The sequence below is a fragment of the Podarcis gaigeae genome (genome assembly GCF_964106915.1).
Source record: "Podarcis gaigeae genome assembly, chromosome: 1".
Lineage (NCBI taxonomy): Eukaryota > Metazoa > Chordata > Lepidosauria > Squamata > Lacertidae > Podarcis > Podarcis gaigeae.
In genome coordinates, this window is record NC_139678.1 from 115,175,803 (window position 1) to 115,247,592 (window position 71,790).

Below are 71,790 nucleotides of genomic sequence, written 5' to 3' on the forward strand. Positions count from 1 at the left end.
AAGATGATAGATGATAGATGATAGATAGATAGATAGATGATAGATAGATAGATAGATAGATAGATAGATAGATAGATAGATAGATAGATATAGATATAGATATAGATAGATAGTACATAGAGAGATAGATGATAGATAGATAGATGATAGATAGATAGATAGATAGATAGATAGATAGATAGATAGATAGATAGATAGATGATAGATAGATATAGATAGATAGATGATAGAGATGATGGATGATAGATAGATAGATGATAGATAGATATAGATAGATAGATAGATAGATAGATAGATAGATAGATAGATAGATGATAGATAGATGATAGATAGATAGATGATAGATAGATAGATAGATAGATAGATAGATAGATAGATAGATAGAGATAGATAGATGATAAAGATGATAGATGATAGATAGATAGATAGATAGATAGATAGATAGATAGATAGATGATAGATAGATAGATATATAGATAGATGATAGATAGATGATAGATAGATAGATGATAGATAGATAGATGATAGATAGATGATAGATGATAGATAGATAGATAGATAGATAGATAGATAGATAGATAGATATAGATGATAGATAGATGATAGATGATAGATAGAGATGATAGATAGATAGATAGATAGATAGATAGATAGATGATAGATAGATAGATAGATAGATAGATAGATAGATAGATAGATGATAGATAGATGATAGATAGATAGATGATAGATAGATAGATGATAGATAGATGATAGATAGATAGATAGATAGATAGATAGATAGATAGATAGATAGATGATAGATAGATGATAGATGATAGACAGAGATGATAGATAGATAGATAGATAGATAGATGATAGATAGATAGATAGATAGATAGATAGATAGATAGATAGATGATAGATAGATAGATGATAGATGATAGATAGATAGATGATAGATAGATAGATAGATAGATAGATAGATAGATAGATAGATAGATGATAGATAGATAGATAGATAGATAGATAGATAGAGATAGATAGATAGATAGATAGATAGATAGATAGATAGATAGATAGATAGATATAGATAGATATAGATAGTGCTCAAAGAACTGTATTTATTGTATATTACATTAATATGCCACTTTTTCTAAGGGGCTCAAGGCAACATACACCAGTCCCCACATTTTCACAACAATCTTGTGAAGTTGGTTAGGCACAGAGATAACTCAGTGAAATTCATGGCTGAGTGGGAATTTGATTCTTGGCAAGAGTGTTGATCTGACACTCTTAACTACTGCTTCAGTAGTTTTCAGTAACAATGTAAGGAAGATATGTATTAATACCCCATACTGTTGGTGCTGGAGACAGGGCTGAAGGACAATGTCTTGTCTAGGTAAAGGTAAAAAGGTAAAGGGCCACTGGACGGTTAAGTCCAGTCAAAGGTGACAATGGGGTTGTGGCGCTCATCTCGCTTTCAGGCCAAGGGAGCCAGCGTTTGTTCACTGGTGAGATATTTGAGCTGCAGATATCAAGAAACTCTGTTCGAGGACCAGAAAAAAGGGGGGAAATTAGAAGGCAAAAAAACCTAGCTAGGCAAAGAAGGCAAGACTTCCCTTTCTCAGAAATCTTCCTCGAGGTCCACGTGGTCGCTTCTCGCTGCAAGAACACGGAAGGGAGGATCCTCCTGACTCGTGGCGAGAGGACGAAGAATGAGGCCGGGCGAAGGCTGTCGCCGCAGCAAAAGGCTGCTGAACACGCCCCCCCTCAGGCACCTGGTTGGATGCCTGCTGAGGGGCGTGGGCGCCAGCCAGGTGAGGTGAAGGCAGGGGGCTAATGCCCCCTGCTAGGGGCGGAGCTCGGGCTCCCGCCCACAACCACTCCCCTCTCTTGCAGGGAGGAGAGTCTTTGCAAGAAGTGAAGTTACAGGGAACCAGGCAGAGGGCCTTCTCAGTAGTGGCACCTATCCTGTGGAACGCCCTCTGGTCAGAAGTCAAAGAGACAAACAATTCTATGACCTTCCATAGACATCTGAAGGCGGTCCTGTATTGGGAAGATTTTGATGTTCAATGATTTGTGGTGGGTCTATTATTATTATTATTATTATTATTATTATTATTATTATTATTCTGTTGGATGCTGCCCACAGTGGCTGGAGCAACGCAATCAAATGAGTGGAGTACAAGTTATAAATTGTTGTTGTTGCTGTCTATTTCTCAGCAAGAATGCTTATTAAAGGGTCCTGTTAATTCCAGCCCAGCATGTTTATTTTTTACCACAGAAGGATTTTGCAAATAATAATGGCAAGAAAATGTTTGTCTGAAAGGGAGCTTTGGAACGCATTCATCACGCCTACGCCAAGAGAGGAGGCAATGGCTAATGGTATGAAACCATCATGGTGAGTTGACTAGCGTCCTCGCATAATACCTCTAGCATATCTGAGAGAAATGTAGCTGTGCCAGACAACAGCTTTACGCATATTTGTTCCCCATGATTTTCCCTGCTTGCCTCATTACAGGGTGAGCTCAGGAATCAAATTAGTCATTGTAAACACGTGCCCTACAAAGCAGATCTGAAAACTGCTGAATTCTGCCAAAATAGATTGGACATATGTAGGGCACCAGTTCTAAATTATAGATATCTGCGTGAGAAAGAAGATCAGCCTGCTTATACTATTGATATACTCCTACCTTCTCTCCTTGGCAATACAAAATGGTTCATTCTTCCTTTCCCTCTCCATCCTTCTTTCCTTTCCTTCTGCCTAGTGACTTTTTAAAATCTACTTTGCATAGCACGTTGAAATTAACTCTTGATTAAAAGCAAATGTTCAAATGTGAGTAACCAGGAAAAGTATTCCTCAGTGAAATTAAACCACCTAGTCCTAACCAAGTTTACTTGGAAGTAGGGATGTACTGAAGTGCCTCAGTCCATTTTCACATTCATTCACAATTCCATACCTTCTATTCTGCTGCAATTGGTTTATTCGGCACTAGTTTTTGTGCTGTTTTGCCTTCCACTGATGTGGAAATAGACTTGTTTTTAACGTATTAGTAAGGACGCACTCTGAAAGTGTCTGGGGTTTCATAAATCAGGTTAGCATAAGGAAGAGGCCATGTTTTAAAGGGTATAATAGGCAGATTTGCTGAAGGAGATATTAAATAAGATTAGATTCATTCAGAAATATGTCGATATTTCAGTGTTCTTTCAGCCAAATTGATGGTCCCTCTAAGATTCTCAACACAGAGCAGGGATGAGGAACTGTCAGGGGTGCATTCACATCCAGCCCGAACGCTCTCCTCCTTGGCTCTGCCTCCCCTTGCCAGAGACATACCTAGGTACCCTTGAGCCCTTGGCTGTATCATCATCGCCCCTCTGTCCCTTGCACCCTTGGCATGGACCATGGACCAGAAACTCGAGAAGTTTGTGTTTCATCACCTTTCGTGCTTCGCCAGTGACTTCCTCCACAGCCTTTGGGGTCAGGTCTGCTCTGTTTCGCCTCGCCTCCTCCTCCTCTATCGGTCCATCCGTCTGTCTGCCTTCCTGCCTTTCTCCCTCCTTCAGCTCACTGCTCTCCCTTCTGTCTTCTTCTTCCCTCCCTTTCCTTTTCCTCCTCCTGCAACTCTTGCCAACCCTCTCCATCTTTCTTCCCTCCACTAGGCACTGTGCTCCCAGTTCCAATAGTGCCACAGGCTGACTGGGGAGGGGGCCCATATTCCTCCACCAAAGCACTCAGAGGAGCAGCAGAGCAACAGCCCAGGGAGTGTGCAGGTGGACGGGCTCCTAGCCAGAGTGGAAAGGCATGATTTTTGTGCCTCCCTCCCAGGCCTGGCCCCTAACCAACCCCTAGGTACACCCCTACCCCTTGCCCAGCTGTAAACCCCCTCCCCCAGTTCCAGGGGGGGCATCAAAGAGCATTACAGAATTTTTTCATTGCTGGATTTACCACGGGCCATATGAGGATGAGGGTAATTCCTTTCCCCATTCTGCCACCTCAGAAACCATGGCCTCATCCTCTGAACATGGGAAGTCTGACCCCAGAGCTATAGCATCAATGTGCTTCCCCATTGCAAGGAGTTACACACCTCACACCACCTCCTGTTAAAGTGGAAATGGAAGGCACTAGCTGGGACTAGAATACCCCGTGTCGTATTCTAGGTTTCTAGTATCGAGGTGAAGTTTGCCCCACAACAAAGGCCATTATTAGCTGTAGCAGGAGCATGGTTTGCAATGAATGAGCTTCTATGCTATCAGGTATAGAATGCTTACACTTCGTTTTGGAAATGTTTTTCTCTTACTGTTGAAATTATAGTTTTGGTTTGGTGTGAGTTCTTGCAGCCATTAGATATGCAGATCACCTCAGTTCCTGCTGCCCTAATAACAGCCACCGTCCTCTTAACGATTCTAGTAATTTGAAGACCTTAATGGGACTCAAATTCATCTACTCTGTGTGATCACTAAATGTAATTATATCTCGAACAGATGAGATGAGCAAAAGCTACTTACACTCTAATCCAGTGTCAAGGTATATTACAATATAGCTGCCAAAACTGAGATTATAACTGAAAAACGCTGATATGCTAAAGTCATTGGTTGCAGGCTATTAGGAGAGAAGGAGCTGTCTTAATTGTTGGGGATACGTGTTTACATGGCAGGTCTCATATTTCCACCTAGAGACATGAAACAAACTTTTCTAAGAATATTATTTGAACTTGTTAAGAGTTCATTGGAGATGGATTTGCTCTCTAGCTGAAATTGTTTTATGCCCTCATTAAAAATTCTTTGCCCCCAAAAATATTGTTTTGTAAATTTTGATGCTGCACTTTCCAGAAGTGCAAATACTTTGGTATTTGTTTTCCACATTTGATGTGCAGCAATTTTTTAGTAGGGGCCAACATTTGACAGTATTCACAACAGATGAGATGCTGTAGTAATTGCCATTTATCATTCCCTCTAATCCCAGATCAAGCTCATGCAGCTGTAACCAAACAGCACAACTCATGCATAAGGAGGAGTTACCAGCAAATTTAGGGTTGCAGTCCCAAGGTTTGCAGATGCCCACCAGAAAATCTTTAGAAGAAATATAAACCCTAATTGGAAGTGTCCCTGAAACATCCATATAAAGACTCAATGACATAGAGAATTGAGTGCAAAAAAGTGACAACTACTAAGCTTGAAAGGGAATGGAATGAGGCAGCTGGAAAGGGAGGAGGGAGGAAGAAACACTTTGGTATAAAAATGGGAGAATGAATCACTTCATTGTCTGGACGGATCATTTCCTGTTTCTCACAAAAAAGTTGTTGTTTTAATGTCCACCAGGATGGAACTGAGAGCTGCCCTTAGAAATCAATGTAAAAATCAAAGACTTTAATGTAGGTAGGATTGAGTGGAAGTGTGTCCATCCCACGGCATCATCCAAAAATGGAGAAAAAGTTAAAAGGGAAGAATTGCCTGGAAATTTGACTAGTTCTTGGGGGGGGGGGGAGCCAAGCTGAGAAATGGAATCCTTGCCTTTTTGCCCTTCCACCTCTCCCAGTTAGCGGTAGTGACACACCTCTTGGGAAGCCCACACTTCCGCATTCACCCAAATTCCTCCTTTCAGCACAAAAATGGAAGGGAAGAAGACAGGAATTGAGCTGACATCTGTTGGCAGGTACAAACCCACGCCCTGCTGCAGCTGTGGGGTTTCTGGTTTGTTGAGGAAATGGTTTTTGAAGAAGAGTTTGAAGAAAAGACAGATGACTCGGTTGACAAGAGAGAGGTCTATTCTAGACATGTAGTTACAGGACAGTTCCATTACTTGGAAGAAGGCCAGGAAGAACCAGCTCTGCTGAGTGACAGGGAACCACTCTGTATTTACCAGGAAATGGAGTTGAGTAATTTAGGCTGCAATTTTAGGTCCACTGGCCCGGGAGTAAGCCCCCTTGAATTCAGTAAGACTGGCTTCTGAAGTAGGTGTGGCTGGACTGCAGTATTAATTCACTCTTTTTGCTGTGTAAAGGGTAGGAGGTCAACTCTGAAGAAAAACTTAATTTCTATTGGTAACAATTCCATTTGGATTCCAATTTCCATACTGCCAAGTCTCAACATTTCCATTCAAGTGTAAGTCCCAGCTGGATTGATGTGGTCACAGGTTGATAAAGGTAAAGGGACCCCTGACCATTAGGTCCAGTCGCAGACGACTCAGGGGTTATGGCGCTCATCTCACTTTATTGGCCGAGGGAGCCGGCGTACAGCTTCCGGGTCATGTGGCCAGCATGACTAAGCCGCTTCTGGCGAACCAGAGCAGTGCACGGAAACGCCGTTTACCTACCCGCCGGAGGGTACCTATTTATCTACTTGCACTTTGACGTGCTTTTAAACTGCTAGGTTGGCAGGAGCAGGGACCGAGCAACGGGAGCTCAACCCGTCGCGGGGATTCGAACCACCAACCTTCTGATCGGCAAGCTCTAGGCTCAGTGGTTTGATGTGGTCACAGATTGATAGGACAAGTTCAAATATTTGCTGGAAATGCAAAGAGAAAGAAGGCACCTTTTATCATATGTGGTGGAACTGTAAGGTAATAAAAGAATTCTGGGAAATGATATATAATGAATTGGGGGGGAACGTTTAAAATAAGATTTGTTTAAAAACCAGAAGCTTTTTTTATTAGGAATTGGAGGTGCAGAAATACCGAAGGACCAGAAAAGACTGTTTATGTACACAACGACAGCCACCTGGATGCTTCTAGCCCAGAGATGAAGAGACGAAAAGGTCCGTACTGGAGTGGAATGGCAGACCGAGTTGATGCAGAGATGGCAAAAATGACTGGGAAAATCAGAAACCAGGAAGATAATTTTTTTTAACAAAGAATGGGGGAGCTTTATTTCATGTTTGGAAGACCACTGTAAACAACTGAACTCTTTAGCAGGGCTTTAATAACACTGGCAATGTGACAACGACTTTGGGTATAATGGACAATCAAATAATTGGAGTAACTTAAAATATGCAGTAGAAAAGGATAAGTACGGAAGCCATGGAGGGGTGGAGGGAAGTCTAAAGATTCGGGAGAAACTTATGTATTTGTTTTTATTTGTGATTTTGAATGTTAATTTTAATTTGTAAAACCAAATAAAATTAATGTGATGTTGTCACAGATTGATTCTGTGGTGAAAACGAACCACAACAAAGGGCCATAGCTCTGGGGTAGAACATCTGCTTTGCATGCTGGAGATCCCACGTTCGATTCCCAACATTTCTAGAAAAGCTGAAATTCAGGAGAGCTGCTGCCAGCCAGTGTAGGAAATAATGAGCTGTGATGATCAGTGGCCTTCCTCCTATCTTCCCGTGTTAAATCTCGCTGACAGGATGGTAAGAGTCTTTGCCATTCATTCTAGCTCTTTCTCTGAGTGGTCCTGTCTTAATAATTACTTCCAGAGTGCCATAAATCTCTTTACATCCTTAATACACCTGTCTCTCTTTTGGTTTCACAGGTTCTGAAATTGCTTCGTGTCTATTCTTAGCCCTTTTCTCTAATAACTAGGAAATACTTTTCCTCCCTCTCCATTTATTCCTCCCCCACCCTTTCTTTCTTCAGGCCCAAGTGAACCACTATGAAATTGTGGGGTTTTCTCCCCATTGACGTTGTTTCTGCTTCCATTCACTTTAACTACCATATTTAAGAATAGGCTCTGAAAAAATTAGGTTTATGTGTGAAATGTTTATTCTACCATGGGTTGTCAACATGGTCTCATGGGCACATATATGTCTGCAGAGGCCTTCCCTGGAGCTTTCAGAGTTTCATCCTCCTGTTTATCTGCTATTTACCTATTTATCTACTTGCACTTTGACGTGCTTTCGCACTGCTAGGTTGGCAGGAGCAGAGACCAAGCAACTGGAGCTCACCCCGTCACGGGGATTCGAACCACCGACCTTCTGAACGGCAAGTCCTAGGCTCTGTGGTTTAACCCACCGCGCCACCCACGTCCCTTCTAAAAGTGCATAGCGAGACTTAATAAGGCCCGACCCCTTATTAAGGGGTACTTGTCTAAAGCCTCCTAAACACTAAAGCCTCCTATATCACAGCTCCTACAGCTCGCAATGGGCTTTGCAATGAGGAGGAAAAGTCTATAGAGGTAGTGGAGAACCATCTTGGTGTGACAGGCCATCTTCTTATCTCTCCCCACATCCATGGGCAAACTTAATGTATTTCATGGCAGGTGAACCAGTGTGGCGTAGTGGTTAGAGTGTTGGACTAGGACCTGGGAGGCCAGGGTTCAAATCTCCACTCAGACATGCAGCTCACTGGGTGACCTTGGCCAGTCACTGCCTCTCAACCTAACCTACCTCACAGGGCTGTTGTGAGGGTAAAATCCAGGGAAGGAAGAGAACAATGAATGTCACCTTGAGCTCCTTGGAAGAAAGGTTGGGTAAAGTATAAAATTAAAAAATACATGCATACATACTGAATTTCCAAAAGGGTCAGGAAGCTGTTGGAAAGCAATGGGCCCCAACTGCAAACTGTGACCTGGGCGCTGATATTCGCGATGGTATTCCACCCAACCCCAACTATAGTTCTTCTCTGTGCTGATCAGTCAAATGTATGCTGTATTCTAATCCCAGAAGGCATCCTTGGCCCTTCTTTCTGTTTGCTTGAAAGTGAAATATCAGAGGCTGAAGTTTGTTCTTTTTGTATTCTAAAATAGTTGTCCCCAAAGTTTTAAGCCCCAAACTGGAATGAACAATGAACATTCCAAATCTCGAAGCTTGAAGTTTTCACCCGTACATTTTTAAGAAGATTAATGTTTGAGCACGTGTGAGCATAGATGGGGGGGCTGAGGTTGGAGTGGGGAAGAAGAATATCCTTCCTTCATTGATGATTAATTATAAATGCCTCTTGTGATTTCTGATCACGCTTGAAGGTTTCCATGCTATATTCTCATGAGGCATTTGTAGTTTTTGCTACCAGATTAATTTTTTTAAAAGTACAATACAAAACCTGATTAACTTTATAACTTGATTAACTTTATGACTGGATAGCAGAGCTTCCAGAAGTACTTTTGCTTCTATTTATTCAAAAAAAAAGGCTGACACAGGTGAGATGCCTTTCCTAATATCTTAGGTTAGCATAATTATGGTCTAGAGCCATTTCTGAATTAGTTCCAGCTAGTTAGCTTCACTGCAAGACAATTGAGACTGCCATCGTTTGAGAATTCAACACAGCCTGATGATGGATTCATATAAAACGCAAAATCCATTATTTATACACAGTAGGAAAATAAACCATCTGACTGGACTGGCATATGAAGTATGCAAAGGCATTTCATTTTTGACGGTTGGAAATTTTAAACTCAAGCGGCTTTTAATCAACGTCCCATTGCAAAACAAAGTTTAGCATTTTTATTTCTTATTCACCAGCGGTGCAATGTAACTAAAGACAGAAGCTGCAAACGCTTTATGGCCTATTACTCAACATGTGCTTATAATAAATTAGCGACAAATGACAGCTACTTTGGACTCGCAGTGCAACAAAGAGAAATAGGAACCAAATTCAGTGGAAGGTTTCAAGTGGTTGTGTGGAAAGGCTGCTTACATTCTGCCGCAATTCACGTTTCAATCACCACTTAACCTCTGCAGGGTTAAACAGTAAGCATATATTTCAATTTTTGAGCAGGTGGACAGCCAATTTAATGAGAGAAAGCAACATTGCATCTCCTATGAACATACTTTTTGGGATACGCCTCTTATCCTGCCAGTTTGTTTCTAGGCCCAATTCAAGGTGCTCCCATTAGTGTTTAAAAAGCGCTAAACAACATATGCTCCAAATATCTGAAAGACCATCTCCTTATAAACCCACCTTGGTGTTAAATTCAGCAAAGGGGCCCCTCTAAGGGGTTCCATCCTCCCTTGGGGTGGGGGTGGTATGGGAGATACCCTGTGGCAGCCCCCAATTTGTGGGATTCCCTCCCCAAAGAGGTGTATCTGGCTTCTTCAATATTCAGCTTTCAGTAAATGTTGAAGATGCACCTATTTACCCTGATCTTTTACGCCTGGTGTGCATACCCTGCTACTGTCCCCAGAAAACTGGGGCATTCCATTTTTCTGCACGAGACCACAGCAGCCATTTTGGACACTGTGATCTTGTGCCGCAATCTCGCCCCCCAAAAGTTATTGGGGGGCTGCAATCTCATGTGGCTCACCAAAATGTACATTCTCCCCCACTCTCATGTGAGAATACGGCATCCCCCAAAAGTGCTTTTTCAGGGCCACTATCTTGTGTGGTTCCCTGTCTGAGGCCAAAATTTGCCACACACAAACACACACATTTCTGTTACCTTCCATTCTGCTTAGTTCACTACGTCACAGTTGTGACACCTTGTGGTGCCCCCTAGGCTCAGCAGGCGACATGGCAGGACCGGTTTCACTGCCCTAAATCCAACTCTGCCATGTGTATCACAATCTCATGTTCCAGGAAACCAAAACTGTTTTTGCAGTTGCAGTGGTACCTCTGGTTATGAACTTAATTTGTTCTGGAGGTCCGTTCTTAACCTGAAACCGTTCTTAACCTGAGGTACCACTTTAGCTAATGGGGCCTTCTGCTCCCGCCACACCACCAGCGCGCAATTTCTGTTCTCATCCTGAGGTAAAGTTCTTAACCCGAGGTACTACTTCCAGGTTAGCAGAGTCTGTAACCCAAAGTGTTTGTAACCCGAGGTACCACTGTATATTGCTGCTTCTGGTTCCACATAGGCAATATTCGCAACTGCTACCCCCTGCCTTGTTTTTGCTGCGTTTGCAATATTCGGCTATACTTTTTGCACATCAAACAGCCAACTGGCCAGATGGTCCCTTTAAATAACCAGAGTATTAGAAACATGTGGATATTCCACAAAATGACTATGTACAAGACCGTAACATCACCAGTTCCTGTTCTAATCTAACGTAACGACTGCTATCAACCTGTCGAGATTACTCTGCCCATTCTCTCTCATCTGATTCCAAGGAGATCCCTGCATTTCTTCAGATTGCATTAAAGTAGACTCCTTGCTGTGTATTGCTCATGAGGAATCAGCCATATCTCGCCACAAATTACCCGACCTTTTGTTAAAGAAAGCATTGCTTTGGGCCCATTTGGGAGGATGTCTGAAAAGCACTTTCTCCTTGATAAATGGGGGGATGATTCCTTGATTGGCCTGGCAGTTGTTTCACATTATTCGACAGACTCCAGAGTCATTGCCCAGGGCTGATTAAGTAGTATCTGCATAGTCATTGTGGAACAAGTACTCAAGACATTACAAGATCAGCCTGAACTGTTTCCTACTCAGCTTGAGGGGTATCTTAGGATGAAACATTCAGGAGAAATTTAATGTTGCACCAAGGCGATCATTCCATCAAGGAAGCATTTCAGCTCGTCAGTTGGAATCATCCACTCCTCTGTCCCCCCTCCCCACATTCTGGGCATTCTCTTGGCCCACACAGAGCCAGAGAGATGGGGTGTATATCAAGAAAGGGGGGAAACCCTATGCATGAGTAAAAGTCCTTGCACAGGGCTTCTGCTGATGGGACTGATAGGTTGAATCCCTCCCACTGAGTTATCTTCCTCTTCCTCGTCCAGATATGACAGCATATGATGATAGAATGAGGTCAAGAAGATACAACACCATGCGATAATGACAAGGCATTTGAGTACATTGTACTGGATATTGCTCAGTGATTCAGAGGGATTTGATTTTTTTTGAAATATCTAGTTCCACCTTGGGGACTAGCTACATTAGTAAAGGAACAACAATTTGAATGCGCTATAAACATGCAACACCAGATGGCGTCAGAGGGCAGGAAATTTTTATATGCGGTTTTCCATAGGGTTTTAATTTTTCTTTTGTTATAACAATCTAATTTCTTATTTATTTATAGCGGGATTTTTTCCTTTGTGTAGATCCACCCTTGATTTGATCAGGAGTATTTCCTTACATCACAAAACTAACCCAAAACGTAACCAGTATTGGGTACAGTGACATGTCAAAGCAGTAATTGCTTATGGCAGCACTTGGAGATTAAGGCCTCAATCCTAGTCACTCATCCCTGGTCATGAGCCCCACAGAAAATGGTGTGCCTTACTTCCAAGTAAACATGCATAGGATTGTGCTGTAAATGTTTGAAGATGCATGCTTAGAGCAGCTCCACAAGTCATGCAGCAAACATCCTTGTTGCACAGCCACAAATATTATCCTTGAGTTTCTCAGAGAGCAGAAGAAATAAAGGGTGGAGCTTCAGGCAACACCGTCCCAGGAACAAGATGTTAGCCTAGGATTAGTGTGTGTTTGTACTTGCTTAAATTTAAGGCTGTGCTTGGCATAAGAGTAGGAGAGTAATTACTGGGGTGTGGCTCTAGGTTTGGAAATCACAGCAGGATTAATGATTGACAGGGCCTTTTCAGTGGTGGCCCAATCATTATTTCAGGAAATGTGAGAAACTTTTAAGAAACAACTTAAAACTTCTTCCTTTTTTTAGTTCACTCTGCTTTTTATTAACTATTGTTCTTTTCTTGATTGCTGCTGCTGTTTTAACTGCTATTGCCCAGTTGTCAGGGGGTTAAATGTGGTTTCAATCAGGCATCTATTTTATTATGTTTTGTCATTCTTATCAATATTGTATTTAATGACATTTGTAAGCCACCTTGAAGGTGCAGCTGTGCCCTCAAAAGAACAGTATTGCTGTTATAAAATTATTTTTTTTAATTTAATATATATTATATTTTATATTTACGATACAAATTAAGTAACAAATAAATACATAACTAAGAACACCCTGCTTTGAAAGAGCGCTTTATGGGGTTTCCTAATTTCATACAGATTATCATGCATAGCAGATTTAATAATATAACGTTAATGTTTGTTGTTGTTGTAGAAAAGCTAGTTTCTACAAGACTGAAATTAAAATATGATCTATTGCCTTGGAATGCTCGCTTCCCTTTAGTTCTGGAGAACTCTTGGATCGCTGACAAGTTCCAAAAGAGAATCATCAGTGTGCGCAGACTTGGGAAGCAAATCCCATTGAGCTCTAGAGGACTTGAGACTCCGTTCCGAATAAACCTCCTTAATTATTGTGCTGCATCGCTCTGAGTCGGATGCCTTTGAAAAGGTAGTTTATTATTTAGGTATTTATTTCCCACCCTTCACCCTACAAGTCCCAGGGTTCGATCCCCATATGTGACAGTAGCATTGCAGAGCATTGGGCTAGATGATGTTCAGGGTCCCTTCCAACTCTACAGTTCTATGATTCTATAAAAATAAGGAGGGTCCTAAAGATATAGCCTTGTTTGTTTGTTTGTTTGTTTGTTTGTTTGTTTGTTTGTTTGTTTGTTTATTCGTTCATTTGTTCTCAAGGGGAGATAATTAAGGAAACACTGAATTAAGGAAATTCCATAAATATGGCTTTTGAAATCTAGATCATGGGTAGGCAAACTAAGGTCCAGGGGCCGGATCTGGCCCAATCGCCTTCTAAATCTGGCCCACGGATGGTCCAGGAATCAGCATGTTTTTACATGAGTAGAAATGTGTGCTTTTATTTAAAATACATCTCTGGGTTATTTGTGGGGCATAGGAATTCGTTCATTCCCCCCCCCCCCCAAAAAAATATATAGTCCGGTCCCCCACAAGGTCTGAGGGACAGTGGACCGGCCCCCTGTTGAAAAGGTTTGCTGGACCAGATGAAGAAGAAGAAGAAGAAGAGTAGTTTGGATTTGATATCCCGCTTTATCACTACCCGAAGGAGTTTCAAATCAGCTAACAATCTCGTTTTTCCTTCCTCCCCCACAACAAACACTCTGTGAGGTGAGTGGGGCTGAGAGACTTCAGAGAAGTGTAACTAGCCCAAGGTCACCCAGCAGCTGCATGTGGAGGAGCGGGGACGCGAACCCGGTTCCCCAGATTACGAGTGTACCGCTCTTAACCACTACACCACACTGGCTCTCTACACTATCTACTCTCCTGTATGCGGCAGAGCAGCCTTTCCCATCCCCTAGCATATTCCAGATGTTCTAGACCACAACTTTCATCACCCCTGACCTCTGGCCATGGTGGAATTGCAGACCCAAGGATCTGGGGGGGGGGGTACTATCTTTGAAGATCTGGGGTAGCTCAGTTGGTAGAGCATGAGACTCTAGTCTCAGGGTCATGGGTTTGTGCCCCACAATGGGCAAAAGATTCCTTCATTGCATGGGGTTTGGACTAGATGAGCCTCGTGGTTTCTTCCAACTCTATGATTCTGTGTTGGGGAAGGCTGCCTTAGAGCCTAGCTAGAAGGGAAGGCTCAGGACACAAATCACTTTACAATACAATGCCGGGCATTTTCAGCTATTGCTGCTTTTTTTGTTCCCCACTAGGTGTCGTTGTTGTTGGTGCTGTGCTGAGTGGTGGGGGAGGGGGGAGGGAAGGAGTCATGCTGCAACAGCAAGGAACATCAAAGGAACTGGCTGGCCGGGTTCCAAAGCAAAAGGTTTAAGAGCACTGGCTTGGCGTCTGAGAGATGCCACTTGGACAGCCAGAATGGTCTCTTCTTGTTGCCAGAGCAGTGAAGCACTCCTTTGCTTGGGTGAAACAGGGCAAGGAGACAAAAAAAAATTAAATGGCACCATGTTCAAGGAGGGAGAAGCCAGCAACTACAAGCGCATTCCAGTGAGCACATTCACAAACCGCACGGGGAATGCAGGCTGCAGGTTCAAAGGGGTGGTTGAGAAACACCTGATACAATTGCCCAGGGGACAGAATATTTGCAACAGTGTTGGCAGGGGGCGGACGGGAAAACCAGAGAGGGTTTGCAAGACATTCCCAAAATGAGCGCATGTCAAGGTGACCTGAACCCAAAAATCACATGGGAAAACAAATCCAATGCTGTGGGGCGGGGCGAACATTTTCCATACCTTGAGCCTTCTCCCTTTTCACAACTTTCCTCATTCGTGTGTGTGGAGAGAGAGAGAGAGAGAGAGAGAGAGAGAGAGAGAGAGAGAGAGAGATCTTAGAATCTTAGAATTGTAGAGTTGTAGGAATATGAATTGTGAAAAGATTATGTGTGACTTCCAGGAAGAGGCAGTGACAAGCTCAAGGTCTCCAGGTGAGCTTTGTGACAGAATAAGGATTCAACCAGGGTTTCCCTAGTTCCAGCCTGGTTGTCAGGGACCGTGCTGAGGAGGGCTGCACTGAGGAGGAATGGTGGGAGCCACCCCCTCCCCCTGATCCTGATCTTGAATCTTCCCAGGAGCAGGAGGACAGTATGGATTTGGAACAGTGGTTTGCAGAGGGGCATAGTTCAGGAGGCAGAAGCTGGGAAGTACTGGATGGGGAACAGCTAGGAGAAGAAAAACTGGAAGAGAGAGGGTTAACAGGTTCACAGTCTCTGGACAGCATTCACTCCCCTTCCCCAAAGAAACGAAGAGCTCAGAAAGTGATAGAACAGGAAGCACAGAGGGTACAAGCTCAGATTACAAGACATAGGAGTGACATGGATTAATAGGGATGGAGGTGGGAGTGACTTTAATTGGGAGCACCGTCATTCTGCTTAGATGCTTTCTTTTGTCCTTTACTGTGTTTATTAAAGAAACTAACTAGTAGGAGACTCTTGAGAGTCCCATGGACTGCAAGAAGATCAAACGTATCTGTTCTGAAGGAAATCAGCCCTGAGTGCTCACTGGAAGGACAGATCGTGAAGCTGAGGCTCCAATACTTTGGCCACCTCATGAGAAGGGAAGACTCCCTGGAAAAGACCCTGATGTTGGGAAAGATGGAGGGCACAAGGAGAAGGGGATGACAGAGGACGAGATGGTTGGACAGTGTTCTTGAAGCTGCAAACATGAGTCTGACCAAACTGCGGAAGGCAGTGGAAGACAGGAGTGCCTGGCATGCTCTGGTCCATGGGGTCATGAAGAGTCGGACACGACTAAACGACTAAACAACAACAAAACTGGTAGGAATTAATTTTATTTGATCTGCTCATTTATGGCCATGGGGGAAGAAGCTGATTCCCTGAAGCCTGACACTGGTATTCTAACCACTTCACCACACTGCCTCTTTGCTTTCAACTCCCTTTCACCAAAGATGATTGTTCACCTTCATCGATCCGTCCCTCATAGGAACAATGCAAGACCATTTGTCCATCTAACTCATGGCAGAGACCCTCTGGGGTTTCAGAGAGAAGCGTCCCCCTCCCCAAGTCCCCCCCTCCACCTAGACCTGTGAGTGATCAACCCTGGAACTTCGGCATGCAAAACTGAGCTACAGCCCTTCTCAAACGTGGTTCAGGTCTTCTAAGTTTACATAACCCAAATTCCTGGCCGATCCTGACGAATTTGGCTTTAAATTTTCCAATTACGGCGACAACTCCACATACTCCGATAGGAGCAGCGCCGATGCGAGACATTCTGGCATGCAATAAAGTGACATATTAATGTAGCAGCAGGAACAGATTGGAAGCCAGTTGTGCTTTTGTTTTATTTGTTATTCCGAGGCTCCAAAGTGCTCGACTCTAATAGAGCAGAATGAATGAACGACGAGGACGTGAATGTGCAAACAATTTCTACGCATGTCTTTAAGGGCTTCAGTCACAGTGAGTTGCTAGGTTGCAGAAAAGAAAAAGCCAGTGTTTTTTAAATAATTATGCAACAATATATTTTAGGAGAAGCTAGGACAATATATGGGCAATGTGGCATGCCGACCAGCTCGCCCCTCCTCCCCTTGTTCACATTAGCCATGCGTGGCTGGAGACAATCCACACATGGCGGCGATGTGGGAGCCATGACTTCGCTACATCACCTACCCTATCCCATCCCACGCAGGAGACACAAGCTGCAAAATGCAGGGGTGGCACAGGCAACGAGATCCCCAGAACAGAGGTACTTCAGGGATCCCTGCACACGCAACCAGGTTCAACACTTCTTTTGCTGCTCACAAGCAGAGACTGCTTGTATGACCACCCTTCAGAATGAACAACACACAAAAAAAGACAAAGGGATGATATAATGCTTCCCTGGTGGAGCAGTTGCGGGTGGCGCTGTGGTCTAAACCAGTGTTCCCCAACCTTGGGCCTCCAGCTGTTTTTGGACTACAACTCCCATCACCCCTCGCTAGCATGACCAGTGGTCAAGGATGATGGGAATTGTAGTCCAAAACCAGCTGGAGGCCCAAGGTTGGGCAACACTGGTCTAAACCACTGAGCCTCTTGGGCTTGCTGATCAGAAGGTCGAGGTTCTCATCCCATGACAGAGTGAGCTCCTGTTGCTCTGCCCCAGCTCCTGCCAACTTAGCAGTTTGAAAGCATGCCAGTGCAAGCAGATAAATAGGTACCATAGTGGTGGGAAGGTAAACAGCGTTTCCATGTGCTCTGGTTTCCCGTTGCACCAGAAGTGGTATAGTCCTGCTGCCCACATGACCCAGAAAGCTGTCTGTGGACAAACGCTGGGTCCCTCGGCCTGAAGCGAGATGACTGACCCCATAGTCACCTTTGACTGGACTTAACCATCCAGGTTACCTTTACCTTTTTACCTTTGACTTCAAATGGATATTGCTCAATAAGGGCCTGTGTGTGCGTTATAAAGCATTGGGAGGAAGGCATCCATAGGTACTGATTTTTCTTTACTGTCAGTTCCCTTAGGGACCTGTGGTCAAGCAGAGAGGTGGGATATAAATCTTCCAAATAAATAATAATTAATGCAACACCATGGCAGCTTGCTAAACATCCACACTGGATCACCAGCGTCTTGTTAAAGCAACTGGTTTTCTTACCTGATTTGTATGGCAAAAAATAGGGTGTGTTGTCTTGCAGCTTGCCTAGCCACAAAGTATGACGGTTGCGGTCCACTTAAAGAAAAACAATCACAGCTAAACCAGAACCATTGGGTGAATTTTATGTCTCTGTTTAATTCTGTGTGCTCGCCCCTTTTCACTCTTTGAGCTATTGCCATGTTACATTTGCCCACTAGGGGCAGACATTGAAGTAAAAAAGCAAACAAACCACATTCTAAGATCCTTTGCTATATCCTTGCCTGGGATGGGCCAAGGGGAGTTGAAGTCCACAGCATCACTCAGGTTGGTGAAAGCTGCTTTATCCTGACAGGCACATTTTATGTCCTGTTCCCCAGCAGTAGCTGTACACAAAACTTTTTGAAATTTCATAAAATTGTGGAGTTGGAAGAGATCCTAAGGATCATCTAGTTGAACCCTCTGCAATGCAAGAATTCTGTCAACAGCCATCCCTGGATGGGCTCGAACCACCAACCTTCTAGGTTAACAGCCAGACACACTGACCCATTGTGCCCCATCTCTAGTAAGATATGTAATGGGCGAACATTAAACTGAAAATTTTCTCCCAATATCTCAAGAAGTCATTTGGTTGTGTGCAAATATATTTTAATTTTACTTTAATAAGTTGGTTAAAGAGCCAGCACTTAGAAGTCCTAAAGTACAGTCGTACCTTGGAAGTTGAACAGAATCGGTTCCATTCGACTTCCAAAACGTTCAGAAACCAAAGCATGGCTTCTGAATGGCTGCAGGAAGCTCCGTTGGATGTTCAGATTCCAAAGAATGTTTGCAATCCGGAACACTCACTTCTGGGTTTGTGGCGTTCGGGAGCCAAAACGTCCGAGTACCAAGGCGTTTGGGATCCAAGGTATAACTGTAGTAAGTTCTAGGACAAATTCCTTTCTCAGGTGAATATGATTGTGGTTGAGCAAGTCTCTGCAGATAAATGGAAGCTGTAAGAAATAATTCCAATGAATGAATGAATTTACAGCTGTTGCTGTGTCACATTGACTAAGAAACACACAAAAGGATTATGCATCCTCACATCTCCTACTCCCAACAAAAGAAACCCCCTTAAATAAAAGTCACTGGGTTTGAAAAGTGCCCTTGAGAAATCAACAGACCAAGATGAGAAGACAGTGCAGGACGAGAGCAGAAATTCCCTGTGACACGGTGGCTTCTCACGTGGTAGTACCATGTGTCATTATGGTCTGCAGGGCTAAAAAAAACAAGCACCTCACAGTAAATATATTGGAGGCTTCCCTCCTTAGGTAGCATTCATCTTCTCAAGTGAGGAGGTACGTTTGATTAATGTCTAGCAATCTTAAGGGAAAGATGTCGCGTTTGTGTTGCGTGAAATGTGAAATGACAAGGGACTCGTCATGTATCCTGATGGCATCTTTATGTTAACAATTATTGCTATGCTGGGTTTTAGCTCCTTGTTGTGCTGACACCTTTTGAGTGGCCCCTTCTGGGTTTTTTAGCAGTCGGGATGTCAAAGTCAGTCACACATGGATGACAGTCAGTTGCTCATTGAGAATCATATCTGATTGGCAGAGCAACAGGTTCCTTGACATCAACATCTGAAACTCCCATGAATTTCACCATGAACTCACCATGAACGCCTCCCTTGTTCTCTTATAATGGCAGTGGTGACCACCTGAGAGGTGCTGGAACTGAGTTCTGGTGAGCTCTGTCTGGGGGAAAAACACACACCCTGATTTTACATATGTATTACACAATTTGATGGAAGCACGAACTGCATAAAATTTTGTGCAAGACAGCTGCATATCCACACTGTGAGTGGATTTTATTTCTGAGGGGAAAATGCACTGGATAAGGCTCATGGTCCCTTCCAACTCTACAATTCTATGATTCTATGAAAACGCTTCAACCTGACGTAGTTGTGAAACATATGATCAAGCTCAGAATGGACTGAAAAAGTCCCTGGTGGTTGTCCTGGTAAAATGAATGGGAGTTGCAGAAACACAAAAGTGATTTCCAGTGGAATGTCTTAGTCTGGGTGAGAGTAATTAAAAGTCACATCTGCACTGTACGTTTAATGCCAGCTTAACAGTCATGGTTCCCACGCCCCACCCCCAAATAATTCTGAGAACTGTTGAGGGTTCTGAGAGTTGTTTAGAGACCCCCTCTCCCCCTCACAGAGCTCCATTTCCCAAAGTTCCCTGGTAAGATGGATGGGTTGATATACCACTCTGTAAACTGTAGCTCTGTAAGGGGAATAGTGGTCTCTTAATAAGTCTCAGCGCCTTTAACAAACTACATTTCCCAGAATTCTGGGAATATTAAAGAGGTATTGCAGTGCTTTATGTGTATGGTGCACAGGGGCCAAAACTACATAAGACCATGAAAATATTGTGTGAAGTATTGCAAATATATTTGGGAGAAAGCTTTGCAGATATGCTTGGGAGAGAGACTCATTGAACTGAGTGGATTTAGCTTGTTTTGCCATCCGTCTGTCTTGGGAGAGTTTGTCTGATGGGGGTTTAGTCAAAACGTTGGGGAGTTACAGTGCCTGCTGTGGCTGCAGAAACTGATACAGGAGAGACACGTTTTGTTGCAGTTGGGGCAGATGAAGGCGCCCGGTTTTGCTACTGGTGCCCCATAGCGTTTCTTCTCTCTGTGCTCCTCCCAGCGCTCATTCCTCCTGCTGTGAGTGGATTTTATTTCAGAGTAAAAATGCAGAGGATAAGGCTACTAGTCTATTAAAAGCAGGAGGGAAGATCTGTAGGCAGTTCAGGAGCTTCCTCGAGAAAAGAGTGAAATATACTTGAACCAGCACTGTTTTTATGTTAATATCACCCACTTGAGCTTCGCTCTCAAGATTTATGATGTCACTATTAAAGTCCTCCGGGTCATTACAATCTTGCCTTTCATCTAGCCTGTATATAAATAATTGATCATCATAAGGATTGAAACCTGGGGAAACGAAGACAACTTAACAGAGATATTCTTTATGACATCAATTGCAGAGGAAATCATTTGGTTGGAGAAGGATATTTCAAGTGCCGCAATCACGAGAGCTTCCACAATACTTAGTGTTTGCCAATGAAAACGATACTGAGAGCGCTGCTTTATGACAAAAACACTTTATTGTGCAATGAACGCGGGTCACTCAACTGCATATACGGTTTTGGGAGTATTTAAGTTTTTCTTTATGATTAAAGTGTTCTTTATGGTGAAAGTGATAAAGTGACTTATAACTGATTCAACGGATTTAAAGAGCATGTTGGATACTGTAAAATATCAAGGGGACTGGAATCTTATATACACTTTCCTGGGAATAATTACTATTTAACTGAGTGGGAATTGCAGCTGCATAAGCCTACGCCAGGCGTAGGCAAACTCGGCCCTCCAGATGTTTTGGGACTACAACTCCCATCATCCCTAGCTAACAGGACCAGTGGTCAGGGATGATGGGAATTGTAGTCTCAAAAACATCTGAAGGGCCGAGTTTGCCTATGCCTGCTGTAAACCTTGTCTGTCTAAGGGAAAGTGTTGGGTAAGCATACAATTTAATAAACAAATGATACTATTCATTATTAGAAGAGGAAACCCTCTTCTATATTGTTTTGGTAATGAAATATTCTTAACTATACAAAACCCCAGAGGCAGAATATCTTTTAAAAACACAAAGGTAAGCACTGCTTAATATCAGATTTTAAAAGATGCCTCAGTTTCAGAACACCCTAAAACTTCTGTGAGTTGTTCTGCTCACCCTATTAAGATGAACCCAAGAATAAAGCTTTAGCATTGAACATTTAGATCAGGGTTTCCCAAACTTGGGTCTCCAGCTGTTTTTGGACTACAACGTCCATCATCCCTAGCTAGCAGAACCCAGTCGTCAGGGATGATGGGAACTGTAGTCCAAAAAGCAACTGGAGACCCAAGTTTGGGAAAGACTGGTTCAGATGGTTAGTTGCACTGATGAAAACATGCCACCTTCATATTTATTGAGCTACACTTTTCAGTTGCGCTTCTCCATTTATTGTATGCTTAATAAGGGTGACGTGAAACCATGAGAACGGCAGCAAGCTGGAAAATGTAGCAGTCAGGCTTGTTATCAATGTTCTGGGCTGCTATAGGAAACCTTGAAGAATCACTTTAAAGGACCAACTACCATTTGACTGCTCCTCATCCAGGACTGCTGCCTATGAGCCACCTGACTGCAGCAAAGATGGGTCAGAAGAGTCCACTCCATCAGCACAGGTGTGACTAGGAATAGATAAGTAGATTTATTTCACATCTGAAGGCAATGCTACCCAATTTTCACTTTCCACAACAATATGTGAAACAAAGTACAACCATCCACTGAAATTCGCACTTCTATGAATTTTGCAATGCCATTCTCCAACTACTTAATTAATCAATTTTAAAAGCATCGGTGTGTATGTATGAATATGTATATGTATATATGTAATATACTGAAGTAGTTTACAGCAGTAAAAATATCACACTGTACAATAAAACCATAAATAGTTGAAAAAAGTTAAAATTGTGTACAAAAATGCATATAATGGGGTAAATGTGCATAACAATGCAGGCATTAGGGAAATAATGTATAGACTAGGGGAAATTGTGTACAAAAATGCATACATTAGGATAAATTTGCTCTAATATTCTGATTAATTTTTATGAAAACTTTTAAATAAAAATTCAAATTGATACGGGAATGTGGAGAACTGAACTTCAGACTGGAAAAAATGAGAAAGTAAGAGAATCTGAAATTGACAGATTCATTGATCCTTACTTGTGACTAACTGCCATTTGGATCCACTTCTTCCAGAACTGCTTCCCTTAGTAAAGTGTTACTATGAGAAATTAGTGCCTGAATGAGAATTTTGCTATTTGCTTTCCATCTGTCTATTTTCTATTTTCCTTCCCATCCCTAACCTTAGTGCAGAGGTGATACAATGGAGTGGATTGCTCTGATTGGGTTTTGCAGTTAAGATAATGCTCTGCTCAGAAGATAATGTTCTGAGATCTGGGGCAGAGGTAGGGGAAGAACCTTTCGTGGCTATTCCCCTCACCTGAGGCATCACCCCTTCCTAGTCTAGGGCCTTTTCAGTTTAGTTGTTCTCCAGGTGGAATTCCTTGAGACTTGCCTAAAAAGTAGACCTAAGAACTGACCAGAAACAAAGAGAAAGAGCCTGGCCTGCTCTTGTACCTTTAAAAGCAACTTCAGATGATGAAGATCAGTAGGCAAAGCTTTTCACAGCATGGAGAAAAGCTTTTAACACATGCTAATGTTTTCAAGTTGCTATTAAAAGGACTGCTGCATAGCACCCTGTTGAAACCCTGGCCAGCTCACTTTTGGCTTGTAGGAAGAAGGTCAGGTCCATTTTTAAAGACGTCTTCTGCTGCAGAAGAAGTAGATGCAAGATTAGTACTGGTTATCATAGCATTGGAAAGGGAATCAAAGACTCTAACATTTCTCTGATTAAAATAGAGACATCCTATTCTACATCAGGAAGCCTACCCTGTGCCCATACTGTCCCGTTGCCTGTGTTGAAGTAAGATTCAGCTGCCATTCTGGTCAGCTTCTACACCTGGAAGGGACTTACACATAGAAGCCCTAAATGGCTTCTGAAGTAGCACCTCCACCCCCACTGTTCAGCCCGGACACTGAGGTCCAGCTCCGAGAGCCTTCTGGCGGTTACCTCACTGCGAGAAGTGAGCTACAGGGAGCCAGGCAGGGGGCCTTCTCAGTGGTGGCGTCCACCCTGTGGAACGCCCTCCATCAGATGTCAAGGAAATAAACAACTATCTGACTTTTAGAAGACATCTGAAGGCAGCCCTGTTTAGGGAACTTTTAAAGTTTGATGTTTTATAGTGTTTTTAATATTCTGTTGGGAGCTGCCCAGAGTGGCTGGGGAACCCAGCCAGATGGACAGGGTATACAAATAAATTATTATTATTATTATTATTATTATTATTATTATTATTGATGAGACAGCATCTTGTCCTTCTCCTAAGACAGCAAAATGCTTTCAGGTGGCCCTGGGTGCTGTCCTGTTGCCTATTAGTTATTGCTGTTTTAGGATTTAGTTTTTCTCTCCAGGGATGAGTTTTATTTACGATTCATTGTGGAATATGTAGAATTGCAAGCTTTGGCTTCAGAAGCTTAGAATGTGACTGTAAAACTGTCTGTAACTCCCATAAACAAACAAATGAACGAACGAATAAAACTCCTTTGTAAGCAAACAGTCCCTCTTAGGGATTTGGCCCTCCAGGCACTTTAACCTGCTGACTCAAAAAGAAATACTCAGAACTTGGCTTTGTTGTTTCCAGTTTATATTCTGCCTTTCATAACTCTCTTGTGCTTAAAGGACAGCTGTGCAGCTGCTGCTGTTTAGCCACAGTTTTAGTGGCTAGTAATATGTAGTACGTGATATATCCCATCGAGGAATGATTTCCCTACATAATCATCAGGTATTATCTCACTCCAAACAGATATCTCTGCGTGACATTTCTAAAATTCCCCTGAGGACGTCAAGGTCTTCAGCCTGAAAAATACGGAGCGGAAGCAGCATTTTAAAGGTTACCGTAACTTCTATTCCCACAACAGACAAAAGTAATTTTTTTGTGCTTGTTATTTTGGGAAGTGTACAGAGCTGTTGTCCCCTCCCACCCCCTTTCTTTCGCGGCAAAGAAACTCCCGAGAAGGAGGAAGCAACCGTGCATTGCTCTTCATGGCTTTTTGCAGAAAGAGAGTCACAGTTCATGGTCAGTACGGTTGTGCCACCATCCTAACTACGACTGCAAAAGAGGGGCCAGAAATGGGCAGCCTTGGGGGATGTGATTCAGGATGTTTGAAGGAATGGGAGCAAGTTTAGTCACATCCTTCTCCCAGGAGTAAGTCCCACTTCCCTCCCAGTGTAGGGTTCTAAGAAAATAGCTGTTACAACAAAACACATGCACATTATTTCCATCCAGTTCTTTCATCCAATCAGCTCAAGTTGGGGTATCTGGTTCTCTCCACCCACCCTCATTTTTATTATCACAACAACTGTGTGAGGAAGGTCAGGCTGAAAGATGGTGACACTGAATGAGGATCTCAACCTGGCTCTCCTCAGTCCTGTCTCACCCTCTAGGCACTACACCACGCTGGCTCACCAATAAATTCAATGGCAAGCCCCTGGCAAACATCCCTCGCCAACCTTCTCCTTCTCATCCTCCTGCCTCCTGCACCCACAACAAAGGTTTTGAATTCCCTCTTCTGTTTCCTGAGCTTCTGAATGATCCAGGAGAGGGGAAGCAGTAAACGTGGAACCACTGAAGGTTTGCAACCCTTCCTTCTGAGGACTTGAAAAGAACTCTTGGAAATGCCAGTAGCACAGAGATTTTTAATCATATGCAACTGTGGAGACTGCAATAACTTAGAGATGGAGCTATGTGTTTGTTGCCTTCCTAAGCAGTCCTCTAGAGAAGGTGCTGTGGACTCTTTCTGGCAGCATGCTTATATTTTGTGTGTGGCAAGGATATGGAATGGGTCAAGGGATACCATTCTGGTGTTTGTGCCATTTTGCTTGTTGATTGGTGCCAGCAATGAATGACCAATGTGGGGACATTAAGAATAACATCGTGATTTGTGGGTGCCAGCTATGTTCCTAGAGACTATGTGGTAATGGCTGTTGTTGTTGCATCAATGCTTTTTGCACTGTAGTGTTATTTTTGTGTTTATGCTGTTGAGATCCCCAGTTTGATACGCTGATGTAAAATATCCCCACCTCACCCTGCTCCATTGTATTGTAATGACACAATTAAGTGAATCTCATGCCTTGTCCTGATTTTTGGATAGATGAAGAACTGTTTATAGATACAACAGCAGCAAGTCTGGCATAGTGGAGGCTGTTTTAACAAGGCCACAGGATTGCCCTACCACTACAACATAAAATGGATGCCTTGTCACTCACTAATAAGGAAAAACGTAGCAGTGTGCATGCAAAGCTAGTGTCCTGGAAAAACTGGGATGTCTCATTTTTCATCAAGAAAGAATGGCGGCCATTTTGATCGCTGTGATCGCACACAATGGCCACTGTGCTCTCACGTTTTAAAAAATGGGAAGATGGCATCCTGGATTTTGGCTTCAAAGTGTTGGAGGGTATGCAGTGTATAAAACTTTATGTTTAATGATATTCATACCAAAAAAAATCATTTGAATGTGCAGTAATAAATTTCAAGGCATTATCTGTGGGCCTATGTATAAAGTCATCATCAGACCATGCAGTGGGGGTTGGCTGGTGGAATAACTTAAAGTTTGCGTAATCCCTTTTCGTGAGCCAACTAATGCTTGCTAAATCCTCTAGTATGTGAAGTAGGAAACCTCAATCTCTCAGGCCTTGTCAGTCAGCACAATAAAACTTTTCACAGGCCATAAATTAAAAAGCCCTAAATGCAAAGTGGCATAAGAACCGTGAGGCCTTGTCTTTTCCTAGTGCACTAACTAATCTGCTAGAAGGATGGTTGTAATATTTTCATCAAATATTTGGGGTATGGATTTCCATTGAGCCAGGAGATCAGCCATGGTGATGATGTGTAGCATTTGTTTTAATCTATTATCACTTACAGAGGAGAGAGGAAATATGGGGCAGTCCAGATGGTAATCTGGTATGTACACACACAGAAGGGGATTCTTTGTATTTCCTGCCATTGTTAACAAAAGGACAGAGGCTATGCTACTGAGCTTGTGCATTATTATGCATGCTCCTAGCCATATCCAAGTGTTTGCTGTTTAGGCAACTGCAGTTTGCAACATCGTTCAGGTGCCTGCACATTAATCTCACGAGTTATTCTAGCAGAAAACTCATGCTGTTAGTAAATGTTTTGCAATAACGATTACTAGATGCAGTGTAATTTCCTCTGATGAGATTTGAGTGGTGATTCTGCAAATCCCATGTACTTATAAAACTTTAGTCCAATTAAAAATAATATTTATTCATATGTTATCCTGAGGTTTCCATAACACAGTTTTGACTAAGGAGATTTTCACACGATACAATTGCTGGTTGTGAATGACCTCCATGAACTCATGCACTTCTGCCACAGACAGCAAGGGAGCTCCATGTGCGTGGGGAACATGCTATTTAAATGGTGGAAGCAAGGAATCTCACTTGGTATTTTTTAAACTACAAGAAGTCACCAATGTACTCCATTACATATAACAAAAGTAGTGCAAGATACTAACTCTTGTGTATTCTGCATGCTAATGCTAAATATGGTGGCGCATATATACTATAATATATGGTTTTTTAAAAAACCAAAATTCAAATAATGATTAAAAAAGAATGGTATGGAGAAAATAGATAGAGGGCTTATCCACACTTCCCTTTTGCCCTGCTCTTTCCAGGCAGAGGTTCACATTTTAATGCTCCAAGTCCCAAGCTTTCCTTGCAAAAAAACCCCCAAAACCAAACAAACCCAACCCTGCTCTTTAGAGTTGAATCGGAACAAATATCAATTTGTGTTTTCTGCAGATTGATGTTTGCTCCGATGGAGCTTTAAAGAACGGGATTTCACAAAGAAAGATCTGGAGCGAAAAAGGGTGCTCGGACGCAGAGCTTTAAATAGCGGGTCCTGTCTGGAAAGAGCTGAGGAAAGCCCAGAGATAAGTTTTCTCTCATTATACTAGAGCTTGGGGCCAACCCATGAAGCTGAATATTAGAAGATTCAGGGGAGACGAAAGAAAGTCCTCCTTCGCACAGTATGTAGCTAAATTACAGAACTCGCTCCCACAAGATGTAGCGATGGCCACCAGTCTGGATGGCTTTTAAGAAGAATTTACAAAAATTCAGTGGCTGCTGGTCATGATGGTTATGTTCTATCTCAACAGTGTGAGCCAGTATGACTCTGAAAAAAATTTCCTGGGAATCACAACTGAGGAAAGTGCTGCTGCCCTCAGGTTCTGCTTGTCGGCTTCCTGTAGACAGCTGGCTGGCCAATGGGAGAACAGGATGCTGGGCTAGTTGGGTCTTTGGTCTGATCCAGCAGGACACTCCTTAGGTTACAAAAAGCATATTTGAGTAGCACCTGCCCTGTATACCCCCCCACACACACCTTAATTGGCACTCCAGACTAATGAGTGCCAATGGCTAGGTTGAGGAGCTGCCATTTTAATTTCTCACAATGCCCTCCAATGAAGCATTGCTCCGGATCATTCTATGAAATCAAAATGGCGACAGTTCTGCTGCCAGGTACTGTAAGCCTGTGGCTGCGGGGGTCCTTGACATATTATGCAAAGTGGGCGGGTGTGAAGGGAGATAAACGGAGAAAACCTGTAGCTAAGAGAACTTTGTAAACACTTTTTTTGCTCAGCAGAAAACCAAACAAGTGAATTTAGATGTAGATAATGTCAGTTTGCCAGCAATATAATTAGCTTGCTCATTTATAGGAACTTTTTTTAAAAACTGTTTTATGATGTGGTTGCAGGTTATCTTTTTTATGGGACATGCATTACTATAAAAACCTTTCTCAATTTAGGGAGCTTTGCATTGGCAAAGCATGTGAGGCATTTTGTTTCCCAGCTTTGTTAACTTTCCCATCAATTACACTTATAAATGCCTGTCATATTAGAATCCAGAGCCCTGGGCCATTCAGCTGAAAGATTTCAGTATCTCTTGAACATGGTTCTTCCTTTTGATCTGATTGTACATTGAGTTCTTCAAACAGGAGGAACGTTCCCACTTTATAAAGCAATCCGGAGACAGAAAGCTTTTACTAATGTGTCTGTGTAAAACAAGAACACCCTTTCTCACCAGCCAACAGTGTTTCAGTCTCTCTTGTGTGACTCTGTTGAAGAGAGCCATTTTCTTGCTACATCCCATAAAGCAGGTGTAGGGAACCTTTAATTCTCCACATGTTGCTGAACTCCAATTCCCATCATCCCCAGCCATTGGCCCTGCTCGCTGGGGTTGATGGCTGTTGTAGTTCAGCAATATCTAGAGCCACATAAAGCTTTATAGGTCAAAACCAGCACTTTGAATTGAGCCTGGAAACCAGGGTTGGAAAATATCTGGTTTTCAACATTGTAATATTTCACCAGCAAAAAATAATGACATACCAATATTTCACGATGTCTGAAATAAGAGTGGAGCTGCATAGAGCCATTGGCTGGCTTCACGTTTTTTTCCTGCATCATGATCTTTGCTGGTCTTGTGATTCACTGCCTCCTCAGGAGGCAGGGAAGAGCTGAGTCGGCAGTTAACAAGGGCTGCAGGAATCGAAAGAAGCATTGGCTGGATTTTCCCCACATTGTGATTTCTGCGTGGCACATACACACACACACACCATGATCCATGATATATCGCCAGGTTAAAAATTATGAAACCGATATAACTCTATGGACCTCAAACCGGTTTTGGGCGATATACCCATTTATTGCCCAGCCCTACTGAAAACTAGTTGGTAGTCAGTGCAGCTGCACCAAAATTGGTGTTTATATATTCAGACCATCTTGCCCTGCTCAACGACCTGGCGGCTGAATTCTGCATCAGCTGCGATTTCCAAACCCCTGAGAGAGGAAAGGGGACATTCCCTCACCCTTCTGCACTTGAATGAAAGTGGGACAAGTCAACATAAAGAATAATGTCTCTGGGTATTTGTAGATTGACTTTCGCTCACTACTTACTAATAAATCTACCCATCGTGGTTTCTCAAGTGCTGATGGAACTGTAACATTTTGAGGGTAGGTGTCTTCTGAATAAGAACATTGTGGTATGAGGGCATTTTTATGTGTCATGCTCCTGTGATATGTATGAACTTGACATTTGGGTTCTGTGAACATGGCAAACTCACTAGTCCTCTCTGAGTTTGATAGATTCACATTGTTCCCTGACTGATGAAGCCTACCTGGTGTGCTCCTCAGTGCTGCGCTAGCTGCTCAGAAATTGCTCTCTCAGACTCAGAGTGCCTTTCCACCACATTAACACATCACGATTAATCCATATTTTATTATGTTTTGGTGTCAGAGATCACAATTATTTACAGATCGTAATAAAGACAGCCATCAGCTTAATAGGTGCTTTTGAATAACGGACAATCTTAAAATCAAGATCGAGAAAAGCCACACGATGGGAACAGTAAAAACGAAACTGCTGAACCCAGGAAAAAGGTTTATGCCAGCACTGTAGGAATTGATAGCTTCAGTGAGGGCATAAAGATATCCCTGGCATTTTCCCAAAAGCACACACATCCTTGCAATGTGGTATTACAATGCCACTATGCCAAGAGTGTCCATACTATTTATATAATCTAGGCTATGAAAGCAATACTCACCAACTGTTGCTATTGATGTATCCAGTTTTCAAAGAGTCATGCATGGCAATGCTTTAATGAACTCTAAAATTACTCTGGCAATGTGAAAGCACAGTGCTTTCGAAAATGACCTTCTAAGCATGCATTTATTACGTTTCCAGATGTTCTTCTATGCTAGAGAAAAATTTCGACTACAGTCGTACCTTGGAAGCCAAACGCCTTGGCACTTGTACGTTTTGGCTTCCAAACACCGCAAACCCGGAAATGAGTGTTCTGGTTTGCAAATGTTCTTTGGAAGCCAAACGTCCAATGTGGCTTCTGCAGCTTCCCATTAACTGCAGGAGCTTCCTGCAGCCAGTCAGAAGCCATGCATTGGTTTCTGAACATTTTGGAATTATTATTATTAGTAGTAGTCGTAGTAGTAGTAGTAGTAGTATTTCTACCCTGCCCATCTGGCTGGGTTTCCCCTGTCACTCTGGGAGGCTTCCAACAAAAGATTAAAAATACATTAAAACATCAGTCATTAAAAACTTCCCTAAACAGGGCTGCCTTCAGATGTCTTCTAAATGTCATGTAGTTGTTTATTTCCTTGACTTCTGAAGGGAGGGTGTTCCACAGGGCGGGCGCCACTACTGAGAAGGCCCTCTGCCTGGTTCCCTGTAACTTGGCTTCTCGCAGTGAGGGAACCACCAGAAGGCCCTCGGAGCTGGACCTCAGTGTCCGGGCTGAACGATGGAGGTGGAGATGCTGCTTCAGGTATACTGGGCTGAGGCCGTTTAGGGCCTTAAGGGTCAACACCAACACTTTGAATTGTGCTTGGAAACGATTGCAAGTTGAACAGACTTCTGCAACGGATTCCGTTCAGCTTCCAAGGTACGACTGTACTCCTGACCACTAAAAGATATTGCTACTCTTCTGGCCAGCAAATAATGGTGGTGGTGGTTTGCATTAGCTCTGTGAGTACCCCAAGTTATGAAGTGAAGTGAGATAATTCAGAGAAGATTCTCACATTTTCCAGGTACTTCGAGCTGCTGTTATATTAAGTATCAGTCAGATGAGGAAGTAATCTTTCTTTGTTATTTGTTTTTGCTGAAAAATGGAACCAAACAGACTTAATACCCAGAGCTTAAGAAGGGAGGCAATGGAGAGGTGGTGTTTTGATGGGCACGTCTAGATTTTATCATACTGAATGATTACCTCAGTGCACTCCAATCACAGAGATTTGGTAGAGGGGTTAAAAAATGTTTTTTTCCATGAACCTTCCCCTATGCAACTCAAAAGAAAGATATTTATTGCACCCCCACCCTTCAATTTGTAGTTTAAGCAGAATCCTACCCACCAACACAAATCCTTGGAGCAACAGGGTTCTTACATCAGGGTGGCATTCCCCACCCCTGGGAATTTATGCTGTATTGCCACCACTCTCTTTCCCTATGCACGTGAATCTTGCTGAGGGAGAAGAGGCTGTATCGCCAAAAACCCATGTGGGGGGCAGAAGGCCTAGTCTCCAAGAATGACCCTTGGGAGTAAAAAAAGGTAAAGGTAAAGGACCCCTGGATGGTTAAGTCCAATCAAAGGCGACTATGGGGTTGCGGCGCTCATCTCGCTCTCAGGCCGAGGGAGCTGGCGTTTGTCCACTGACAGCTTTCCGGGTCATGTGACCAGCAGGACTAAACTGCTTCTGGTGCAACGGAACCCCGTGATGGAAACCAGAGCACTTGGAAACGCTGTTTACCTTCCTGCCGCAGTGGTACCTATTTATCTACTCGTGCCGGTATGCTTTCAAACTGATAGGTTGGCAGAAGCTGGGACAGAGCAACGGGAGCTCACCCTGTTGCGGGGATTCATACCGCCCACCTTCCGATCGGCAAGCCCAAGAGGCTCAGTGGTTTAGACCACAGCGCCACCCGTGTCCCTACCCTTGGGAGTAACAAGGTCATTGCTGGAGGGTGACATTTCCCCTGCTTCTGTCCTCCTAAGAGATCCATGCACTACTCTCTATGATTCCCGCAGGCACTGGGAAGAAAGCAAGGAACAATGGGAGGAGAAACCTTCATGTGGCTGCAGCCTCCACGCAAAGGGCAGGTCTGGCCGGGAAGACTCTCCTCCATCCCCCTCCATCCCTCCCTCATTTCCCCCCATTTTCTCTTCCTTTGTTTTTTATTTTTGTTCACCCCCCTTTTTAAAATTTCTATTTTAAATACATGTGTGTGCATGGGTGTAGCCAGGATTTTTCTTGGGGGGACAGGCTTTTGTTAGGGAGGGCAGAACCTCAGATTTGTATTGATTTGTATTTACTCTTATTGGTTTGGGGGGGGCAGTTGCCCCTGCCCCCACCCCTTGGCTACACCTGTGTGTCTGCGCTCTTTTTTGCTCTTCAAAATATGGCAACCCTAACAATGATCGACTGTCGTATTTATATATCAATGAGGCACATCTGGTGTGGTTGGAAGTTATTCTCTGGTCCTTATCTCTCCTCTAATAAAATACCATTAAGTATCAGTGTATTGGGGTGGTAGACCTGGATCCTTTTCCGAACTAAAAAAAAAAAGTAGAAATTAGTTCACATCTGGGAACAATTTGACTCCTTACTTAGCTTTAATCAGGAAGGATTAATGATCGCAGTCTGGAATTTAGTTGGGTTCATTTAATGGAAAAGTTGGTGGTTAGGCTTCTAAAATCAAAGATGTCCTTAGAAGTATTCAGATTAAAGGTGGTGGCAGCAGGAGAGGGAGAAGAGATAGATACCATAAGCTTCATCTAACAGAAACGTCACTATAGTTCAATCATCTATAGATATATATAATATGCTAACTGACCTGGTGATCTGAAATGTGTTGCAGCTGGTACATGCGACTCTTCCCATTGTGGCTGCACAAGATTTGGCAAGCTGCACCTTGCTTCCCCTTACTATGGGATGGGGGGGATGCTGTCTGGAGTAGCACACAGTGACCGCAATCCAATGGGTGCTAGCCTGGGCCTCCCTCTTTAGTCACAGCAGGGCCTGATGCTGACATGAGCGAAGGCAGGCGCTATATAACCCAAGGGGCAACAAACAATTTAGGAGAAGAGAACCCTGTCCAATACAAGGTGGACAGAGTCCCCTCACTCTGAGACACTGGTGAGGAGCCTTGAAAGCAAAGGTCGGCTAGCGGGAGCCTGTAGATCCTCCACACCCAGCATGAAGGCATGTCCCCAGGCCCCACTTTCCTAACCATAGCTGTTAACCGTCCCTTATTTGGCAGGAAACTCCCTTATCCCAGCGCCGTGTCCCGCTGCTGTCCCTTATTGATGATGTCCCTTAAATTCCCTGGGTTTCATGCTCACCCGGCTCAGGAGGGAAGCAGCAGCTCAGGGTCCTCCGCCGCGAGGGAGAGCATGCGCTGGCGCCGTCGTCCTGGCACGAGGAGTTCCATCGGCCCTTCCCCACCTGAGAGAGAGGGGGGAGGGAGAGAGACTCTCGCCCACACCGCCCATGAGCCCAGAGGCGGTGGTGGCAGCCGAGGAGGCGGCCTGAGGGAGGAGGAAGAGGAGGGGATGGGGAGGGACGCAGAAGGGCGGCGCTTCAGCAGCCGTGGCGGCAGCGCAACCACCTTATGCCGGATTGACAGTATCTGTCAATCCTACCAATGTATGTAACTCTTTACAATAGCAAAATCCCTTATTTTGGCTGCTGATCCCTTATTTTCGAGGCTGCTGGTCCCTTATTTTCAAATCTGTAAGTTGACAGCTATGTTCCTAACTGCTGGGCTGCTTCTCCCGCTGGTTGTTTCCTTCTGACTATCAGAGGAAAACAGCCCAGCAGTGGAGACAGCTCCTGCTAAATCAGTTCCTCGTGGAGAAGACCCTCTGTCTCCATGTTCAGCTCTCCCAGATGTGTACGTTTTTCAGCATGCAGAATAGAAAGGGGGAGGATTGAGCTCCCCTTTAAGTTTTGTGCACACACACCAATTTTTGAAATGCAGCCCTCCAAACACCTCCTAAGGGAAAGTGGTCTTCTACGGGGTGAGGGTTCCCTCCCTCTGCTTCAGGAACTGCTAGAGATTCTTGACTTTCCTCCTGCAGTCCCCCTTTGGGGCTTTCTAAAGGGTTCTCCCCTGGTGATGCTTGAGGGTGGGGTGCAGCATCTGGACAGAGGAGACGAAAGGCACCTGTCTCCTGGTGGCCTCTCCCAGCACAGAAACCATCTCCAGATGGCACTGGGTTACCATTTCTCAAAAGGAAAGCCATGCTTGTCTTCCTCTTGTTTTCCTAGCTAGGCTGCCTATACTGACAAAGAGACATTAGAAGGGAAGTCCACCCCTTCCTCTTCCTGAAGTCTCCCACAACCTCCGTTCATCTTCCAAGCCAAACAGAGTCCAGTGGCCAACTCTGACTCCGCACTAAGAGCTGCAAGGCATTCCTCTGAAAGGAATCAGTGGGTCCTATAAGGGTCCTATAGCGGCCTTGATCTGGGTAGTATCAAAGTCCCGATGTCAGGTGTTTGTCACCATGCCACGTTGTATAATCTAAGGCACACTGGAAGTATCTTGAAAGGAGACATTTGTACATTTCCCCCACCAAGCAGGGGCGTGAAGCACACCCCAAAATGATTAAACTGCGCTCATACTATCTAAGAAGCTGGTGTTTTGTATAGAACTAGCCTGCTTCCGACAACCTGTTTGTTCGGTATTCATACTGATTTGTTTACCCATGGTTTGTGGGGCAGTTAAATGATGCTACATCAAGCGTCTGCTATCCCAAGCTTTCCAGCTCATTTCCCCATCACTTTCCTTACAGCAAAATTGTCCAATTTTGCAGGGGTGGGGTGGAAGCATGTTTCTTGTGCAAGGGTGCTAGATCCACTTTAATTTACACAATCTGAATTTGCCAATATGTACTGAATGCCACCCTGAAAACAGTGGCAGTCGAGAAGCACCCAGTGTCAAGAAGAAGAAGAAGAAGAAGAAGAAGGAGAAGGAGGAGGAGGAGAATAATTTGATATCCCGTTTTATCACTACCCTAAGGAGTCTCAAAGCGGCTAACATTCTCCTTTCCGTTCCTCCCGCACAACAAACACTCTGTGAGGTGAGTGGGGCTGAGAGGCTTCTAAGAAGTGTGACTAGCCCAAGGTCACCCAGCAGCTGCATGCATGTGCAAGTCAAGAAGGCTCCCTGATTACTACGAATGTCTGAAAAGAATCAGGGCCTTTGTAGAGCTAATGGTTAAAATGCAGGATGCACTGCAGGGCAGTCTGCCAGGCCAAGCAAGCCAAGCCATACATGGGAGAGAATGTTGTTGGGCTGTGGGAGTTCCACTGCTCCTTTGCACATTTGGATTCACCTTTGGGGAATTTCCAGAAGCAGCTGAGGAACGCAGACCGACTCTGTGTTCTTTGCCAGTAGCGATAAAAGTCAGATGCAAATCCTATGGGAAAATGGATGTTTTGCGAGCCAAATATTAAATGAACAGTGAAGCAAACAAACAAAAAAGGGGATTTTTAAAGATCTCGTGTATTAGAATTCTAAACATTATTCGGTCAGCCTGTTTCAGCAGTTCTGCACTTCCCACCCACCCATATCAACACAAGAAAGCATAGACAGCTGCTACAGATATCTGGGTGGTATTGCACTCTTGCCTCTAGCTCATCCAGCTCTCCATTCACAAAGAGGTTTGCGTTCCATGTTTATTTTTCACACACACACACACACACACACATATATATATATATATTCTTACTGCTTGATACGTATCAAGAATATAACATCTAGTGTAACAGACAGAACAGAGCAATATACAAATATTATTTAAGATTCATCAGAGAATATGTATTTTTAATCACATTTTTCAACCTCTGCCTTAATAATCAAAATGGATATGGCTATTTGCATTTTTCCACTATAATCATAAATGATTTCATACTTATTTTAATTTCTATCCTGTCCCATACTGGTGACTATGTTCTAACTCTTTGTGGCACATATTTATATCTACATCTAGGTACCTGCCCACATTTATTTACACATCTCCACATATACACACATATTTGAATATGCAACTGCCTTCTACTTTTATATATTGCTTTCCCTCCAGGAAGTTCACAGCAGTACACTTAGTGTTCATTTACTGACACAACAGCCCTTTGAGGTATATTTGGCTAAAAGGTTATGTCCTGCTCAAAACCAGCCAGCTTCCTAGCTGAGTTGAGATTTGAACCCATCTTCTAGCCATGAAAGATACTCTAAGAAACCTTCTCATCTGTCAAGCTCCTTTCTAAAAAAAACAACAACAAAAAACCATTGAGCTCATTTGATTTATTGAAACCTGCTAGTATTGTTTGATTTTACATTGTGCCAAGCAGGAGCTGGTCACTGTACAAATATCTTTCTCACATCTAGCCAGCCCACACTCCTTCAAGGGATGTGGAACAGTGGAAACGTTTCCGAAACGTATGTTTCCGAGCACAATTCAAAGCGTTGGTGCTGACCTTTAAAGCCCTAAACAGCCTCGGTCCAGTATATCTGAAGGAGCGTCTCCACCCCCATCGTTCTACCCGGACACTGAGGTCCAGCTCTGAGGGCCTTCTGGCAGTTCCCTCACTACGAGAAGTGAGCTACAGGGAACTAGGCAGAGGGCCTTCTCGGTAGTGGCACCCGCCCTGTGGAACGCCCTCTCACCAGATGTCAAAGAGAACAACTACCAGACTTTTAGAAAACATCTGAAGGCAGCCCTGTTTAGGGAAGCTTTTAATGTTTGATGTATTACAGTATTTTAATATTTTTTTGGAAGCCGCCCAGAGTGGCTGGGGAAGCCCAGCCAGATGGGCGGGGTATAAATAATAAATTATTATTATTATTCATTACTAAGAAAATGCTAAGTAACCCTGGAATGGATCTACCTTTTATCTGATGTTCTGGGGTACAAAGAGCTGCTCTAAGATAGTTCTGACCAGTGAGGCAAAGCCAGAGAAGCGTTGACTACAAGGAAAGGAACTCTTTATTTCCGACAGGTCTTCTTCAATTGGAGGTGTCCCAGTTTTCACAACCTCCAAGGCCACGTGCATCTTGGATGGCTTCCCTTCATTTAAACCCCTCTGTAAATTAACGACTAATCAGAAATACCCATTTTGAAGTTCTCTTGTAAATCCAAGGTCGGATTTCTCTCCAAGGTTTTAATGAACAGCACCAGAAAAGGTGAGGGAGAACAGTTCATCATTTCTTTTCCAAAGCCCAAGCTAATCACACTGAAGAGCAAAACCTTTTTAATGGCTGCGACCAGAGACTCATTAAATGCGAGGACTATATGATGAACAAACTGCGAGCTGTGTGTGGTTCTTGGCTGCAGTCCACACTCCATTGAAAAGGAACATATATATTCCTTACTCTCCTAACAATCAGCTTTAACATTTGGGTCTTTGGCTCATCTACTTTCTTGAATGGCAAACTCTTTGTTTCCTTAACTTCTGAATTTTAGAAAAGGGAGTAAAAACTTTCTCCAGAGGACCGAGCATCCTTTTGTCTGAAGCAGAATTTTAATAAATACGTACAATGTATAATTGATGCTTCCATGAGAGTCTTCAAGGAATTTAAAACAGTCTTGGATTTAATAGCAACCAACAGAATTGAGACAGAGTGAAACTATTGCAGCTGAGCACAGAGAAAAGGAGGTTTTAAATTGATGCTGTGTATTATTCATTTTGACAACTGCAAACTCGCAGGAAAGATAGCAGAGAGTCAGGAAGCATCAGCTACACAGGGTAATCCTAATTTATTACTAATACAAAAACTGATCTGAAGTTAAGCACATATTGCCCAGCCAAAAAGGAAAGGGAGGGGGAGAGAAAGAACACAGCAGAGCAGTCTCCATGTAGCAGCGTTGCAGGGACACTGCTAAATGCTTTGGGTGCAGCATAAATTTGCATTAAATTTGCATGGGCTGATTTATATATATATATAGCCTCTGTGAAATGAACATGGTGATTGGCTGGAGTTTTACTAGTGCTGTACTTGTAGTGCCCTCACTGCAGTGCCCTAAACAATGGGTAAAAAATTAAGTTTAAAAGGGGGAAAGAGATCTGGAGCCCATCGTAAAGCAATTTGGGCTTCCTGGGCCACCTACCATACTTGAAGGAATGCCTCTCCCTGTGTTAAGATCTTTCAAGAGACCCTTTCCAACATAGCACCTCTACCAGGAATAGTGCATTTTACAGTGATGCATGAAAGAACCTTCTCTGTGATGGCTCCTCACTTACGAAATGCCCTCCCCTCTGAAATATGATTGGCACATACCTTACTTTCCGTTTGGGAACCAGCTTAAAATGGGATGTTGATAACTGGTTGATGCCCAGGATGGAACCAGCATAGCATGAAGAAGTGTTTCAATATGAGTGGTATTTTTAATGCTGTATATTTTCTGCTCTGTTTAGCTGTGGTTTTTATCTTACATTTGATATTGTAGCTTGCCCTGGGCCTGGGAACGACAAAATGCGGGTTAGAAATTTCACAAACAACTTTTTAAAAATTCAGTTAACTTACTAGAGAAATGCATTTGCTTTGGGGGTAGGAGTTGTGTGCCATACCCAAATTTCATCAGCCAGCCTCTCCTAATGGCCTGTCAATATGAGATTCCACAATCTCTTAGTTTTTCCAGAGGCAGTCCAAACAAAGTTCTAAAAGGGCATGAAGTATGGGTCCTATAATGAGTGTATTTAAATATGTGTTTGTTCATGTAGCCCTAGAACTTGGTACCACAGGAGGTTTTTTTAAATTAAACTTTATTAAATCTCAAGGACATACAGTAATTACCAAATAACTGTGTGTGTGTGTGTGTGTGTGTGTGTGTGTGTGTGTGTCACATGGAGAAGCTATTATATTTGTCAATGTTTGTGTTGCTTTGGACTATACTCCCATCATGGCTAAACTAGCTGGGGCTGATGGGAATTGTATTCCAAAATGCACCAAATTGGCAAAGGTTGATCCAGCTCTGCTATCTACAGTGGTGCCTCGGGTTAAGTACGGTACTTAATTCGTTCCAGAGGTCTGCACTTAACCTGAAACTGTTCTTAACCTGAAGCACCACTTTAGCTAATGGGGCCTCCTGCTGCTGCCGTGCCGCTGGAGCACGATATCTGTTCACATCCTGAATCAAAGTTCTTAACCTGAAGCACTATTTCTGGGTTAGTGGAGTGTGTAACCTGAAGCTTATGTAACCTGAGGTGTATGTAACCTGAGGTACCACTGTACTTACACTGACAGGGCCTCTCCAAAGTCTCCGGGTGAGATTTTTTCAGAGAGAACATTTAACTTCACGACAAACAGAAATTCAAGAGTTGATAGGGATAGATGAATTGGTCGATTTCAGTTTCCTGTCAGGTTCCCTCATGGGGAAAAAATCCTCAAGAAAATACATTAGCATTTTGGTGCAAATTTCTCCCAAGAGACACATCTTTCGATACAGTTTTACCTCATAAACATGTTTTTACAAAGCAATTTTGCATACCACTGCACATTTTTGTATGTTACATTCGCATATATGTGCATGTTTGTGCAAACTTTAGTATACACGTTTTTGCAAAACACAACACCGCTGGAAAACATGACCACAAAAATTCAGAGAAACGCCAATTTCAAAGGATAGTTGTGTTCCAGTCTGCTTATTGCACCAGCAAATCCACGTGAAGAGATGATGCCCTTCCTACCTTTTACACGACGGTTAGAAAGCTGGAAACAAAAGAGACCACCCTCTACCCTACAGTGTTTAAGGGAAAAGTGCAGTCAGGGTGGGCCAAGATGGAGGTGCGAAACATCAAAGTCGCTGTCCCCCCCCCTCCCCAAGCCATTTTGGAGGTAGAATCGTTCCCTCACTGTAAAAACATCCCTTGGAATATTGCCTCTAGTTGAGAACTTTAATGATCAGAACAGAATGTAGGTGTGTATGTGTGGATTTCTTATGTGCCTCATCCTTTAACTTCAAAGGGCACAGGGAAACACAGCCAAAGCATCTGCAAACATTAGCAGCCAGCTTTTAGCAGGCACCAGATTACATCCATATAAGCATGTGCCTTTAATTTTATCTGGGGGAAATGTTCTGGCAAAGGGCTGTATTAAGTAAAGACAGTCAGCAGCTGGCCTGAATTGTGTTCTACTCCGTCTCCTTGACCTTGCAATTCACTGAGATACCACTAAGGGGAGCCCTCTTTGCAGTAAACTTGGAAGCCGTTGACTGCGTTGATCAAAAGCTTGGCCATAAAAATAATGTGACATTTTGATTTCCCCCAAATTGTGTTTAATCAGAAGGCAACCAGAGATAAGCAGTTTAAAATGAAATCTGAATCACAATTCCGAGTTTCCACTTTTTAATACCTTTTGATTAGGCGGAAGGAGAAATGTAAATGGGTCTGAATATCAAAAGCTTGGACAGGCTTAAATAAAAACTAAAAAAATAAATTGGATTAAAGCTGGAGGTTTGAAAGTAAAATACTGTGTTACAGGGGGAAACTGCCAAACGAATCATCCTGTTAACTTAACCTCTTTTTATTTCACATTTTGAAAAAGGTAAAACCACAGTTCTTGTAAGATAGGCACATAGGAAGAATTTCACCCATAACAAAATCTGTTGCTTTTCATTTAGCGCAAGACACGTGAGTTTGTGAACTTGCAAACAGAACATTTGTGTAATTGATAGCTGGGTAAATAACAATGCAAGCCTCATTAACGGTTATTCCTTTTTTTGGATCTCTTGTTAGTGTAAACTTGGAAATATGAATTTATAAATGTTGAAAATACTTTGGTAATTAATAGCCCTGGGTAAATAAAAAAGATAAGCCTCATTACAAATAGGATTAATTCAGGGTATAAGTTATTATAGTCTGGGGCCCATAATTAACCCCTTTCTTGCACTGTAGATACTTGATTTATTGCTGAAGTTGTTCTCTCTGCGGCTCTAGAATGGTACACTGGACACATTCCAAACTATGAAAGTTTAACACAGTGGAATAGGCATTATATAAATTTTAGTGACCTGAATGTACACAAGGGATGGTGCTTGGGGAGTATAGAGCAGAAGCAATATACAGCAAAGCACATATTGCAGTAAATAATACACTTATGAGCTCAGGCTGTATTCCTGGGCACACAGCTAGGCAACTTAAATCTCACTGAAGTAGATGGGATTTTTGCAGCCTCACGGTTTCAATATGTGAGTTCTCACAATGGCTACAGCTCCCCAGGGTATCAAGAAAAATCTCTCCCTCAAGAGCAAGGAGGAAGCTCAAGAACGGAGGGGCTAGGTGAGCTCCTAGGAACCCAACCTAGGAGAATTCACATGAAAATGTGACTTGGCCACACTGCATTGTCCCTGAAAATGCTTGCCACATGACAATAAAGGCAGGCCACAGCCTTGGGGCAACACTGCAACCATGATGCTCCATTCTTGTTCAGATCCATGTGGATCATGAGAGTCCTCACACAAAGACCAGGGAAGAAATGGTTCCCCAGTACAATGCTCCACATTTGTTGTTGTTTAGTCGTTTAGTTGTGTCCGACTTCTCGTGACCCCATGGACCAGAGCACGCCAGGCACTCCTGTCTTCCACTGCCTCCCGCCGTTTGGTCAGACTCACGTTGGTAGCTTCGAGAACGCTGTCCAACCATCTCGTCCTCTGTTGTCCCCTTCTCCTTGTGCCCTCCATCTTTCCCAACATCAGGGTCTTTTCCAGGGAGTCTTCTCTTCTCATGAAGTGGCCAAAGTATTGGAGCCTCAGCTTCAGGATCTGTCCTTCCAGTGAGCACGCAGGGCTGATTTCCTTAAGAATGGATAGGTTTGATCTTCTTGCAGTCCATGGGACTCTCAAGAGTCTCCTCCAGCGCCATAATTCAAAAGCATCAATTCTTCGGCGATCAGCCTTCTTTATGGTCCAGCTCTCATAGCAGAATAAAATTAAATCAGGGGCGAGAACCCTTCAGCTTCCAGCATCCCTAACTACTGACCATGCTAATGGGAATTGGAGTCCAACAATAGATGGAGGGCCACTGGTTTTCTGACCCTGATTTAGCAGGTCTTGAAGGAGTCCTTAGACTTGTGTGCTCCCCCCTCCCTTCTACTCTTCTTCCATAAGCTTTTTGTTTCCAGTTTGCTTAACCACAGTCCAATGCTTAGTTCCAACAGACATACTGTGGTTATCATCAATGATGGCTTGTTCGAAGTCAGCCATCTTGATCCCATGGTTTTGTGTGACATACAAATGTGGCTACTTAATACTTAACCTGTCCACAGCTTTACACAGGATCACTGCCAGTTTCATATACAGTGGTACCTCGGTTTACGAACTTAATCCGTTCCGTAAGTCTGTTCTTAAACCAAAACCATTCTTAAGGCGCGCTTTCCCTAATGAGGCCTCCCGCCGCCGGTGCCCTTGCACTGTTTGGATTCTGTTCTTAGACCGAAGTAAAGTTTGCAAACCGGGACACTACTCCCAGTTTTGCGGAGTTCATAAACCGAATTGTTCGTAAACAGGACTGTTCTTAAACTGAGGTACCACTGTACTCGCAGGAGGGCCACAAGCTCCCCCCCCCCCCCGGCTGAAATTGGTCCTGGCTCAATATTTCAGTACAAAAAGATGTCTTACACCTGACTGTAGACCAGGGTGGTCCAACATGCAGCCGGAGGGCTGCATGTAGCTCTCGAGGCCTTTTTCGGTGGTCCTCAGCCTGCCCCCAGCCCTCACACTCAGTGTCAAAGCGTGGGTTGCCAGTGCTCGGGGGCCACACAGAGGGTGGGGTGGGAGGGAGGGAAGCAGACCGAGTACGCATGCGTATTCAACTGCATAACGGCATCCACATCACCCAGCCAGAAGACTGCAGCCACAGAGATAAGAAGAGTTGTTCCAAATGGACAAGCCATTTTCAACAGAGTCCAGCAATGGAATCACACAGCTGTATTGAGGCAACACTGGGTGTTGAAATTTGGAGCTCCTAACAATTTTGCGCCCAGGGCAACTGCCCCTGTGGTCACCCCACCGCCGCCCCAGTGCTACACTACTACTCATGCTGCCTTCCCAAAGCTACGAAAGTGAGGTGCTGGGCTTTGGGAAAGAGGCAAAGGGGGTCTGACAGGGCCCAAAGCCTAGTTAGCATTTTCCTAGAGGGAGATGCTCTGCATGCTGCCATCCAGAGTGTTCTTATGTCACCAGGGATGTTGGGATCTGTAACCCCTGTTCATTAGAGAAGACAACACTGCACATCTTGCCTAGGACAGGATCCAAATACCGACCCTGTCATGCCTCCAAGAGCCCCTGAACTCCCTGAGCTCCTCTCCCTTTCCAGTTTACATAGCTGAGGCACACATTTCCTTCCAAGTTCCGCATAACTCCGTAATGGCAGCATTCAAGGCACCAGCAGTCCTAGAAGAGGCACATTTTCCCATAGTACATGAGCGCTTGGTGTAAACACAGACGCCTTGAAAATTTGGGGGGCATGGGATGATCGAATCAGAGATGTATTGCAGAGGTAAAGGCATGCATATTCTGAACACAGGTGCCAGAGTCATCATTAGCATAGCATAGTTATTCAAGAACCGCCTGCAGCCCTCACTCCTGTTCCTATTCTCAGAGAGCAACATTCAAACCAAAATGCCCTTACAAAACATTCCAGGATCTCTCTTCTAACTTAATCCCAAAGGAACATCTCCATTTGTTTAAACAGTTTCACTTGAGAATATATGCTAGCAAAGAGATTCATGATGTTAATAACATCTACATGTGAACATCCCAGTTGATACCTGGAACTCGTGAGTCTACAGCTATTTGTTTGAGCATTCTTCCTTTTGTGTTGTAATGAAGAAAGCAGCCTTGCTTAAGCGTTTGAAGCCACCGTCCTATAGACTAACGGTATACTCAGTTCTAGTTGCAGGGAGGTAGCCGTGTTGGTCTGCCATAGCCGAAACAAAATATTTTTAAAAATCCTTCCAGTAACACCTTAGAGACCAACTAAGTTTGTTATTGGTATGAGCTTTCGTGTGCACGCTCATACCAATAACAAACTTAGTTGGTCTCTAAGGTGCTACTGGAAGATATACTCAGTGACCAAGGGTGGGTCCTTATGTAGCCACGCAAAAGAGGGTGATATTAGCAGACACGGGTGGCGCTGTGGGTTAAACCGCAGAGCCTAGGACTTGCCGATCAGAAGGTCGGCGGTTCGAATCCCCGCAACAGGGTGAGCTCCCATTGCTCGGTCCCTGCTCCTGCCAACCTAGCAGTTAGAAAGTACGTCAAAGTGCAAGTAGATAAATAGGTACCGCTCCGGCGGGAAGGTAAACGGCGTTTCCATGCGCTGGTCTGGTTTGCCAGAAGCGGCTTAGTCATGCTGGCCACATGACCTGGAAGCTGTACGCCGGCTCCCTCGGCCAATAAAGCGAGATAAGCGCCGCAACCCCAGAGTCAGTCACGACTGGACCTAATGGTCAGGGGTCCCTTTACCTTTAAGGTGCTACTGGAAGATATACTCAGTGACCAAGGGTGGATCCTTATGTGGCCACGCAAAAGAGGGTGATATTAGCAGACTCAAGGTTTGCAAGAATTCTAAACTTAAGGGAGGAAATGCTAAAGCAATGGAGCCACAAAAGCCGAGTGTGCTGAATGGGCAAGGGTGCTGCGTGACCAGGGATAAGGGGAAACAGAATGGAGTTCTGTTCAGCCCCTTGATCAGGAGCACTCGGCAGTGCAACCTTTTATTGCAACTCCTACTTGTAAATGTTCTGTACACGGACTGATGGTGCATTAATAGCAATTAATAATTCACAACACTATCTGAATGCCCTCCCAGAAATGAAAAAGGAAACAGAGATTCAGGTTGTTTGGTGTGTGGCTTCCTTTAAAAATAAAAATCGAAGGCTGCTTTTATCTGTTCTTGCAGAATCTGCAAATGTTCGCGAGAGGGGATGATGATCTTGTTCATTATTCTAAGCACTGAGGTGCTACACACACAGAGAGAGTGCAGGTTTGTTCCATAAAACGTACAGTTGCTTTAAACTAAAGCCACCTTTAAAATGAACTGTGTTTTATTGATGAGTAGGTTAAGTAAATGGGCGATTTGTCTTTTAGTCACCATCTGGTCAGGAAGCAGTAAGCCTTCCTATTTTTATTCTTGCATTCCTCCGTTCAAGACGAGACTACTTAAGGAAGAGTATACATAGCATGTGTTCATAAGCCTGTTGGAACCTCAGGGCAATGTTAGTGCAGAATGTACGCACACAGACACAAACTGGCCCTACCCCAGTATGAAACCTCCATCCTCTCCCATCTTAGTACTGCTACAACTGGAGCACCCAGTCCAGGCCCAATCCGCTATTTTGCCAGGAGTTGCAGGCCTAGGTATATGGTGGTTGCTGGGTAGTCACAGAATACAATCTCTTTCCCTCAACTATTTTTAGGCCAAGGTTGAGGAGTGCAGTCCCTCCAAGTGTCACTATTTTCCAGGGACGGTCCTGGATTCACAGAAGCCGTCCCAGTTTCTGATTTGATCCCGGAATGTCCTGCTTTTCCTTAAGATGTCCCTGGTTTCATCAGAGAAATGTTGGAGGCAGTGCGGGATTTACGCATAAGCTAAACAAGCTATAGCTTAGGGACCCACTCTCTTGGGGGCCGCAAAAAAAGGAAAAAAAAACTGGATGTACATTTCAAAATATAAGATACAAAACAAACAAGATAAAACCTACATACAGCAACAGTGTTTTGTGTTGTGTATGGACCTATTAGGTCCATAAATTACCAGATAGCAAATATTCGACACAAGAAACAGTGACAATTCATTGTTGACAAAGGACAGCTGGACATATACAGTGGTACCTCGGGTTAAGAACTTAATTCGTTCTGGAGGTCCATTCTTAACCTGAAACTGTTCTTAACCTGAGGTACCACTTTAGCTAATTGGGCCTCCTGCTGCCGCCGTGCAATTTCTGTTCTCATCCTGAGGCAAAGTTCTTAACCCATGGTATTATTTCTGGGTTAGCGGAGTCTGTAACCTGAAGCGTCTGTAACCCAAAGTCTCTGTAACCCAAGGTACCACTGTAAAGGGATCCATTACCTTCAGTAGTTTAGGGCCTCCTCAAACCTAAACCATCCCTGGTTGGAGGGTATAGAGTTATACACCCCCACCCCCAAACCAAGGAAATAAGTAACTATACAACCTTTAGAAGACTTCTGGAGGCAGCCCTGTTTAGGGTATTTGCATGCCATTCATACAAATAAATCCGCAATCACAAAATAAATTAGAATCATAGATATATAGAATTGCAGAGTTGGAAGGGACACTGGGGTCATCTGGCCCAACCCCCTGCAATGCAGGAATCTCAGCTAAAGCATCCATGACAGATGGCCATCCAACCTCTGCTTAAAAGTCTCCAAGGAAGGAGAATCTCCCGAGGGAGACTGTTCCACTTTCGAACAGCTCTTACTGTCAGAAGGCTTTTTTCGTATGTTTAGTCAGAATCTCCTTTCTTGTAACTTGAAGCCATTGGTTTGAGTCCTACCATCCAGAGCAGGAGAAAGCAAACTTGCTCCCTCTTCCATGTGACAGCCCTTGAAAGATTTGAAGATGACTATCATATCTCCTCTTTTCCAAGCTAAACATACCCAGCACCTTCAAGCACTCCTCGTAATTATAATTAGGCTACTAAAATGTTGCTAAAATGGCGCACATTTTAAACCAAAGCACTTTCCAAAATTGCGGCAATTTCGAAACCATTTTAGACAGCAGAATGGATGACCCCAATTACAGCATTTAAAATATAACTTCCTTTGCCAGCTGATCTAAAAACAATTCATTTTGGAGGGAGACGCTGACCTTGTAACTGCCCTGGAACCAGTTTTGATGAAGGGCGGTCTAAAAGGTTTTAAACCAGCCTTTCCCCAACTGGTACCTTTGACATAATTTGGACTTCAGCTGTCATCATTTTGGTCATGGGGGCTGGGGTTGTGGGAGTTGTAGTTCAAAACATCTGGAGAGCACCATGTTGGGCAAGACTGATTTAAACAAACACATACATATTTATATACATACAATGAATGCTTACCAGCTAATGCTGGCAAACATAATATAGCAGTCTACATCCCCTAGGGCAGGCTTCCTCAAATTCGGCCCTCCAGATGTGTTGAGACTACAACTCCCATCATCCTTGTCCACTGATTCTGCTAGCTAGGGATCATGGGAGTTGTAGGCCATAAACATCTGGAGGGCCGAGTTTGAGGAAGCCTGCCCTTTGTTGTTGTTGTTGTTTAGTCGTGTCTGACTCCTTAGGGAACCAGAATTTCAACAGGGAGAAAGTCAGTAATAGCAGAGAAACACCCAAGAAAGGCATTGTAAATTACTCTAGCATGCTTTTACCATATCGACTAACAGCAAGGTCAACTGTGAAATAACAGCTTATGTCAACTATCAAATGTTATCAGATATCTACTGTCAGATAATGGATACTGAAGTCAAATATGTTTGGGTGGCCCAATACCTATATCAGACAGTGGGAGCATATTTGGCAAATATGTGAGCATTCACAGAACATCTGGAAAACACTCAACATCAAAAGCAGCAAAAGAGAATTTTGAGGAGGAAATTCATTTCAGCTCCTCCTGCCACAAATGTGCCATCTGCAGACAGGATGTGGTCTGCTGTGATTGTTGCCCTTGTATTGTAGACACTCTAATAAGCTTTTAATATTTTTGTCCGAATTGCTCTGGACAGCATATGAAAGCAGAGGACAGAAAGAGTAAGATCATAGTCGCTTTCACTGGTTTTTTCATGGCTGTTCAGAAAAATGGTGGGTTCTGTGTTGAAGTAAGGGTACTGAAATCGCTGCTAAGAAGCTCAAATCATATATATGACTGATGCCCTTCTTTGGAAATTAAACCAATGTCCAGATTTTAACGCACAAAAACTTTACTTGCAGAAACTTATAGATGAATTAAAACATAATATTTACAGTCTCATGCTTATCCAAGCATGGGCTTACAGTATCTTTCTCTAACTTCCAAACAGCTATATTTTCCTCTCTTTCCAGAGCTCAGCACTCAGCCTTCTATATCTCAGTTAGGCCATGCCTTGCAGCTCCTATGAGAGATTTCCACTTTTACCTTCTCCTGCAGCTTTGCACTCTTTATTTCAAGCAAAGAAGAAGCACTCAGTCTATTCAACTTAGCAGTGTTCACAGTGGATTCTAAAAACACAGTCATGTTGCTTTGCATGAAATGGAGTCTCTCCTTCATTAGATACTTCCCATGTGACCAACATTAGCCAATTACACAAGAACTACTAGAGGACTCTCTAGAATTCAGTTACCAACCAATCAAATGTAAACGCGTAGTAATACATACATACAGTTACAATTTCAGTGAATTAAATTACTATACTTAGCATTACGTACCGTCACCAACTTTTTATCAGGCAAAATTGGGGTGTGCGTGTGTGTGTGTGTTGCATCTCTTTATATAGGATGGTTTCTAAGAGCTTGTTACCTGCAAACAGACACTCCAGTTGTCTGAGAACATTTGAAGTCCTTCTTGATTCCAGCAAATGTTTTAAACCTTTGCCTGTATAGACCATTCAAATGGTGATTTACATGTACAGCCAGCCCCACCACCCAGCAAAATAGAGCAATCCAGGTGACATCGCTTTCAAGAGTGGCAGTGTAGCACCTTGGTTCTGGCAGAAGTGTCCCGTGAGGCAAAACCTGTACAGCATTCTGATACTGTACATTGCATGAAGAGGTGGAGGTGAAAGCATTTAGGCAGGCTAGGTACTAGCACTGGTAGAAAGCTGAACTGTATGCACCATCACTGAGTCTAAAATTCGCACCAGTTTCTGGCCTGGTGGCCCCAGCAGTTCAGAAGGGCCCTTCAATTGCCTTATCTGGCTGTTCTATCACTTATTGCCCTCCTCATGAGGCCCCCAGACTGCCATTTTAATGGCATAACCTCCAATGTTTCTCTGATGAAAATAGTTCTAAGAAAAAGTGGGACATTCTGGGATCAGATCATAAATGATGGTGTTCTCTTCCTGCAAAAAATAAGTTCTTGATTCCATTATACATGGGTGGTGTTTGGTTGTTGTGTTTTTTTGTTTTTGTTTTTGTTTTGTTTTATTGGTTTTTTAAAATCCTTTTAATATTATCATGGAATTGGCGATTGACATGATACTTCAAATCACGCCAGATTTGTGTTAAAGATCTCCTTCTTAAAGTCTTTATACTATATCCCTGCAGAGCAGTTACCATATATCATGCAAACATTCCCCATTTAATATTATCTGCGTACTGCAGATTGGCAAGAGAGCATACTACAGTTTAAAAGAGGAATTGTGGAATTGCATTTGCGAGGTCGGGCAGAGCTTTTAGGTTAATGGATTGTGTTTCTTTTCCCTTGCCCCACAAACTCCCTCCGATTTCTTCCCTCCCCACTACTCACGTTCTCTAATTGCTTCCTTGCTCTCAACATCAAATGCCTTCCTAATTTGAAATAAGAACACAAGACTTGTCTTGCTGCATCAGACCAGCCCATGCATCTAGTCCAGAATGTTTTCTCAGGATATCAACTTTCCCCAGCCTGGTGCCCTCCAGGTTATCACTGGACTGCAACTCCCATAACTGTTTATCAGTGGCTATGCTGGGGATGATGGGAGTTGTAGTGCAACAATATCTGGAGTGCCACAGATTGGGGAAGGGAGAGTTCAATGTTTCTGGAGTCTTAGAGGTGGGGATGACCATCTCACGTGGTCACCAGCATTCACACTCAGAGGTATAGACAGTCTCTGTATAAAATGCTGTCAGGAGCTGGACTGAGCAGGAATGGTGGGAACCGCCCTCCCCTCTCTCCTGAACCTTCTCCAAAACAGGAGGACAGTATAGATTTAGAACAGTGGTTTGCAGAAGGGCATAGTTCAGAGGCTGCAGAGGGCAGAAGCTAGGAAATATTGGAAGAGGAACAGCAAGAAGAAGAAGAAGCACCAGGGGAGAGGCAGCTGACAGATTCAGTGTCCTTGGAAAGCATTCCTGACCTCCCCTCCCCCAAGATCAGGTGGGCAATGAGAGTAGCAGAACAGAGAGCTCAGAGGCAGAAAGCTCAGATTAGCTGATGCACGGGTGATGTTGAATAGGGTAGACGTAGGGGTTGGGATTTTACTTGGAGCAATGCCATTATTTAGGGAAGGCTGCATTCCTTTGTCACTCTCTGTGAATTAGTGAATAAATTGCTTGGTAAGAACTTTTATCATTTCTCTGATTCTTGGCTGCCACCATGGGTGGGATCTGATTTTCCAAAGCTGACAGATGCTTCAGCTTCCTGAACATGGCTAATAATCACTGATACCTCTATCTTCCATGACACCTCTAACCCAGCACCCTTAACAAACTACAACTCCCAGGATGCCCAGGAGGGACACCATTTTCTGCTTTGCCTCGAGCAGCCAAGTGTCTTGGGCAGGCCCTGAGTGAGATAGTATGAGAGTTCTGGCTGACTGCAGCATTGCTTCTGTCCTAGATTCAAGAGTTTGTTAGAATGCACTGGATTCGAACAGGAGACGTGAAATCTTCTGTCAAAGCAGCTCAAGCCATATTTATATTTAAAGGAACTGATTGCCAGCAAGTAAAAGAGGAAATGAACTCCAATTCCCATCCTCCCCAGTCAGCGTGATCCATGACCAGGGATGATAGGAATTGTAGTCCGGGAAAATTCGGAGGGACGCCAGGTTTCTTCTCTCTCTTTTTTGTATATAATTTTTATTAAAATTTCTGTTTTACAATTTAAAATACTCATTTTTACATCCTTAAGATATCAGTGACTTCCCTTCTTCTCTTTCCATGTTTCATTTTACATATCATAAACCCCTGCATATTTTACAAAAACTAAATCATTCAGTATTCCATTATTGCATCCATCAAAACTTATTTACACTGTTGAATTTATCTTAATGCTGGCAGCGTTTTCAGCTGTACACAATTATTTCCCATATATTCAATAAACGTTCTCCAATCTTCTCTAAATGTATGTTCTTTTTGTTCTCTTATTCTATATGTTAAGTCTGCAAGCTGCGCATATTCTGCCAACTTAAGTTGCCATTCTTCTTTGGTTGGGACCTCGCTCGTTTTTCATTTTGGGGCTAACAAAATATGGGCTGCAGTTGTAGCATACATAAATAACCTTTTTTTGACACCTGGGAATTTCAGTCTGAATTATCCCCATCAGAAATGACTTTTTTTTGGGGGGGGGAGGTACTTTTAAACATGTTTTTCAATTCATTATAGATCATTTCCCAATATTCTTTTACCCTTTTACAAGTCCACCACACGTGAAGGAACGTTTCCTCCACCTCTTTGTATCTGCGGCACTTATCGGATTCAGTCTTATACATCTTAGCAAGCCTTCTTGGAGTTAAATACCATCTGTAAATCATATTCAAGTACAGGTTTCTCACCCCTTATAATGAACTGCCTTTGTGTTAGGAATTAGATGGAACACACATAGCTGAGTCCTCCAAAAATAAAAGGGCTAGAAGCCTGAAATATTCAGTCCCCTGGCTCAACTCTTTCTACTTAGGAGTCAGCTAGATTGGTAAATAAAAAGCGTTGTGTATGCATTATTACGCTGTGACACCAAATGGCGCTGTGGAAGTTCCGTTTTTGCCAATGCAATTTCTCATAACAAAGTTTAAAACACATTTAACTGAAATGCTTCTTTGATGTGTCTAGATGCAGCTTTGATGTCATTAAAAAAAAACCATATTGATGATCTTCATTAACCACATTCTTGTTGCATAATTATGGGTCACATAAGTGCTTTGAGGACTAAGGCACAGACTTGAGAATCAGGAAGTAGCCGGCTGTTTTGGTAGAGGTGATCAGGAAGTTGGAAGTGCTTGCTTTGACTGTCACTGCTTCCATTTTTAGTTAGAATAATTCTCTCCGCAATATTGGTGCAGCACAGCACGTTTCCCCAGCCAAATTAATTAGCTACAGACAAATCTGCAATGCTAATGTTGTGTGCTATAAGGACACAGTTGGCAACTAATTCTTAACAGAAAGGAAAGTATTTCTTGGGTGGGGTTTCACAGATAGTATCTATCTGTACTACCTCACTGCTGCTAGCTACCTTATTTTACTTGTCATGTTAGTTTTCAAAATAGTTTGATTGTTTTGTGGTATAGTATCTGCTATTGTTGGAAGCTGCCCCATGCTTCAGATTGGAGGAAGCGGGGAATATAAAGCTATTCAATAAATAAATAAAACGTAAGTGTTTGTATAGGATTACAGCCTAAGAATATTTAAGAGACAGCCGCCAAGAGGTACTTATTACACGGAACAGATTCATTTCTGGCCAACAGTATCCCATCAAATGTTAATGCATTGTTTAAAGACAGTTGATATTGTGCTTTTTCTTCTTTCGTCAGTAAATATTCCTCAGCATTGCTAACTTGGGTTGTGAACACCACATGATGCGCTGAGCATGTCTCCGGCAGCTAGAGGACAGCATCTAAACAAATTCAAGAATTCAAACTCAATGGAAATGTAGATGATGAGGGAAAATTTATATTTTGCCAGTACAAATGTTGTGAGGTTAGGCACTGTTTCACTGGATAGCCATCCGAGACAAAGAAGTGTGCAGGAGATTTCAAAGATCAACAAAAGGAACCTGAGCAAATTAATAATCCTCTCCTTCAGAAAATTAAACTTCACTCTGCTAAATTAGTTGACCTTCAACGTTTGCCCTGAGGGACTGGTGCAAGATTGGAGAGCTTATCTGAAGAAACGGAGAACAAAACTAGTCTGAAGCAAGAAGGCTAGTGGACTGGATAGTTCCGGGGATGTTTATTTAGACCTCTTTAATGAGAGCACAATGAACAGTGGAGTTAAAGTCAGCTCTTAATGCTGTGTACTAGCTTTGTTTTGTTTTGCCACGGGCAAGGCAGTGTCTCGGATAAGGACTATGGATTTAAATCGGTGCAAAAGGGAAGGCTAAAGAGCAACGCAAGCCATGCTGCATTGACTTAAAATGCAGCAAAGTCGTTCTTTCATTTTCATTTCAGACAGAAGATTGTTTGCGGGGAAACACGGTATTTCCAAAGAAACAGCAGGGTAGATACAGGATTGCTATGGGTTAGCAGTGTGTGTACACCGCTTCCCAAACCAGTCCTGAGAGTGCACTGGATCTACAGTAAACACTGTGTACACAGCCTTAGAAAACCTCCTGTGTTGACTCAGGGAACCTTTGCTTTACATGGACTTACAGACTTTTGTTTTTAAATAAAGTTGGTATAAAAATTGTCCGGTAAAATCTGAGGTCTGCCTCTTTTTATCCTTAACAAATATTCCAGCACGCTGCTCCAAACTGTACCCACTAACCTGATCCTAAGCATGAGTAACCAGAAATAAGTCACACTAAGTTTGCAACTCTGTGACTTTTCTGGTTGAAAGCATCTCCCTCTGAAGCTGCTATTTGCTCTGTTGTAATGGAATACAGGCCCATGGGCTGAATCTGCAGCTATTTGTAAAAGAAGAAAAGAAAAGAAAAAGAATGAGACATAATATGCAATTTGGCCCCACGTCTCTTTAGGACTGTAGCGTGGCCTTGAACATTTTGCTATGGTGCAAATTTAATTTCAAATTTGTTTGCTTCCAATGAAGGCTGCAACCCTAAGCAATTTTATTCTACTTGTTACCTGGAAATATCACCCAGGTGATCTTGATCTGATGTCACCCTACGGTGGCCACTTAGGCTGCGAAACAAGGAGATGCACCATCAACAAGGCCAAAGTGTCTCTGCATAAAATTTGCATATGGTCCATACATATGGTACCAATTTGGAGTTATCATGTAAATGGAAATACAATGTATTGCAGCATGCAGGGAGGGATGGTGTAACTAGGTGACCTGTCTGCATTCTCCTTCTGCTCTCCGACTGAACTTCCAGACATATTTCAGGCCCCTGCTGCTCTCCCTTCTTAGGGTTCTTGAACTTAGCATCCTGCCAGATAGGGGACTCCTTCAAGTAGAGGTCTCTCCTCTGTAAAGTAGGACATATGCCTCCCATTGGGAGGGGGGGAATTGCTCTGGAAGAGAAATGTAAACATTGGCATACTCTAAAAGCCCATGTCAGTTTCCCCAAGTAGCTCTTAAGGCTCTGGGTATCATATTTCATTTACATGGAGCTGCTGAAAGTTTTATGGATGGGGGGGCAGGAGGCAAGAATATAATGCCCCCAGGGTGCCTGGAAAATGCTATGTGTGAACACATCTCCATGAGATGTGTTGCGGGCATTAACTCCCCATCTTGTAACGAATAACAGGCCTCAAGTGCTTGCCACAAATGGGAAGCTTCATCATTTCATAAATCCTTCACTAGCTTATGTAAATGTGGTTCCCTGGCTTTTGCTGAATGTGCAATAGCTGCCCGTTGTTTTCTAAATAAGAAGCTGCTTCCCCATCATTTGCTCAGCCTTTAGCAATTATAACAAAAGCAACACACAGGACTAGTAGCCTGCAAGTAATAATGACGACAGTGGGTTGCATTCAACGAAGTTTCACTTAGAGCAGAACCGTTGCAATTCATGGACCTAACTGAGTCTTGTTTGTTAATTTTGGAGGGTCTACTCTGAGTCAGACCTAGCTGAATGCCACCCATGTAGGAATATAAGCCATGTTCCTTGTGTCCCACTATGTATTGTCATTAACCCTTGAAAGTGCTCCAAGAATGTCTCTGTACACAGAAAAGCCTTTTGCATATTTTAGTCAACATCAGAGTGCTGGTTAGTCATGACTAAGGCCAAGGCTACCCAACATCGTGCAAGGGGGATTTTCCAGACCCTCCAGTGTCCCTATTTTCAAGGGACAGTCCTGGATTTACAAAAGCCATCCTGGTTTCTGATTTGATCCTGGAATATACTGCTTTTTCTTAGTATGTCCCTGTTTCCATCAGAGAAATGATGGAGGGTATGGTATGATAGGCTTATTGGGACTGCTTCTGCTGCCCAGCATAGAGTGCTTCTTTCTCTTTTAAATTGCTTTTTTTAAAAAAAATTATATCCTCTTAATTTTATTTTTTTTACTGTTTTTACTGTTTTTAATTGGGTTGTAAGGGCACTTGGCGGGATGTGCCTGGGAGGAGAGGAGCGGGAGAGAGCAGGGGGAGGTCCAATTACAGTGGTTCTGGGTAGGGGGAGGTATGGCGTGGGAGGTGGGGCAGGCTGGGTAAGGGGCACACGGCACAGGCTGTTAGTGACTGTGTCGTGTGCCAGCCTCTCCTCCAACCTGGGGAATTGTGGTTGTCCTCTCAGCAAGCCCTCGAGTCTGTGACTGCTGCTGTTGAATGCCATGTCAGCCCAGAATAAAATCTCCCTCATCCATTATCTGATTATGGATGAGGAGGCTGATCTGGCGCGTATCACTGAAACCTGGGTGGGTGAACATGCTGGCATTGGGCAATCGGGACAGGGAAGATGTTGAAAGCTAAAGTCAAAACTGAAAGAAGAATGTCAACAGCTCTATGAACTCAAAAACCATCTCACACCCGACACCAGAGGCTGATATTAACTATCAATTGACATCTGGCAACTTATTCTCTGGTGCCAACCTTGATTCTGAAGGAGGCATAATCCAATATGTCTAGTTACACTTTGTGGCCTCTTCCCTTTACTCCCAACGGCCATGAGAAATGTGGGAAGAATTGTATTCATTATTCACACTGATAACATGAGAGCTTCCAAAGGCATTGTTTGCGAAATTTCTGAATCAATATGTCAAGTAGCCCTGTTTTGTGTCATGTTACGTGGTGTTATGTCCTAATCTGACATGATAAGATTACACGATGCATTTGATCTTGAGGCAAGAATTCCTTTGAAATGTTTGGCATAACTTAACAACCCATCAGGTCTTGTTTTTATTTTATTATGGACACGTAGGTCAAAATCTGTAAGCAATTTAATGGCCATACATCTCGAACCTTGTCAACCTAGTCCTCCCAGCAAGAGTGCTACAGGAAGTGCTCTCAATGGTTTAGTTCTTCCAGATGCTGAACACTCACCATTGGTTTCAGAGGGCTGCCTGGGCGGGTCAGCATCCTGGAGCTTTAAACCTGAACTAGCTTCTGCTTTTTTTTTTACTATCTCAAAAACAGGTATAACATCTTTGTTTCTTGTTCACGTGTGCAAGATGAAGCAGAACTTTCAATGATCTATCGTTGAAATCTGAGGTGGACCTATGAAATACAACAGGAAAACAGCTCCAGATGTTCCTCAGCTCTCATTGATTCTTTTATCTGAAAGCGCTGGCCTCCGTTCTCCAGAGAGAAAGAAAATTCAGTTTGCTCATTAGCACTTCGTGTTATGTTTTAGGGAATGGGCTAACTGTCAATTTTGGCTTCTCTCCATTTCTCATTTTTCGAGCCTGCATTTCAGTTCCCCACATTTCTATATCAGTTTTTCAAAAACATTGATTATATTTAAAAGTCCTCATGAAAATTCTTCAGCCTTTTAGTGCAAAATACTATGAATGTACACATTTTTGCAAAAGAGTGTTCTCTAACAGAGTGCCTTTTTGTAGGTTATTTTCAGTAATGTATGCATCTTTATGCAAGCTTTACCTTGGTATATGCACTTATCTATAAATTACTTGGCTGGAAAAAAGCACTACAAAATTCAAAGACGTGCAAATTTCGAAAGATGGCTGTGTTTCAATTTGTATGTTCCTTTGGAAAGTGTGCATTAGGTAGGTTCATGTTTAAATGTGAATAGTTTTGATCCCCCCCCCATTCTCTGTGTGTAAGAGGGTGGGGAGGAAGCTAGGGTAGGGATAAATTCATACATACACACACCCAACCCAAGACTGACATTAAGCTCACTAGTAACAAGAAAATGAAATGTAACTAAAGAAGCAACAGGAAACCAGACTTGACAGATGAAAAAGACAATGTAAATATATCTTACTGATTAGACAGCTTATTGCGAGACTCTATTTTATATGAAGCAAGATGACTTTTTTAGAATCCACTGTGAACACTGCTAAGTTGAATAGAGTGTTGGAGTGTTTCTTCTCTGCCTGAAAGAAAGAGTGCAAAGCTGCAAGAGAAGATAAAAGTGGAAATCTCTCATAGGAGCTACAAGGCTTAACTGAGATACAGAAGGCTGAGCTCTGGAAAGTGAGGAAAATACAGTTGTTTAGTAGTTAGAAGAAGAGACTGTAAGCCCTTGCTTGGATGAGCATGTGATTGTAAATACCGTATTTTTTGCTCCATATGACACACTTTTTTCTTCCTAAAAAGTAAGGGGAAATGTCTGTGTGTCTTATGGAGCGAATGTGTGGTCCCTGGAGCCAAATTGCCCAGGGGCAAAAAAGCAGATCATGCTCTTTTTTTCCCCCTTTTTTTTTGAAAGAGGGAAGTGGGTGCTGAAACAAAGCCGCTGATCGCAAGCAATCGGAAGCGAGATAAGGGACACTAGCAATAAAGGAGGCTGCCTGGGAGGGGGGAGGTAAAGACAGCAAACTTGCAAGGAGAGGAGACAGGAAGACTAAATCAATGATGAGAGAAATTAGAAGAAAAGGAGGAGCAAAAAACTAAGCTAAGGAAAAGACACTAAGGGAGGGAAAAGACACTAAAGACAACAAGAGGGAAGGGAGTGTTGAAAGGAAGCAGCTGATCAGTGGGATCGGGAGAGAGATAAGGGACACTAGCAGAGGCTGCCTGCGAGGGGGGAGGTAAAAGCCCATGGATCCTCAGGATTTTTACATTGGGTCACCCCAAATTCACCATCAGATCCCATAGGATGTCCATGGCTACAGCCTGCACACAAAAAAATCACACACCCACTGTTGTGTGGGGCCACAATGGCGTAAAAACGTATTTACAAAGCATGGATCCACATGGATTCTCAGGATTTTTGCATTGGGCTACCCCAAACTCGCCGTCAAATCACATGTTTGTGGCCGCAGCATGAACCACAAAAATCATACATCCACTGTTTCATTCAGAATATTTTTTTTTCTTGGTTTCCTCCTCTAAAAACTAGGTGCATCTTACGGTCAGGTGCGTCTTATGGAGCGAAAAATACGGTATTATGTTTTAATTCATCTATAACTGTAAGTTTCTGCAAGTAAGATAGTTGTATGTTAAAATATGGGCATTGGTTTAATTTGCAAAGAAGGGTGTCAGTCATATATACGTTTTGAGCTTCTTAGCTGTGATTTCGCTGCTCTTACATCAACACCTTTGGCCCTCCAGATGTTACTGAACTACAACTCCCATCAGCTCTTGGAAGCATTGCCAGTGGCCAAGGATTATAGGAGTAACATCTGGAGGCCCAAGGGTTCCCCACACCTCTGGGCTGGATGGACAAATGGTCTGACATGGTAAAAGTCAGGTTCCTGTGTCCCTGCAGAACCTGTACAGGGCTGGTCATGCCTAAAAATGAGGTGCCGGCTCCTAAAACACTCCATTCTCACCCCCAGCCATCTGACTTGGTGTTTTTGTGATAGCAAATGCCAATTATTTAAATGCATGATCCACTGATCTCCCATATCTGTGGCATTCCCAGAACTGCTCCTCTGGTTATGTTCCCAGATACAGAAGTTGACCTAGCTATCTTGCGAGTCACACTCAAACTTCAAGATAGCAAACCATGTGTGCACATTCATCACTTGAACTCTCACGGTGCATCTGTGCTGCTTTCAGGTCTTCTCTCACAGATAGAACAACAAACGATCAGCGATTGCATAGTTGCCATCCACAGTGAATTTGGCAGAGTGGGTGCGGTATGGGCAAGTCCCACATTGAAACCGTACGTTGTGTTTAAAGAGACTGCCATACTGCTTTGCATTTTTAATAAAACAAAATTAAATGGAGTGCCTGCTGCCACAGGAACTGGCAAACTGTAACCAGGAAAATAACCTCTTGGTGGTATGTTCACATTTTAATCAGTCCATCAATTAGCAAACAAGGGTTTTTGGGGAAACATTTCAGCTGTAAACATTTTCAGACTCTTCTTTCCCCGTTTCAAGAATATTTGCCTCATAGAAACAAGCTACAATGGGATCCTACATAACAGGATGAGAACGGGGGCACAGTTTTGTCTGATTAGTTAATTCCTGCATCTCATTCTTTGTGTTTCCTGTCTGGTAAACTTTCTGTCATCAATGGTTGCGAGGGGGGTGATGTGTGTCAGTTGACAAGGAAACGGCTAATGAGAAATTTCCTTTTTTTCCAGGGTACCAGAGAGACTCAAAGCAATTAAAAATGGCCGACGGTAATTAAATATGCATGCTGCTTTTGTGTGAGGCAGCTTTCCCCAAGCTGGTGCCCTCCAGGTGCTTGGACAATAGTGCCCATCAGCTGATGAGAGAGATGATGAAAAGTCCCTGGAGTGCTTCAACTCAGGGAAGGAAAGAGTATGGAGGACTCTTCAAAGATTTGCCAGCTAAACAGAGAGGAGATGGCCCATCCTGCTCTCATTCCTTTAAAAACAGCTTGACCTACAACAGGCTCCCTCGACCTCGGCCCTCCAGATGTTTTGAGACTACAATTCCCATCATCCCTGACCACTGGTCTTGCTAGCTAGGGATGATGGCAGTTGTAGGCCAAAAACATCTGGAGGGCTGAGGTTGAGGAAGCCTGACCTACAATGAAATCAGCATGGTCACACTTTTCTCTAAGGATGATATAAAATCATATTAAATGACACACACATGCACACCAACATACATAAAAACATGCTGTTGATGTCTGACTAGTTGAGCAAGAACTGAGATGAAGATGCATGTTGGAACACACATTCAGAGACACGAAGAGTCGATGTATTACATTCTCTTTTTCTTTATATTTGTTAATTAAATTTTATAATTATTTTTTGACAAAACATCCATCTTACATATAATATATAAAAACCACTTGGCCAACTTGGCCTGAGACTACCCTCCTTCTCAACTAATGGCTTTCCTAATTGTACTCTGATATTTGTTGTTATTACCCTTAAATCCAAGTCTTAAATACACCATTTAAACATCATATTGATAATAATTGATATCTCTAACCTTACAAAACTTCTTGTAGCCCTACTAACAATGTCAATTGTTTACAATTGTCTCTCAAATACAATGTAAATTTATGCCAGTCTTTCAAAAAGGTCTGGTCCTGCTGGTTCCAAATTTTCCCAGTTAGTTTCGCCAACTCGGCATAGTCCATTAACTTCATCTGCCACTCTTCTTTTGTTGTGATGTATTACATTCTCACTTGGGCTGAGTACACACAAAACATAATATCCCTCAATCTGGAATAATTCATGCTTGTCCTCACCATGCTGCTTTCAATCTAGATTAATTCTGCCATCCATAGAGGTGTGCATGGTTATTTGACATGCATTTACGAAAACCCTCCCCATGATCAGGTCGTCTACATCTTTTCTTCCCTGCACATGCCCCAGGTGAATGAAGAAGGAAGTGGTGGGTGTAATCTTAGTACAGGCCCATCCACAACATCATTGGGCAGGTGTGGATACACAACACACACCTTTGCCAAGACCACCTACACCTCTTGTCCTCTGTCCTCAAATGGACACACTGAAGCGCAATCTGCAATGAGATTTTATTTTCAGAAAGAAACATTATTTTTTTTCAAGAAGAGTTTTTAGCAGCAAAAAGATACAATAGATCTGGATTGTGTGTGGACTCGGTAGAAGAGATAAGGACTCGGTCTCCACTGACTCTAGAATAAAATGTTGCATAGATGCAGCCGTGTGCATCTAAAGGTGCGTCTGACTGGTGCTCACACTTCCCAGTCCAGAATGAATGGGGAAGCTTGCTTGTGTATGTGAATCTCGTTAACTGGATCAATGAGAGTGGAGGGCACAATGAAGAGACGACATTGCCCCTGACAGGGAAACCTGTTTCTTGTGCATTGCATTAATCTGAACACCACATAGCCTTTAAGAAAAACAACAACCCACCCATGGCAAAGTAAGAAAACGTACAGCACAGTGGAAGCATTATGAAGCCGCCTACTAGTAAGGATACAATAATAGCTCATTTCCTGATCATTAATCCAGACATCACGCAATCAGTCAAAGGAATCCATTTTCCTTTGCAGCTATTTTGGAGACTGCTGCCCTATTGTCACCAGTGCAAGGGACCCTTGACTCAGCAGCCCATGTCTTTCTTTAATTAGAGCCTGTGATAACCTGTGGTCAAGCTCGGCTTGCCAATGGCCATCTATCATATTGCCTAAACTCCCTGGCATCAATCTTTGATCCAGAGACAGCTGGAATGGGAGCACCAGTGGGGACAGAGGAGGGCATATTGTGCATAAATGGAAATTGCTGTGCAGTGGCCGCTGCCCACTGCAGCCGAGCCAAACGCCCGTGCTATTCCTGCTTCCTAATTTAGTTCTGACCCTGTGTCAAAAACTAAGGGGGTGGCTTGATTGTTAAGGCTCAGCCATCAGATTTTATAACTTTAGAGCCCCCTATTTGCAATAAAATAGAAAGACAAAGAGGGGAAATCAAACTCCACAAATTGGCCAATATCTTTACTGATTCCAAACAAAACGTCACATTTTGTAAACGTCGAGTCCCTTCACAACTCTTTAATGGGGCTGAATCTTTTCAAAAATGAGGACAGGGAAGAAACAACTGTCAGTGTTTGTGGCGCCAACATCAAACCAGTTTTCTCTCCCATTTTGCTCCATCTGAAATCCAATTAAGTGTTCCGCAGAACTCAGAAACTTGCTCGTTGCTTTGTGACGTTTTGTCTGGTTGGTTCATATTTTCTGACATTACAGAATTTGAAATGTTTCCAATGCAATCCAAACGTAACTGAAATCCAAATGTCAATATTGGAAAGGATTCTGTGTTCAGACAAAACAGAGTCATGTTTTTCAGCTATGAATTCATTTCAGCTCCAGTTGTGATGGCCTCTGGTCTCATTGTGTAACTCTGGCCTTTTATGAAGGGATTTTATGACAGACTGATGAATATAAGTTGTGAACCTTTCAAAGACAAAGGGCAAAAGTGAATCATAAAGTGTCTTCTTCGGACAGTGAACGGATTCTACCAATTCTACTAAAGTCAATAAATGTTGGCAATGACACACACACACAATCGTTTAAATGTAAATACAGACCAATGTTAGTAGGTAGAAACCATAGTAGGACTTTAACTAAGGCTTTAATTCTATACATGCTGATATAAGAATTGAATGAATGAATTAATTTATTACGGTCATAGACCAGAAAAAACAACAACGATAGTTTACAAGGGGAGTAATGGTGTCAATTAAAAATTGTAAAATTATACATAAAAGCAATACACATATGCACACACACACACACACACACACACGCACACACGCACTACAATATATGTATAGACTTAAAAAATGAGGGGGCTTGTCCAGGGGTCAAGTCTTTTACTTTTTTACAGCTAATGCCCTCCGCTTGATCGCAGCCGCAGAAAATTTGGCCACTTTCAGTGTTACTTCTGGGTTTTTATCTCCTAGTAGGATTTTCAGCCGCTGAGATTCAGATCGACCTGGAAAATTCTGAACGATAGGGGAAATAAACAGTGACCTGATATCCCCATAGAGGTCGCAGTGTAGCAACACATGTGAAACCGTTTCCACCTCTTTCAGACCACATGGGCAGACTCGTTCAGCATAGGGTTTGCCCACGTATCTGCCCTTTAGTAAGGCAGATGGCAGTACATCAAATCTGGTAAGGGTAAACGCCCGCCTGTATTTTGCGATTTGTAAATCCAGCAAATATGGTGTTAGATTGAACCCTTTTCCATAATCTTGGATGGCTGGATATTTATCTATCTTGCTCATATGGTCCTGAAGCTCTACATCTCCTATTCGCTGGCTCACCATCCTTTTAGCCTTTTCAAAACCTGAGGCTATAAGTTCTTGTGGGGAAAGCCCCAGGCCCTTCAATTTTTCATAGAGCAACAATCTCCATTTAGACTGGAACGGGTCTAATAGAGTCAATGGAGCCACTCCCACTGGGAAAAATATGAGTTTTAGCCAGAAGTGAATCTTCAGGATCCATATCCTGGCATTGATAGGGAGTTGACCTACCTCCAGCCTAATGGCTGTGTTGGAAACACAGGTAGGTAACCCTAGTAGGGAGCGGTAAAATTTAGTTTGTACAGATTCCAGGGACTTGAGTTTTTGACAGTTAAATATCTGGGTGCCATACATCAGTTGTGGAAGTATTTTTGCGACAAAGACCTGGGAGGCAGCAGGAACATATTGACCTCCTTTTCTATAGAAGAATCTTATGATAGCTCTGGAAGATCTTTGCGCATTTGCCATGGAATTCTTAATCTGATGGCACCAGGATCCCTTCTCATCAAAGATTATTCCAAGATATCTAAAGGATGTTACTTGCTCAATATACATGCTGATATAAGACTTTGTCCCATTGAACTCAATAGGTCTTACCTACAAGTAGATGTGCATGAGATTGTGCTGTCAGTAAACAGGCCCGTCACTGAACATCAGCCCACAGAATATGTGATCTGGTTTCACGCAATTGATGCCAGCGTAGCTAGAGACGTCTAGCAACTGTGGTAGTTCTTGACGTTCTTGTGGTTTTGACACCGAACCAGGACGTTTAAAAGTGTAAAGAAATGAATGCTGTAATTTGACACAGCGGCACAGTCAGAAAAGAATGAATAGGCTGAAGATGAATGAGAAATGCATTTGGCGGGGGGATGAAACACCTAACAGAAGTCGCCAGTTTTAAAAACAACCACCACGCAGGCAGCTTTGGGATATAAAGTAGCATTAAAACCATGCTGTCAGTTGCCATTTTGGACTGTTTCCACTATGCCTTGAGCAAACTCTGCAAACTGAAAGTCATCCAGGGCCTGCCAATGTATTCAGAATGATATTGGCAGCATGATCTCCAGGCCTCGATGCCCTGGGGCTGCTCTAGCCAGCCAGTGCAACTCCTCTATAGACATCCGATGAAATCCAAAGAAGAGAAAGATCTTGTAACGGGTTCCCTTCCTCTTTGGGAGCTTCTCACCAACAGCAATGCCCCCTCTCACAGGTCAAATGAGCTTTTGGGGTGGGAAAGGGGAGTTCAAGGAAACATCACTGGTAGTTTCAAGAATCCTACAATGGCGACACTGCAGAGCCCATGCCCAAGATACATTTGCCTGGCACCAACGCCATTGCCATTTACATGCCAGACTAAAACTGACCTGTACTTCACAGTCTTTGATGGCTAATAAATCCAGTTATTTATTTGTTCAAATATTTATATACTGCCATGTTGCAAAAAATAAATAAATAGCAAGAGTGGTTGTGTGTGTGTGTAAACATTTAAAATCAGACATCATATGGCAAATAATATGGGCCTCCTTATTTTTTGTTGTTTGTTTCCCTTTGTGAGGAAGGGCAGAATATAAATTAATTGAGGAATTAAACTATATCTATTTACCATGGTGTGAGCCCCAATAAACCCAGTGGGGCTTACTTCTTAGCAGATGTGTAAAACTGCACTGTAAATCAATAATTAGAGGGAGTGGTGATCTGAAAGACAAAGGCTGGTCTCTGTCAGTTAACCTGTAAGGAAACCTTCTTGCCTGCATTTGGATAAATTGCCTAGAACGCTTGTGGGAACTACTCCAAGGGTGTTCTTAGGCAGAACTTGGATAAGCATTTGTCAAAGGCTGTGTAAGTCTACCAAGTCCCACCACAGTGGCAAGGTTTGGGTTTGATGACCAGAGAGAAGTCCCTTGCAATCCTACCATTGTTCCAGGCGACAGCCCTTGAATTCAAAGCTATTAATAAGAATCTTGGCTGCTGAAACTGGCGCATGCATTCTTATTCAAGGAGGGGACTTTGGTCTATGTCCCATCTGCTCAAGGATATTAAAAAGAAGAGGCCATCCAACACGAGTGAAGGTATTTTTCAGCATCTAGGGATGAAGCACTGCAAAAAGGACACTAAAGCTACAGTGAATTACATTTAATAATCCATCCAGCGTTGTCAGATCAGTGCGTATTCTTTATAAATCACCCAGTCCAGGGAGAAATTCTTCCAGCCAGTTTGCCGAACATTTCATATAAGGATATATATCCTTGTGGAGAAAAGAAAACGGGGCTATATACAGGATCTTTACTGAAGCATTTAGCCCAAAAGTTATAGTAACGCTCATGGCAGGAATCTTAACTGGAGATGAAACTGACGTTATAGAAGAATAACTTGGTGGGTAAAAATCCCACAGGCACAACTTGATAAAGCCTTGGGCATGTTTAGAAATATTTCAGATTAGATAAATTTGCCAGCTTTCTTTCATGTTTACTTTTTGAATTAAGGCGTTTCTAGATGCAAAGTTCCATATTCTTGACACTTCTTAGTGTCTTGTGCTTGGTCTGACTTTGACAGACTGCTTTTATTCTGGCAAATGTGTCACCCGTCAAACACTAATTGAACAATGGGGGGGTCTCGGGGAGCCCGACTAATGCAGTCGCACCGGACGCAAAACTGGCATGACAACTATGACATCCAGTGGAAGAGGCTGGGGGGGGCACAGGATTTTCGTGTCTCACAGGAAGCCACGGAAATTTGAAATACTGAAGTCTACCACTGAATTGAAATTGTAGATGTTCTAGAGGTGTGTCCGGGGTCTGTGTGAGAATGAAATAATGATGCAAAGTAGTAGCATCACCCCCAACCCTTGCTGAGTCAAAGTTACTTTTAAAAAATTCAAAGCTTTATTTAAGCTTCTGAATTATATGTTGCTTTCCTTTAAACAAAATAAAAGCCCAAAGCTCTTCAGAATTCTGCAGGCAGCATTCTAGACAGCCTCGCATTGTAAGACCTATTGGAGCCCTGGAGGGCCCAGCAGAAGACACGAGGAAGCACTAGAAAGGGAAGGGTGCTGGGAAGCTGCAAAGTTTTAAAAGATGTAGAAGCAGTATGATGCTCCACTTGGCCGCCTCTAATTATATTAAGGTGAGAAAGAGCATGAGACCACCCACGCCATCATAAAGTTCTATGAAAAATAGTTAATCCCTTTTGACTTTCCCCACAAAAATCTCCTGGACCTGTTTGTCTGCAATTTGTCGGCAGGCATAATTCTCACTGGAGGGGTTCCTATGCCTGTAAATTTCATTCACTTTTGCCAAGAGGGAAATGTTCTAGCCATTTTTAGATTGCCCATTATAAAGTAAGGAGGATGCAGAGCTTTGTTTTCTATGGAGCAACTCAGAATCCAAATTGCAGATCAAAGTTGAGAGAGCACAGAACAACTCACAAAGAAAGCAGAATAGGTTGGAGCCCGTTACATACACCTAACGTGTTCTTTCATTCAAATTCACCAGGAAATGAAACCGCATTTCATGAGAAATATCAAATATTAACTAGCCCTATTAAAAAATTGCCACACATTAAAGACTATCTTCTTGTGAACCACATATGTGGAAGTATCAGGATTCCTCAATGAGACAGCTTGCTACCAGTCCCATTGTTCCTCTGCAATGTCTAACAGGAATTTTGGGTGTGTTCCACACTTTCATTTCACACAAGGAGTGCTGGTGTGAAATGGCACTGCCCCATGAGGCCTAAGTGTAGAACAAGCCCCAGAATCCACTGCAACTTGAATGGGATTCAGTGGTTGCTATTTAGAGCTCTCTGGCATATGTGCAGTGCTGGATTTACGTATAAGCTAAACAAGCTATAGCCCCACTCTCTTGCCCCCCCCTCCAAAAAAAATCACTATTAATATATTTCTTCTTAATTCTATTTCAGTTCAACAATTACTTTGATAAAATACATATTTTGTTATGTGCAAATGACTTTAGATACCTATTAGGTTCATAAATTACCATATAGCACAGGCATCCCCAAACTTGGCCAGATGTTTTGGGACTACAACTCCCATCATCCCTAGCTAACAGGACCAGGGGTCAGGGATGATGGGAATTGTAGTCCCAAAACATCTGGAGGGCCGAGTTTGGGGGTGCCTGATATAGCATATATTTAATACAAAAAACAGCGACAATTTGTTGTTGACAAAGGACAGCTGGACATATAAAGGGTCCCATTACATTCAATAGCTTAGGGCCTCATCAAACCTAAATCTGGCCCTGCATATGTGCCCAGTTTTCCTTCTAGGTGACAAAATGTGAAAACAACCATGGACACAATCAGTGCATTTGACAGTATTGTCAAGTTCTGGTACTGCTTGCTTCAAAAGAACTAGCCATAACTCCATTGGCTTTTCTGTATGCCATAGGCAGGTATAAAATGCTGAAGGAATATTGGGGAAATATTTTCAATACAGGACATCTTGGATATTGATTTGACAAAATACAATTAGGAACCCTCTTTAAGCTCCTGATTGTTTCTTCATATGGACGGACTCTTGGAACCCAAACTCTTGGAATCCCTTCCAACTCAACAATCCTATGATTCTATGTCCTTACGTGCCCCACACCTGATTTCACATATGATGTCAAATGTGGGGCAGGTGGGCATGGTTTGTGGGGAATAACTTTGAGGGCCAAACTGGAACTCATGCCAGGCCTGTGTGCTGGACTTTCCTCACTCCAGCTCTACAATGATTGCATTTTTAATTTCCCTTCTTTGGTTAGGTTTACCATTTGAACAAAAAGAGGTATCTTTTGTCTATAAACCGTGTTCTACACCATGTAATTTTCTAGTAATTCATGATCTGCAGGGACAAAGCTAAGCAGCTGATTCTTCGCTTAGTACTCATTAATCCCCCCCCCCTTTGCATTTTTAGAAATCTCTGAGGTTTAAAATAGCTATTACTACTAAAGTCTCCCCTCCCCTGGACAGAGCTTCATTATTAGTAGGAATATTATTGAAGCATTTCTGGTCGTGTGCAAGGTTCAGTGGCCTGCACACTTAATTTACATGCAAGGCATTTATCTGGTTTAGTGCCTGCACTTATCAGGAGGATATAAAGTGGCAATGGTAATAATGACTGCCCAAAACAAAAGACGATGTTCTTTCAAAGAAACAAACACTATAAAAACCCTTCCTGTTTAAGGTCTGCCAGAAAAGATGAGAGTCTTCTCTGCTGACCAGAAACTGCAGGTAATTTCCACACAAACAAAATGGAATGCGTGTTTGCCTGTTCCTTGACTACAGTGTAAGGACTGTTCTTTCCTAGATCATCATTTCATGATAGCTACTCTCTTGAAGATGCCTCTTCGTGTGTGTGTGTGTGTGTGTGTGTGTGTGTGTGTGTGTGTGCATTTTGCCACAGCAGCTTACAACATCTAAAATATAAAATATAAACTGCATAATCACAGGCATAAGGATAGCAGTAAGAACTTTCCATATTACTGTGTCACAACCAGCCAGAAGATTAAAATGAAGACTACAGCCTCTTTAAACCCAGGTGTGGCCTGACCAGAGGGGTGGAGTAATGACAATAGCCTCTGCCATTTACCGGGGTAGGGTGAGATGGGGGGCAAGGTTTTATATATATATATAAATTTACACTGGTATTTTGTATACAACTGAGGGTTTTGTGCCAGAAATTGGGAGCACCATCACTGCATGAGAAACAAGCGGTAAAAATGAATAAAAACCACCTAGCTTCTGTTGAATGACATGACAAAAAATAAGGAGGGTTATTTTTAGGAAAGTAAAAAGCAGCTGTCTGACATAATGACATTGGTTGGGGCTTCATTACATGGGAGTAATTCTCGCTGAACTCAAGGAGCTTTCTTCCAACTTAGACATGTAGGGGATTGTACCATTCATATTAGTTTAAGATCTGCATCAGAGGCCCTTGTCAGCAAAGATCCAATTGATGGGTACCGGGAACAGTGCTGTATAGTATTTTATGCAAATTAGGTTAATCTGCATGTGCTGATTTGCATCAGTAAATGTTCATCTTGCATCAGAATTTTTCTGATGCCCCCTAGAGAGTGACAAACGTAGAATGTTTATTTTACTTATATTTTGAAAGCTTAAAAAAAAGTATGCAGTGTTAGCATTCTGTCCTAGTACGCCAGAAATTATGTGACCAGAAATATTTTGGGGGCAGGGATTAACGTGCCCTTAATGTCGTTTGACATTATGCAGAATTTTTTATTGGAAGCCTTTCAAGGCAGTATCTGTACTTCTACTAGTGTTTAAATTTGTTTAAACATACTGAAAATTGCTGAGATGTTATTTTTTTATTCCTCTAGATCCTCAACTTACAAATCCAACTCCATTACATAAATGCATTTTCTCTTTTACTTGCTAGCCATAATCACCTGGGGGTGGGGGATAATTACAACTTTCAAACTGTCAGGCTTCCCTAATATTGCATTTGGAGTTATCATTATTTATGAACTTATGAAACAGACAATTTTTCACTGTGGAAAAAGTTCTGCATCACTTCACTGCCACCAACAATGCGTGAGCCTCCATTAACACTGCTGTGTTCAGGGGAACCCAAAGGCTGTGTACCTGATTCTTCTGAGAGAGTGCAGCCACATCCAGAACAAATTGTCCACCTTCATCCAGCTTTCCCAACCCTTGTGGTTTTCCATATGACTTGGGGTCTAACTTGGGATGTTTACCCTCATCCATCCCAAAACTGCCTCCAGACACCGTACCATAACACAGCACCTTCTAATGCTTAAACATCATCATTGAGGATAGCTAAAGAACACTAAAAACATCTTCACTTTTCTCTGGCCTTGAGAAATATGTAGGCATATTGAATAATATGCATCAGTCTCAAAAAAAGAAAGCATGCTGTGGGCACATGTTTTACCTTCACTGTCAGAGGCATTGGATTGCAGATATTAATACTGTGCAGCTTGAAGGAATAGGATGAATAAAAACTGGCTCCTCTTGGAATAAAAATTGTCCAGTCCATAAATATGGTTTTAACACTTTACTAACAGAACTTTATTCAGTCACAAAAACAAATAATGTTACATCCAAATAGTTGCATAATGTCATGTCCAAGCACATGCTCAGCATCTTAAAAATATAAAATAACATCCAGAACTAAAATCAAAACTCGGTCTCTCCCCCATTCCAGCCTCCATTAGCCTAAGGCCGCTTTCTCCTGAAGAGACTCATTAGCAGATCTCCAGCTGCTTGAGAACAAAGACTACTCTCTCAAAATGGAGATTTGCAACTGAATACCCCTCTCATGTGATCTAAAGTTAAACACCATATGAGAGAGCAGCACAGATATATCAACAGTTAATTATCAACCCGTTAGGTACTCAGAGAGCTCTTACTTAGCTTCAATTGAATTCTCCATGTTCCCTTTAGCAATACACACACAGAGCCATTTTCCATTTCAATGTGCAATTAAACAACTATACATAACACATTATGCCTCTAAATAACTGTTACTGGGAATAATAGGTGGGCAGAGTGGTGCTGCACTCCTGTCCAACTTGCAGGCTTCTCCCACGCATCTCTGGTCAGTCACTGTGAGAACAGGATGCTGTACTAGATGAAACATTAGTCTGATCCAGAACACTTGAATTCTGTTCTTCTGCTAGCACCTATGCTATAAAAACACGTTGAAACTGGTTTCTTTTCAGAAGGCTATGTGAAGGTGGTTGCGAACCTGGTTAGGAAGCCCTGGTGCTTTCATGCAATTACAACCTCCAAAATCCTTTCTGAAAGAGAGCCGTGACAATTAATAAATTTATTAGTTTTCAATTACAGTCCAATAATAGCCTCATTATAACAATGCCAAATTCTAATACAATTAGATACCATTCAGATACCAAATTATATAATTTAGGTGGCCCCCTGCATGCTAGAATTGATGGTTTGATTATTTTCTTTATTTCTGCATTCCAAAATCTTATTAATTTCAGTTACAGTCCGGTCAAGATTACAGTCCCTTATGCAACAACTGCAATATTAGTAACTTCCATTCGTATTGACACATTAAATTATTTATAAAACCACAGATGGGGCACATATTCTTATTCTTCCTGTGTGTGGCAATTATTCTGTCTGTGATGTTTCTTCCTGTCCTTGTAAAATGCTACTTCTATCTTTTCCTGGTTGTTGCTGTTCTCCATCATGCCTTGGGCAGAGCTAATTTCCCATAGTTGTAAGCCATGACAATTAAGCAGTTTTCAAACCAGCTTGAGATTGGCTGTATAGACACGCCTTTAAATGCAGCAGATTCCTCTGAGGTAGTGTGTGCATAAGGTGTAGTTATGGTCTGTGTGTGTGTGTGTGTGTGTGTGTGCGCGCGCGCGCGTGTGCGTGCGTGCACACACACATGAATCACCTCCAAGTTTCAGCAATGCACAGCAAGTGGTATTTTGACTAAACATAATACACTCGGATAGGTGTTTCACTGGTTCTCAGAAGAACAAATACTTAAAACCAGCCCAGGTGAAAGCTTGATACAAAATGGTCGTGGCAAAGTTCATACCTTAAGTTGACAGAGCGGTGCGGATTATTGCAAGGACAATGGCCTGCGTACATCAACCGATTTGCAAAATAATTTATGTCACCTTCTCCTCCATTATTATTATTATTATTTTGCAAAGGACATACACTGTGTCACCACTACGAAGCTGCCTCTCCCTTGAAAGCCTAGCTCAGCCTTTTTTTTTTTTTTTGCCTTCCTTCCTTCCCCTCCCACCAGGCCAAGGCTGCAGAGCCATCTGTGTAGAGACAAACATGCATATGGCCATCATTTGTCCAACGCTTTACACAATGTGAAGGTTTTTTTTACAATTCCCCCCCCCCAACTTGAAACGCCAGCCCATGTGGCAGATGATGTATGTGTTTCTTCAGGCCTGTGAT

The 71,790-nt window shown here is 42.8% G+C and overlaps 1 long non-coding RNA gene across 1 annotated transcript; it reads left to right on the top strand.

Annotated features, from left to right (window-relative positions):
- Positions 1 to 24,263: 24,263 nt before the first annotated feature.
- Positions 24,264 to 60,583, top strand: LOC310833796. Its single transcript, XR_014558935.1, has 3 exons — positions 24,264 to 24,311; positions 44,911 to 44,994; positions 59,232 to 60,583. It is a non-coding gene; the product is annotated as an uncharacterized lncRNA (long non-coding RNA).
- The last annotated feature ends 11,207 nt before the right edge of the window (positions 60,584 to 71,790 follow it).